The sequence below is a fragment of the Crocuta crocuta genome, unplaced genomic scaffold, assembly GCF_008692635.1.
Source record: "Crocuta crocuta isolate KB4526 unplaced genomic scaffold, BGI_CrCroc_1.0 scaffold133, whole genome shotgun sequence".
Lineage (NCBI taxonomy): Eukaryota > Metazoa > Chordata > Mammalia > Carnivora > Hyaenidae > Crocuta > Crocuta crocuta.
In genome coordinates, this window is record NW_027529438.1 from 5,788,088 (window position 1) to 5,860,176 (window position 72,089).

Sequence of the window (72,089 nt, forward strand, 5' to 3'; positions counted from 1 at the left end):
TCAGCGCAGATTCTGACTCACAGGGCTCGATCCCACAAACCGTGAGATTGTGACCTAGGCCTAGATTGAGAGTCAGATGCTTAACCGACTGAGGCATACAGGCGTCCAGGGGAAAGCATTTTCAGGGGATCTACTCACATTCTCTTTCAAGTCTGGCATCCAGGTCACCACCTCCCATCCCAGGTAAAAGTGTTATTTGTCACAAAATAGTGCCACTATATACCGACTTGCGTCACGTTTTATACCAAGAGCTCACTTTGACGGCACAGCTGCTCTTCCCCAGCACACATTTCAGACTTGCACAGACTCATTATTCTAACTGTATCCTTCAATGCAGATTGATAGCATTTCCACCACTTTACTGTCGACGATGTAGACACTTTTAGGAAGGTTGTAATTTCCCCAATTTCCCCGGTGTCATGTGTGTATGTAAAGGACAGAAGCAGGATTTGCTTTTATGTCTGGCTGACTATATTGCTGTTGGCCTTAGACAGCAGATGGACATGGCCTTGTGGGTTTCAGAAATCCTGGAGGGATGAGACCACAGCTCCCGCCCAGCAGGGGCCACATGGGGAAAACACCTGATGAGCCTCCTTTGTTACCCAAGGTGCATCTCAAACAGGAACCCTTCTGAGGTGTCGCTTCCTGAAGCGGTTGTCATTTTGGGCTCTGCGCCCTTGCTTTTCTATCCTTGCCAGATAATCCTCAGAGGCATGAAAACACCTGCCGTTTCTCCCTGGCTGGGGAAGCAAGCAGACCCACAAAGGAACTCTCAACCCCACATCTCCCTCCTGCTTCCAGCACATTCGCTGGCCCCTTTGCAGCTCCAGCGCTGGATTTGCTTTCTTCGGCCTCATCTCTCCACCTCTTCGTCAGATTTACCCTTGTTGATGGCACCAGTGGGGCCGCACTGCCAGTCTGGTGTTTCTGCAGGTCTCCCCTCACCTGACATATTCAGAAAAGTGTGAGCTGCTTGATCCCTTTATCTCCTCAAGAACTATCTCCTCTCAAAACCTCGGTCATGGTTTTCAAACCCTCCCGGAGGGAGTGGCCCCAGTTTGGCTCCGACTCCTGTACAGGTAGGCTCATGACTCCCAAACTGGTCTCTCCAGACTCTCATTCTCCTGGGACTCTACCTGCATCTCTGAAATAGGCTCTTGAAGCTCTAATGGATGTCTCAAAGTTCACATTTCAAAACCCAAATTCCTGAACCCCCAACGCTTTCCACATGAGATCATGAGGCTGCCAGAGAGACCTGAACGCGTTTTCTTTGGGTCCGAATTTTACCGTATGGCAAATATTAAAAAAAACAACTTTTCAGTCTTCTGGCGTACAGTGCAATTTTTTTACTTACAAGATAAAACCAAAACTTTAGAGAAATGGCTGAGTGTTTATTTTCTCATACAGTACATAAAATGTATCAAAATGTGATCATCATTATGTAAGAGGCTTCTATGAAGATGAAATTCTTATGAAGTGGGAAACACACAAAATGTAATGAGTTGGCTGTTTACATATTGTGAGCTCCCCTTTCTCCCTCATCTTCATGACTAGGGTGCTTGGGTGGCTTTATCGCTCCAAGTATTTCAAATGGATTTGTTAATTTGAAAGTAGTTCTGATAATACATGTTCGAGTTTTCACTTATGAATTGTACGTGTGGAAGGAGTTTTTGCAGTCGTTAGCAGCCTGTAGGGAAAACACCAAAACACCACAAGGCCATGGTGACAGTGATCGTTTGAAGCCTGAGTGTCCACTGATGGGGGCACTCAGGCTCCCTCAAGGCTCCATCAGTCCTTGTCGATTCACGACCATCCTTTTCTGTTCCTTGGTTCATGTCTTCTGCCCCATATGGTGTTGTTCTGGAAGTCACTAATTACTGGTGATGCAAAGCATCTTTTTAAAAAAATATTTATCAGACATTTGTATAAATTGCTTATTCATGCCTTTTGCCCACTTTTCAGATGGACTGTCTTTTTCCTTATTGACAGGTGGTTCTCCATACATTCTACATTCAAAACATCTACTAGAGTATTTTTACTCTATTTAGTGTGTGTGTGTGTGTGTGTGTTTCTGTTTCCTCTCTCCAAGATTTCCATCTTGCATGGAGTGAAATTTTACTAAGTGTTTCTCTCTGCTTCTTTTTTTGTACCTTGCTTAAGAGTCCTCCCCAACCTCAGGGTATGAGGGACTGTCCTGTGAATGCTTCAGCTGGGTTGTTCTTATTTAGGGATTTGATCTACCTGGACATATTCATGTTTGTACGATGCCACTCATCCCAACACTTCTCATAGTTTCCCATACTTCCCTTGTGATTTGTAATGTCACTTAGTTATATACCATTTTCAGGCACATGTGATTCTGTTCCCACATTCTGTATTTATTAGTTGATTTTTCTCTGTGCCACTATCCTATTGCTTTAATGGTCATGTATTCATAGGAAGGGTTGATACCCAGTAGGGACAGTACTTCCTAATAAATATCTTAAATTTCTTTTGGGGAATTTTGTCCTTACTCTTTTATGCAGGTCTTGGACTCATGCTGATAAGTGCTAGGGAAAGCCCTTGGAAATTCTCTATGGAGTTTATGGTTAATTTGACAAGTTGCCATTTTCATGTTATTTAATCTTTATTGATTAAAAAATCATACACAACCTTATTTACTTAGATCTTCTTAGAAATCTTTCAATAAAGTTTTAAAATTTTCTCTTTAAAGGCCTTACAGATTTTTTGTTAGGTGTTCTTAAGTATGTCATAGTTTAGTTGTTACTGGAGATTGTACTTTTTTATTCCAGATTTTTTCTTTTCTTATTTTTAAAGTTTATTTATTTTGAGAGATAGAAAGAGAGAGAGAGAACAAGTCGGGGATGGGCAGAGAGAGAGAGGGAGAGAAAGGATTCCAAGCAGGCTTCCTGCTATCAGTGTGGAGCCTGACGTGAAGTGGGGTTCGAAGCCACAAACTGTGAGCTCATGACTTGAGCCAAAATCAAGAGTCAGACACCTAACTGACTGAGCCACCCAGATGCCCCTCCAGACATTTTTTTTCTATTGGAGTCTTCCTGAAATAAAAAAGTGCAGTTTTTGTATGTTAATGTTAACATCTAAAAACATGGCTGAGTTGTTATTTTTAATGTTTTGGGTATTACTTTGGATATTACACACAGTAAAGTTATTGTAAAGTGGTATTGGCACCTGGACACGAAAATCAATGGCACAACATAAGGAATCCAGAAGTAGACCCACTTATATATGGACAACTGATTTTCAGTTGAATGGAATCTGTAAAATACCTATAGACGCTGTGCTGTTGTCTACGAACTCCAGCGCCTTGAAAAACCTCAGGGGATTCCCATGTATGGCGGTCCTGACCTTCTTTCTTAGGAAGTTCTTGCTTATATTTCAACAGAATCTCTTTTGCTGTACCATAAACATTCTGCTTATCTTCCCCTTAAAAAGATACTGACCGGCAGAGAAAGACAGATACCATATGTTTTCACTCATATGTGGAACAGGAGAAACTTAACAGAGGCCCATGGGGGAGGGGAAGGGAAAAAATAGTTAAGGAAAGGGAAGGAGGCAAACCATAAAAGACTGAGAACAAGCTGAGGGTTGATGGGGTGGGGGGAAGAGGGGAAGGGGGGTGATGGGCATGGAGGAGGGCACTTGTTGGGATGAGTCCTGGGTGTTGTATGGAAACCAACTTGGCAATACACTATATATAAAAAACAAAAGAACTGTGCAAGATTGCTAAGGAAAAAAAAAGATACTGACAACGTACCGTACCTCATTTGGAAAGGGGAATTCTCCTGGGTGCTGTTATGCTCCGTGTGGGTCCCGAGTGGGGACATGGAGAAGCAGTGAGGAAATCTGGTACTTCCTGGCCCAAGGAGCCTCTCTCCTTGGGAAGCCAGGCAGGTATGGGTGCCTTCTTCCCCATGGGGTGAAGATCTCTTGTTCCCTGAGAGCAATGGCTACATCTGGATTTATATCCAAAAGACGACAGAGCCAGCCAAGGAGCATCTCAGCCAAGGATCCTTCTGAAGGAGGGTCTCCAAATGCACCACTTCTAGGATTCTACATACGACTTTGATAGCAAAAGTTGCAACACCTTATATTTAATCTTTGTGTGCGTACAAGGTGAACAGCACGGCTTCTCACACGCTATTCTATGAGGGTGAGTGGTAAGTCATGGTGCAAGCGCACAGGGCCACACAGTCTGACGCTGCAGAACCAGAGACACTTCATCTAAGGCGCTGCGTCCTGGAGTTGTTTCCTCTGAAGTTAGAAGGTGTAGCTCCTAGAGTTGGCCACGAGGGGCCAGTAACGACACGTAAGAACTGACCCCACTGGCTTTTCTGATTCTGAGCCAGGAATCTAGAAGTTTGGGCGGACACAGGATGACCACATTTAGGAACGTCTTTCGGTTTTTCTCTTCAGTCAAGAATTCATCTTCTTTGCCTGCGGTGACACCCAATTTCCCCTGTTGCAGCCTTTCTCCATTTTGCTGTGGTAACAATCATCCTAGGATTTTATTATCCCAACTCGGTAAAAGTGACCCACACTGGGACTGAGTAGGAGACAGGGATGACTGGGTAGCTCTGTAGCCAGGTGCGAAGTCTGCGAAGTTCCTGTTTTTATAATTCTAAGTGACAGGTCATTAGAGTGACTTCCCAGGTCATTCCTAGGCCTGCTTTGGATGCTAACACTTATCTGTGCTCCCTGCTGCCCTGAACTATTTGGGTAGAAAAACAGTATCTGTTCTGTTTCCTGTAGGTCTCACCTTTCAACCTTTGTGGAATGTTCTCTCTGCATAGCCACTGCCCGTCACACTGCTGAGTGCTGTCCTACTCATGAACTCATCTCATGGAAGGTAGAGACCTGAACAAATCTGGAATGGAGACAGAGTCAATAATCTATTGACTTTATTCTTAAACAGCTCTAATAATTGAATCACTCTTCTTTCTAGTAAATTCAAAGTTTAAATATATTTTTTAATTTGATTTGAGAGAGAGACAATGAGTGGAGGAGAGGGGTGGAGAGAGAGAATCTTGGGCAGGCTCCACATTCAATGCAAAGCCCGACATTGGGTTTGATCCCATGACTCTGGGATCATGACCTGATCCAAAATCAAGAGTCTGGCACTTGGCCAACTGAGCTATCCGGGTGCCCCATAAATTCAAAGTTTAAGTCCAAAGGTTGCCTTATTATTTTTATTCCAGAACTACTCATTTCTATCAGAAACAACATCCAGTAACCTTTCACCCCTCTGCCTGGGAGTATCCCAAATAATTGAACAGGGCCATATTGATGCATGGTTTAAAAAATCATGACTGGAATTTGGCTTTTCATGATGAAATATAAGTTGGCTATCGACCTGGGGCACCCAAGGTGCCTATTATGGTGGCCACGGTGGGTAGCAGCATGTCACCCACCCATCCATCCACATACCCTTTCAGTAAATATCCATTGAACTGCCAAATAGCTAATGGGAGCTCTTTTGGGTTCTGGTGATAAAATAGGAGCTTGCAAACAAATCCAAGTTTTGGAAAACTTACACTCTAATGAGGGAGGTAAATCTTTTTTTAATTAATGAAAATTAATGCGTTAATAATCTGAGATAAGAGCTCTCAATGGAGGAGATGGTCATTGGGGAGCATGTGTCAAGGGGACGTAACAAAAGCCAGATGGAGGCTTGGGGGAGCTAAGCTGAGGGGAGGTGTAGGCTGAGGGGAGGTGTAGGCTGAGGGGGAGGGTGTTGGGTGAGGAGAAGGTGTCAGATGAGATGGTGGTGTCAGTGAATCTTCTCATGAAAAGTGACCCTTGAACTCAACTCTGAGAAATAAATAGGAGTGGACAATGTCTCCAGTCAGAGGGAACGCTGCGTGACAAAGCCTTGTGGCAGAAGTCATAGGCTTACTTAAGGACTTGAGAGAAAACGTATGTGGTTGGAGTACAGAGAATCACTAGAGTGTGGCTGAGATACCCTCTGAGAGATAGACAAGGTAAGACCGTGTGGTGCATGATTGGAATTCCCATTGTTTTAAGAGAAATCAGAAGTGATCAAAAGGGGAATGACACCACATTTGTACGTTGAAGAGATTCCTCTGGATATTGTTGGGGGAAAATGTGATGGGCCAGTCTGATTTTGGGAAGAACAAGTGTAAGTCACGAAGAGCTAACAGGAGTTTTGATTAGGTTATAAAATGGAAATGGAGGGAAATACCCCGAACTGAAAGAGATTTGGGAAGAGGAATTAGGATTCAGGGACAGATTGGAAATGAAAGGTTAAGGAATGGGTACTGTCAGGGAGGGTGCTTTGGTTTCATTCAAATAATTAAGTTTTCCAGGGTGAAAAATACACATGCTACAGTGGCTTTGGGCAGTCCATTCTTTCCTGTAAAAGTTTACATAAAGAGATAAACAATAAATTCACTCCAAAAATATTTATAATATCAAAATGTTATTGGCATAGTGGTTTCCTGGAAGTGAGTGGTGCCTTGCTTGTGTTTGATGCAGGCCAGTGTCCCAAAGCACAGTATCAGAAAAGAAGATGAAACCCTAAAAATCAATGAGCTTCAAGCTTAGCCCCTTGGAATGATTGTAAATGCACTGTTTGCAGTCCCGAGGGCATATGCTTATATATAATTTTATATTGCTTACTAAGACTAGCTTATTCTCCACCGGAGCTTGGAAAATACTTATAAATTATTCATTTCAAAGTTTCTTTATATAGAATAAACCAGCAACAATAACAACAACAAACTCCCCCCAAAAACCAAAGAGCTGCATCATAAATGCGCTAAGACCAAAATACATTAAAGTGTTTTTATTCTCAAAAAGTTATCACGATCCCTTTTCAGTTCTCTTCCATCCTTGCAGCTTCTGAAAGAGGGATTACTTCAGACACAAATCATGTCTGCCCTCTGGGTTATTTTGACAGTTTATACAAAGGATCTTTATTTTAGGAGACTATTTTTGGAAATACACACAATCAGAGTAGTTGAGTTATAAGCCAGATTAATTGACCTGGAAGACCAATTGTGGAGCAACCTAAAGAGCTGTGAGGAAAAGAAGAAGAAGGGTTATCTGGGTGGCTCAATTGCTTAAGCATCTGACTTCGACTCAGGTTATGATCTCATGGTTCATGACTTTGAGCCCTGCATCAGGCTCTCTGCTGTCAGTGTAGAACCAACTTCAGATCCTCTGTCTCCCTCTCTCTGCCCCTCTTCCATGTGTTTTCTCCCTCTCTTTCTCTCTCTCTTTCAAAACCAATGAACTTGAAGAAGGAGGAAGAGGAGGAAAAGGAGGAGAAAGTAGAGGAAGAGGAGGAGGGGAGAGTCTGTGAAAAGAGGTACTAGACGGATGACGTGTTTGTCTCTGAGCCTCAGAGGGACTGGCTGTGTCTGCTTCCCTGGTTAGGGGTTGGACCTGAAAGACCACAGGGAAGGATCCCACTCACCCTGCCTCCAGGAGCCTTAGATGAGCCCTGCTGTCTTGGGGTTAGTTGCAGAGGAACCGATAGGACAAATCTGTCTTTCTGGAAAATTCAGGCCAAAAATGACCTTGGATAAGAAGGCCATTGTCTCCATCCCAGTTTTGAGCCTTTGATCTGGCCCACCACCCACAAACATGTATTCATGTAGTCCATTAAATTAAACCTAAAGTACTATCAATCTTTTATGCCACCGATCAACACCCTGCTCCCTTTTGACCTGCACTTGATTGTGATTATTTCTTGTCTGTGGTTCCTAGAGGAGTGACAGACTTTCTCCTTCTTCACCTCTGGGCTCTTGGGCTGAATCAATAATTACATTGGCATAAGAGATGAATTGGAGACAAACTTAATTCTGTATGTACTGGGGCCCCATAAAAATATGAAGCTCTGAGATAGTCAGGCGGTTGAGGCTTATAATGCCGTCTTGAGCTAAGAAGAAGGGGGAAGGGATCTGGGCTTCAGAGGGGAGGAAGGCAATTCATGGGAAGATGAGAAGATTCAGTGTTCGGTTCACACATGTTTGCTCTGCCATTCTGCGAAGTCTGTCTTTTTTATAAATCTTTATTTTTGAGAGAGATAGAGACAGAGTGTGAGCAGGGGAGGGGCAGAGAGTGAGACACGGAATCCAAAGCAGGCTCCAGGCTCCGAGGTGTCGGCACAGAGCCTGACTTGGGGCTCAAACTCACGAACCATGAGATCACGACCTAAGCCGAAGTCAGACACTTAACCAACTGAGCCACCAAGGCGCCCCAAAGTCTGTCTTATATAAAAACTTGTTTTGGATAATAGCTCTTTTCTTGGCATAGGCTCCCATGGACATTTTTCTTTGATAGTTAAAGGAGAGGCAAAAATCTTTGTCTGAGTCTTGTGGGTCTTAATTGCCTTCAGTGCAACACAATCTATGTGCCAAAGTGACACATTTTGGGGTGGTGTCTTCTGCTCTCTTCATTCTTCACTCTTAGACTTGTTACTAGATTTTGCACCATTTGCTCATGTGTCTCCTGGATTGGTAGTTTCAGGTGACTCCCCCCCAACTCTGGGATCTTCTTTCTGCTGCCTGCTCTGGCTACTGGCCCTGGAGAAACCCCATCTTCTCCATCTTCCAGTTATTGGCTCACAGGCCCTCCTGGCCTCCCAAAGGAGGGGAGCCGATGGACACAGGAGGCAATCATTCTAAGTGGGCCAGTTTTGTCTACTTGAATTTGCTAACACCTATTACATATACACCTGCCACTTTCAAAGCTGGATTTTTTCTTTATACAGACCTATGATGGTTCGACTTATAAATTTTAGACTTTATAGTGGTGCAGGAGCAATACATATTTAGTAGAAACTGTTCTTTGAGTTTTTAACTTGGACCTTTTATCAGGCTAGTGATGTGCAGATGATGCTCTCTCATGATGCTGGGCAGTGGCCATGGGCTCCCAGGAAGCCACGGGGTCACCAGGGTCAGCGATCTGACAACCGTTCTGCCCCATAAAACCTTTCCATTTTTCACTTTCGGTATGAGATTCGATAAATTATATGAGATACTCAACACTTTACAATCAAATAAGCTTTATGTTGGGTGATTTTACTCAACTTCTAGGCTCATATTTCAGTGTTTGGAACACGATTAAGGTAAGTGAGGCTGAGCTGTGATGTATTAAGTGAATTTTTAACTTCTGATGGGTTCATTGAGATGTAACTCTGTCATAAGCCAAGAGAGATCTGTATTTCCTTTTGGAGGCCATTGCCAGCACTTCTAGTATCTGACTGATGTGGCATTTTTTAATCAGATGAAGAAAGGTTGGGTGTTGATTTATGTTTGCAGAACACAGAACAGAAGAATCATATATTATTTGACCTAAATGATGAAACAGGGAGCATGAAGACATTGGTGCTTGGAAAACAGAACAAAGTCAAACGTGAGGAAGGGGATGTATTTTGACCTACGTTCTTTGAGCTGTCATAAACTGGAGTAAAAGTACAGCTAAAATCTGGAGTTCACAGTTTAATTAAGGTGGGAGTTGCATGGAGGAAAGCCACCCCTCCAAGGGGATGGTATTTTGTATTTACTTTCAGAAAGCTGTACAGGTCCTCTTGAACAGGACACGGTGTGGAAGTCCATGATATTTAGGACACCTCCATCTCACGGGACTTAGGAATCTCTCTTCTCCAAAATGCACACCCTACAAACACAGTCAGGAGGACATGGCTTTTACAAGGCAGAAACGCACATGAAGGTTCCCATACAGTCCCACAGAGTTCATTGGAGACACTGCACGGCTAATGCAGTTTGCCCAAAGTTGGATAGATTATTCTGACAGATACATACAAAAGTAGGCACAGACCAAGACATCTTGAGGACACATTTCTCAGAGTCAATCCAGCCATCCCTACATCTACCATAGTCCAGGGAAATTGAGTCAGAATAAGTCCCCTTCCTCTTCTTGTCCTCTGTCTGTCCTTTGCCACCAGTTGGCCTTCTTACCCATGATGTAGGATTGTTTGCACTGGCTCCTGTCTCCTTTGGAAGAGTGAGAGTGCACACAGGAGGCAGTGCCATGTGCCCTTGTTAAGCAGGAGTGTATATCTCAGGCCAGACACAAAAAGAGAGACCAAGAGTGAAAAATATATTAGAAGGAAGGGAAGAAATAATTTTATGAGAAGAAAAGAGAGGTGCATTTTTGAGGACAGAGTCACTGTAAGCAGAGTAGGGGTAACTTATCAGCTGTATCATAGGCTAGATATTTTTTTCATGCAGGTTATTAAGGGAAAATTATGGAAGTGAAAAGGATCAACTGCTCTAAACAGCATTTAATTGAAGAATATCTACAGTCTCTTCAACCAGACTGTGAGCTGCTTGAGAATAGCAGGGTGCAGGCTCCCTACCCCCTTCCAGATTATCCAGGAAGGGGTCACTGCCGGATAAACAACCCCAACACCACAACGTAGTATCACCACAAAAGTTTATTTCTCATTCATTTCATCCCCATGTCAGTTTTACTTTGGGGTAAGGATAGGACTCTGCACTCTGTGTGGACATTCAGGAAGATTGTTGCTGTCCAATAAATGCCTTTGAATGAATAAAACAGTTAATGAAAAATATTTACTGTATATGGTTATACAAGTCAGATAACCCAAGGTTAAAATTAACCAAATTCCCAGAACAAATATGAATGACTTGTAGCATGAAAACATTATCAACCTCACCAATAATCTGCGACACAATTAAATAATGAATAAGAAGACTGCTCCCACTTAGAATGTAGAAAAGTTAGAGTCTTGCTCCCACCCTCACAACAATAAAATTAAGCCATATCCTCTACAAAATCACAACTTTTTCTAAATCCATTAGAGAGCTAAGGCTGCAGGGCAAGCATCTGATGAAAAATCAAAGGAAAGAGAGGAGACACTTCCAAGGAGAGAAAAGGTACAAGCACTTGCTTATGTGGGAGCAAATGATCGAAACCAAGTTCCCCACATGAAAGAAGAATTCAGCTAAAAGTTTTAATGGATTTTTCAAGGCTGACCTTGGTCTAACATAAAAGTGTAGAACCACTGGGAGTCTCAACCACAGCGAGACTTTGTATGTACTTGCAGGTACTTCTCTATGGGTCTCATTGGATGATTATGAGAAAGATTGGGGGTGGGGAGATGAACCATCATGGGGAAGACACGAAACTCTGTCTGGATTCTTCCTTCCAGAACAAAAAATCCTCTAGTGGAAGAGACGCAAATTCTGCTATCATTAGGACACAGATGAAGACCTATTAAAACAGAGGGAAGAAAAAGTTGTTCTACTCTCGGAGAAAGGGTAGAGATAGGTCCTGGAAGCAGAATGTAAAGGGTTCTTCTACATGTGAGGGAAGGACAGGATCAGGGGTGAAAATCTCCCCTGTAAGACTTAAGACAAAATGTCTACCAAAGACTGAACGATGTTGAGCCAGGACAGTAGGAACCCCCTCATCACTCCTCCTACAACCTGCTGCTGACTGCCCAAATAAACAAGTACCAAACAACAAGTCACAGAACTTTATTGATAGGAGGTGGTCAAGAGTATGTAAAAAACATCTTCTTAGGTTCAGGTATGAAGGGAAGACCTTAAGCTAATGCTATAGATAAGACTGGAGGAATTTTAAAGCATGTGGTGCCCTGAGAATAAATAGCACCAATAAATCTCAAACCCATCTCTACTTCTGACCAGATCAATTCAACAAGCATGGTAAGATAATCTATACTAATTTCTAGGTATAAAGACCCTCTACCTCAGGCTCCACCATCACGGATGGCTTTCAATAAAATTTGTGAGGCATGCAATGAAGTGAAGAAAAAAATCTGTCAAGAGACTAATCAATCAAAAGAAATAAAATGTTGAAACTGTCAGGTAGTATATTTAAAATAGATGGAAAACATGAATCATTAGATGAGTGATTTCAGTAGAAAAATGGAAACTAAGAGAAAGAATGAATTGGAAATACTAAGAATAAAAAATACAGTTATAGGGATGAGGGAAATCTACAATAGAATCATCAGTAGACTTGACACCACACAGGAGGAGTCAATAAACTAGAGACAGATTTAAAAAAAAATGGAAACACAAAATAGAAAACACTGAAAAGATAAGAGTATCTAGGAGACATGGGACAATATTAAGCAGTTTAAAATGCCTATCATTGGAATCCCAGAAAGAGAAGAGTGAAATTGAGGCATGAGGAATACTTGAAAAGAGATGATGGCAAAGAAATTTTCAAAACTAATTATAGACATATAACCACAGATCCAAGAATCTCAGAGAACAGGAGGCAGAGTAATAGACTTTTGGCAAAAGTATAAAATAAATAAGTCATGGGGATGAAAAGTACAGCATAGGGAATATAAGTCGATAATATTGTAATCATGAGGTATGGTGACGGATAGTGTGACCTCACTCATGGTGAACATCTAGTAATGTATAGAATTGCTGAATCGATATGTTGTACACCTAAAACTAATGTAACATTATATGCCAATTATACTTTAACAATAAATTTAACTTTTTTAAAAAAGAGAAACGATATCAGTGGTGGTTAGGAGCTTGGAATTGGGTGAGGAGTTGACAATACGTTCTACATATTGATTCGGTAGTGATGAAACAACTGCATGCAGTTGTAAAAACTCAAGGAACGTGGCACTAATAACTGAACTTTACTGTGTGAACATTATACCTTAATTCAAAAAATGGAAAATAGGTACCACAGAGGAAGATAAAATTGTGGATGTTTTTAATACTCTTTTGATTGTGTTTTTTGATTTCTCTGGAATAAGCACCAATTTCTTTTATAAAAAATAAGATGAAAATTTTAAAAAATGTTTATCTTAGAGAGAGAGAGAGAAAGCATGAGTAGGGGAGAAGCAGAGAGAGGGGGAGACACAGTTGTCAGAACAGAGACTGACATGGAGCTCGAACTCATGAACTGCAAGATCATGACCTGAACCAAAGTCAGATGCTTAACTGACGGAGCCACTCAGGCCGAAACATTTTTTAAAAAAGATTCACAAAAATTGGATCAATTATTTTATTATATTATTGTTGTTGTTACTTTTAATAATCTCTATGCCCAACATAGGGCTCGAACTGATGACCCCGAGATCAAAAAGTCACCTGCTCTACCAACTGAGCCAGTCAGGTGCCCCGGGTCAAGGAGTTTAAAATGGTGAGTATTTCTTACCCATTAGGTTAATAATATGCACTGTTTATAAATGTGATAATGATATGATTATTAAGAACAGTGTTCTCAGAAGTATTAATTGGGATATTAATTTGGTAATATTATGTTCATATTCTTTGATCCAGAAATTCCACTTATGGATATTTAACCTAAAAATATGTTGGCTTACAGGCACTACATGAACATTGCTTCAAATTAAGAGTAATTCAAACTAATTGAAGTGACCAACAATAAAATAAGAATTAAATAAGTCATGATAAATTTGCTTTTGAATACGACTGCACTTTATGACCATGTTCTGACACATAAAGATTTATAACACATGCTGTTAAAGAAGAAATGCAAGTTACAAACAGAAGTTCAGTAGCTTTCATTGCTAATCATTACAGATGAACTGATTACTAAGTGCTTCATATAGATGCCTTGTTTAATGGCCACCACGGATATAACTATTTTCACAAATGGAGAAAACGGGGCATTCAGTTTGGATGAGTGTTTTATAATCAGACCCACAATGCGCTACTTTCAAGATCTGTAGAGATATTTCTTTGCCTCTTGGATACCTTAAAACCACTTGGTACAAACTACAGCAATACAGTGTCTGTGATGGCAGATATGTATCTCTGAGTTGTGAGCTTCTCTTGGGTCCCGCACTTCAAATCCAGGGGAAGTTCCAGCTTCTCACCTACTTTAGGCTGGGGTTGAGGAGGGGCTTCAAAGGGTGGCAAAATACAAAAATGGAAGATACAGAAGGTCCGTGGCATTAGAGGACGAAGTTATTTAGGTGAAAACAAAATCCTCAGTTTGTTCTCAGCATTCAAGAGTCTCTCACGGTTTGCCTCTCTTCCCTTCCCCCACGATTTCCCCCCTTCTGAGAACAAACTGAGGACTGATGGGTGTGGGGGGGAGGGGGGAGATGGGCATAGAGGAGGGCACTTATGGGGATGAGCACTGGGTGTTATATGGAAACCAACTTGACAATAAACTATTTGTAAAAAGAATAATAAATGCTTAAATACAGAAGTTTAAGCATAAGAAAAAAAGAAAACAAAATCAAAGACCCAAATCCTTTAGGGTGGAGGGTCACTTCTTGTTTCTCTCCTTTAGAAACACAATGTGTTTAGAAGTAACAAGTTAAGAGGGAATCACCATGACTATACAGAAGCCATGGCACTGATTGGGCAGGTCACTGGAAGACCTCATTCTCTAACTCTTTATCACCATTATCTACAGATAGTCACTTGCAGGAAGTTTGTATAAAGTAATAAGAATATAAAATAATAAGAGTAAGAACGTGTAGATGATGAGTATGTAATTCAGAATACAACCTTCATTTCTGTGTGGAGCCATCCTCATCCTCAGAGTCCACAGATCAGGTCTGATGTGGAGGAGGTTTCTGCAGGTGGAGACATCTTCTCAGCATGAAATCTGTTGCCTAACTAGTTGAGGGACGTTATGATCTTGACGACTTCCCTCAATGTCTCTAAACTTCATATTTTTCATTGCAGATGAAGAAACCAGATTCAGCACTTCCTTGTTAAAACTTTTTTTCACATTTGTTTATTTTTGAGAGACAGAGAAAGACAGAGCACAAGTGGGGGAGGGGCAGAGAGAGAATGAGACACAGAATCCGAAACAGGCTCCAGGCTCTGAGCTGTCAGCACAGAGCCCGACACGGGGCTCAGACTCACAAACTGTGAGATCATGACCTGAGCCAAAGTCAGATGCTCAACCGACTGAGCCACCCAGGTGCCCCAGATTCAGTACTTCTAAGTTCCCTCACTGTCTGGTTTCCCAAAAGTGACCCAAATTATCTTGAATGTATATCTATACTATAAATACTATGTATATACTGTATTTCATATATATTGTATATCTATTCTATAATATGTTATTAACATTATTAACTAATATTTTAATGTATATTATTATTAATATATGTTATTAGAATGATATTGGGCAAGGAGATAAATATAAGTCTATATTTTACTCTTGCCATCTAAGCCTACCAGAATAAAAGACACACATTCATAAAGGAAGCAGTACAGGGGAGGACAACTTATTTTTCCATAGACCTGGGCCCCAAACCATAAAGGCAGATCTGTAATGCCTCTTTTCCTAGATCAGTTGCACATAAACATCCTTGGACCTTCACAGAGGGAGACACCTCATTCCATTCTTCTCAACTTCTGCCTCATCCTCACTTCTCTCCCTCTAACACCTCCCCCAACAAGAACCACGGCGTGATTCTCAATCAAGGACAATGACTGACCATCTGAGTATCATTAGGGAAGTGATTTCACTTTTCCGTTCCTTCTTTTTCTCACATTAGGAGAGTAAAAAGGAGAAAACTATCAACCATCTAGAGCTAGGCTGAAGATCAAGCGACACAAAATGCTTGTAAAACACCAGGTAGTAAATATGTGACCAAGAAATCTATTGTAAATGTCAGGTTTGGGATATCTCCTTTCTGCCGTAGAATTTTATAATACATGAATTATTCTTCGGTGCTTGCCCGATGCAGGTCTTTTGCCTGAGGCAACTTCCTGATGGAATCCACATAGGATGAGATCCAGCATGAGATCCAGGAGACATGGCCGGAGAGCTATGAGCTCTTGGTGCTCGAGTAAGGGAATGGAGCCAGTCATTCCACATCAAACGGGGCTAGAATCACGTGCAACACATAAGAGTCTTCATGTAAATTGCCCGAAGGTGACTTATTTGGCAGAATAATTAGCATTATGCCTCTTCAGGGGAACCAATTCTGAATAGATTCCCACTTTTCTGAGCTAAAGCAATCCTTTCCTAGGAAACAGGGCTTAGCAACTGCAGCACAGAGAATTTCTGTGCTGACATGTGCACTCAGCAGGGTTTCTCTGAGCATGGCAGAGCCTGTTAAACATGTCTGTTCTTGATCCCAGCCTTCCCTTGTCAAGGTCGCACCCAAGGCATAAATGCAAATATTGCTTTGGGCCTGTGTGCTCCAACCTGATCTACAAGTCACAAATGATTTACTTTTTTTTTATATTCTTTTCTTTTACTATTTACTTTTTAAATTTAAATCCAAATTAGTTAATATCTAGTGTTGTAAAGGTTTCAGGAGTAGAATTTAGTGATTCATAACTTACATATAACACCCAGTGCTCATCCCAACAAGTGCCTTCCTAAATGTCCACCACCCATCCCATCACCCAACTCCCCTCCAGCAACCCTCAGGGTTTTTTTTGTATTTAAGTCTCTTACAGTTTGCCTCCCTCTCTGTAAATGATTCACTTTTAAGCAATGTGCTTATGAATTAGACTCCTGTTATAGCAGAGTTTTAGAAAAAGTTTATTATTTTTTAAAAATTATAAAAATTATATATGCAAAATATGGCATTAGGGTGGCACAGAAAGGTATAAAAAAGAAAATGAAAAGTATCCATTAACACTCTATTTCCTAGAATTAATAGCTGGTATATCTATCACTGAATTTCTATCACATACATATATAGCTTTTCTGTATTTGGATTTTATTTCCATATACATCGTTAATGGCATCCAGGTCTTTAGAAGGACATTATGCTAAGTTTTGCATATACAAATAGGGATTGAGTTGTTCTTTCTTGTTTTTCCTGGGCTTGATGACCTTGAAGAAGAAAGAGATGAAGTTAGAGCAGTTGAGAGGTAGCTAATTCTACCTTTCTCCCTGCACTAACGCTGTCTTCTGACCACCAGTTTCATCCCCTTTTCCCTTTTTTTTCTGTAAGGTTCTTCTCACTCTTCCTTCAATGAATGAGTCATCTCCCACCTTGGTTGAGACCCTAAAATGAGGTAGTCACTCACACACAAAGCATACGTGCATGTGGAAGGGCAGGAGAGAGGAAGGAGCAGGTCTACTCAATGCCAAGGTTGAGGGGGAAGGTTTTCACTGGGAAGACAGGTAGGAGGGGGGTTAAGGCTGGAATGGAAAGGCTGGAAGGTTTGAAAGTCTCAGAACTGGAGATATCTAAGAGTGTGGACATTGGTTTGGGTCTGGATGTGTCAACCTTTGATCTATTTTATTCTGGTACTAGTCTTTGAGGGTCTTCCCACAATCTCATGTGGACAAACAGCATGGACTTAGTCCTGTAGAACCAACCCCCTCTGTCTGTGTATCTCACTAAAGGCAGGTCACTTTGTGTTTTGAGGTACTCAGGGGCACTCTTGATCATTTAGGTCCGGTGTGAGCCCTGTTTGCCTTCCTCTGGGATAGATGGCATTTCCCCCATGTTAGAGATGGTGAACCGAGGTTTCTGGTGCTTGCCTTCACTATCCAGTTAGAAAATCATAGAGCTGGGTTTTGAAAGAAATAAGCCTTAATGAAACCCAAATTTACTACATAATCTCACTGCTTTGATGGATTGAACCAACTTTGTAGTAGTAAGCTAGGTATTATATCTTTTGAAGGCCTCTCTGGGGCTTCTCTCTCCAACACAATTCAAAACCTCCTTCTTAAAGAAAGAAAGAATGATAGAAAGGACAGTTGACCTAGTTTTCTTTAAGTCTTCCACATTGGAATAATGCTGTTCCCCAGAAGTTCCCACCTTGATGAAACTGTGAGTTACAGATCTCAGCTGTCTCAGAGTCCCACTTAGTTCAAAGCAGATGAGGGAGAGTTTGTCGCCTTCTTCACAGTTGACTTTGGTCAGTCGTCCATACACCATGACACCCATCTTCCCTGTATTATCTTGTATTTCATAGAAAATGATGCTTTGATTCAACACCTTTTTCTGCAAAAGAAAATCATCACCCTCCTCCTCAGAACTGGATCAGCTTTCCATATCTAGAGAAACACAGGGTGTGGGTGGAAAATTTTGTCTCCAACAGGTTAATATGTACTGGAGGTCCAGAATGAGGGGTAAAAAATAGCTTAAGATGCTTTGTTTAGAGAATTCTCCTTATGAGTCTGAGGAGGATTGCCATTAATCCTCATTAAATAGATTATGTCATTTCAGTCTGTACTTCTTTCCTGTACATTCACTATTCACTCTTCCCAATCTGCCCAAATCCTGAATCTCGATCTTCTAGTTACATTGTTCTAGGTTCCTTCTCCCTCAGTGTACTGCACATACACCTGTGTGCACAGCCACTTACATGGGGCACAGGAGACAACACAGGTAGAAGGAAAAAGCTGCATTTCAGGGCAGAGTTATCTGTTGACTTCCTACTCGGATGGTCACAACTAGCATTCAAGTTTGGGAGGACAATTCTTTACTCACAATCAAGTTAAGCTGTCACTGAAATGGATGAGACAGAACTCAAACAAAATCATAAGGATATGTGTACTGATAGAAAATTTGCACTGTACTGGGCCAGGGTGCCTGTGAATGGATCATCGTATCTGATAAATGTTAAGGATTTGGGGAAATATTTTTCTGTAGAATTTTATGGCACTGCCTTTGGAAGAGGAAAATGAAGAATTTTTTCTATCTCACATCCTGAAGTGGGAAAATTCTACCCAACTACCCTGGTCATTGGAGCCATGAGTTCTTTTGTTTCAGAAGTTAACCAGACCCCTCTGTGCTGACTGCTGGCTCAGAGCCTGGATCCTGTTTCAGTCTGTGACTCCCTCTCTCTCTGACCCTCCCCTGCTCACGCTGTCTCTCTCTCTCTCTCTCTCCTAGAAATAAATAAAACATTAAGAAGAAGAAAAAAGAAGTTAACCAGACCCCACTTGGCAAGTTCAGACCTTCAAATTCTGGGGGTACAGAAAAAATAGTACAAAACAATGGTGTGGGCTTACCTTATGCACCTGATACACCCCGCTCACAAATGTTCCTGTCTCTTCCAAGAGAAGATCCTTGATTTTTCGAGTTGCGTTTGCATTTTGGATCAGTCTGCCTGAGACCTCCATCTTTCGGTCAGGATTAACATCAGACACAGAAGAGAGATTGTACACCTCCAGGAATCCGTTGCGGCCAATATAATCTGATATGGTGATCACTCTCTTTGGGATGAACTTCTCCTTCAAGCTGACATGAAAAACCTTCACTTGGAAGAATTGGCTCTCGGTAACCACAGTGGCATGAAACATCTGTCTCTCTTCTCCCATGACGTCGTATGCAAATGGCTCTGTTGCTTTCAGCACCATCACTTCCTTGGGGCCTGTCTGTAAACCCTCTTCTCTGGAAGCTTTTGTAGGTACAGCCTTCAATCTTGGTTTCTACTTGGAAGTACACATCAAAAAGTGGCACAGTTAAGAATGGGAATACACAGTCTCTTTCTAGTGAGTGTCACCTTAGGCTTAATGTTGAGCCTCTAGAAACACTCAGCTTGGATGGATTTGGGGAAAAAAATGATCTAGACAGAGATGGCTGACCAGTCATAAGGTAGCCTGTGGAAGACATGGAGAAGAGTTACATGTCATTGTACTTATTTTATCCATTGTTTTATAAATTTGGGAGGAATATTATTTTTTCTGTTAAAGGGATTAACCCAAGATAAAAAAATTTTTTTTTGAGGAGAGCTCTGGCAAGCATAGAAGAAGAGGGAGATAGCTATGCCTTTGTGATGGGATTCCCATTAGACATGAGGGTAAATATATTATCTTAATTTACCAATCAGCATTTTAGTGAGCAAAGTAAGACATACAAAGGAAAGAAAATAAATCACTCTAACAGCACTGACAGTGGGACCGGCTTTAGTCAGAAACCACAGATTTTATCTGGAACCGATCCCAGGAGATGTCACAATTGAAAGAAGGAAGCCATGAGCCCTTTTTTAAGAAGTGCTGTGCTAGAAAGAGATTAGTTAAGCAATCACTGGAGAAGCTCATAAACTTTCGTAATTTAATAATGTCCTGGCTCCAAGCTTTTGAACAGCAGAAGGATGAGCTTTCTGAAAACATGCTTCCTTGGCATTGAATTATTTTGACCTCATGATTCTAAAAAACAGAAGACATAGAAAAAGCTCTACAAAGAGAAAAGAAATCCCCCTAAATGTTAAAGCATTAGATCGCAAAGCCTGTTTTTGAATCCAGCACCAAGTAAATGCCTAGTGCACAGAAATACATCATCATTGTTTTTCCGTGTTTTTTTTTTTTAATCCTGTAGTCTGCCCCGATAAACAGATATTTCATGCTTTGTGTTGACCCTGTTGGTGGAATCTTTGTTACAGGGATATCCTTATAAAAGAAGTTTCTTCGTTTGGATCAGCCACATATACTCAGTAATCTTATTGACAAGATCATCTAGAGCTATTGCCTTTTAAATATCAGTCATCATAAACTGGCATGACAGGAATAGGGCTTGGAGGCTGAGAAAATAACATTGGTTTGGATAATATTTTGAAGGCATAAGCAGGTCATTTTCTCTCAGAGTATATTCTCCACTTCCCACCTTATTCATGAATCATGCTGTTCTGTGCTATTTCCTTCAAGGACATATAATAACAGAAATCAAAGGTGATAGTGATCTGTTTCTGGCTTTGAATTAAAAAAGCAAACAGAACCCACACTCTAGAGAAAATTGTTGGGAGTCCCCATGTGAATAAGATCAAAGCTTTCATGCTCCCCTAATTAAGTACAGACTGAAAGGTCAGGTATCTTTTTGAAGGTCTCCTGTGCAAGTGGCCAGATCTCAGAGAAGCAATGACTACGTAGTGTGTTTATGTGTAAGAGCTTGAGGGTGCAGATGAACCTCCTGAGGTCCCTCCCATGGGGGATTCACTGCAGCAGAAGGATTCTGACAGGAGAAAAGATGACAATGCCCCAAGATGGCAGATGGGGACATAGCAAGTCACTTCCAAGTCAATACTGTACCCCCAAGTGTAGGCAACCACCATGGTCATGTCATGGTGGGACAGAGGTGAGCTAGGATGGATGGAGTGGATGCAGGCCTGGGCACTCACCTCTCCATCCTAGTCTAGTCTTTCCCTATAATTTGAAGTTATTTTCACATAAAAGGAGAAGGTACATTCGTTATAGTGGTGATAAAAGCTGGAAAAGAAAAATAAAGGGACCTGTGAAATCGAGCAGAGGAAAAATATGATATATTGTGGAGACACATCAGTGAGGTGTTGCTGGGGGAAAGGGAGGTGTCTGAAGATGGGTGTATCCGGGTCAGTGAAAAGACAGGAGTAATGAATTCCCAGCCACAGAAATGGCTTGTCTACACATCTGAGGTGGGAAGAAGCCCCGAATGTGGGAAATGAATCCAGAAGTATGGTCAGTAAGCCAAGGGGAAAGGGGAAAAAGAGACAGGAATCTAAGGGCTAAATATCTCCCCATGTTCATATTTAATGGTCTGGCCACCCCCTACCCCTACTCCTCAAGTCGGTAACCCTCTTGAGATCAGGAATTACTTCAAAATGCATACTTTCAAATAGCAAAGGACTTGTACTACACTGAAATCTCACTATCTGCATTTAATAAACTAATGAGTGACTTTTGTTATGTAAGGAAATTATACATAGTAGGGAAATGCTGAGGAGCTCCTTACAGGTCATGATGATTCCTGTACTATGTTGTAGAGAGAGGTACAAGTATGGAGGAGAGCAAGATGGTACCTTGGTCGCAGAACTGGAGCCTGGGGTTGGTGGAAGCATCTGAAGAGGGTGAGGGAAGCTCCCAGGTGACTGTGCACCTGTTACTGCAGGTTGTCCAAGCTGACCCCATCCCTGCATTGGCTGCATCATCTCAGGTTTTTCAGTTTTTATGGTTTGTGTTTTCTTGATCTGAAAGTAGTTTTCTTCCCCCTGGATAATAGTTTTCAGTATCAGATGAACCACAATCTCTCTCTTCCTTTAACTCTCTCTCTCTCACTTACCAACTCTTATGCACACTCTCTTTCTCTCCCTCATCTCTCTCTGTCTCTTTCTCTCTCTCTCTCTCTTTTTCTCTCTGTGTCTGTAACACATACATGTGTGAATGGGCACACGTACGTGCGTGGGCGCGCACACACACACACACACACACCAGGATCTTCACTCGGAAATACTAGCACATATTAGGATACCTCCATCCACTCCCCAGCTTGGACCCCAGCCAGGATTACAAACACCCTTCTGCAAATTTTAACAACACAGATGACTGATATTTCATTGTAATGTTATGCAATTCTAGTTCTGCCTTTGCTTCAAAGGACCCTATGTCAAGTTCCTCAAGACAACATGTGGATTGTGGACTGGGAGAAAACCCTACCCAGCTCCATTGGAAGCTGGTCTCACAATGACTTTGCCTGCACTTAGGGATATTTCATTAACCAAGATTTTTTACAGCCTTGTACTTTGGCAGATAAGCCAATTCATTTCTATCACCTGTCTTTCAGGTGTAGAAAACCTGTGAATGCTTTGTTTATCAACCAGAGAGATTCCTCCAGTTCATAATTCCAGAGGCAGGATTCTGCACCCGGCAGCCAAATCCTTCAGGGATCTCAAGGATAGCAAACCCAATAAAGATTTCACCCAGGCTTTCCCAGTCTCTGGAATTTTGTGATCATTTCGGGAATGCAGAGAAGAGTCTGTAACATCATTTGTCTTGGCTACTTTTACTATTACTAACCAAAGCCCATGGGTACCATTCTGCATGTACAAGAGGCTGAGGGAGAAGATGAGCCTCTATTCGGGTCCCTGTGCACCAAGAAGGATTCAGGAAGGCAGAACTATTCTCATGAGAGTAGAAATTCTCATGGGAGTCATTTGTTTAAGGAGTCACCTGTTTAGGTAGAAAGGGACTTAGAACGTGTCACTTTGAAGCCAGTATACATGGCAAAAGTAGAGTTATCTTGAGATGTGCCCATATGTAATTGTCACTGAAGACAGTCAGAAGCTGCTATTGTTATTGTTATGTTAGGAAATTATACATAGTAGGGGATTACTGAGAAGCTCTTTACAGGTCATGATGATTCCTGTACTATGTTGTAGAGAGAGGTACAAGTATGGGGAAGAGCGAGATGGTACCTTGGTCGCAGAGCTGCAGCCTGGGGTTGGTGGAGGCATCTGAGGAGGCTGAGGGCAGCTCCCAGGTGACCATGCACCTGTTACTGAAGGTTGTCCAAGCTGACCCCTTCCTTGCGTTGGCTGCATCATCTCAGGTTTTTCAGTTTTTATGGTTTGTGTTTTCTTGATCTGAAAGTAGTTTTCTTCCCCCTAGTTAATAGTTTTCAGTATCAGATGAACCACAATCTCTCTCTCTCTCCTATTTCTGTCTCTCACTTTGCAACTCCTCTGCTCCCTCTCCTCTTTCCCTCACTCTGTCTCTCTGTTTCTCTCAGTCTCTCTGTCATTCTATCTGTCTGTCTCTGTCAAACACACGTGCGTGTGAGCCCTCAGACACACACACACACACACACCCCCCAGGATCTTCACCCAGGAATACTAGCACTTACAGGATACCTCCATCCACTCCCCAGCTAGGATCCCAACCAGGATCACAAACATCCCTCTGCAAATTTTAACAACACAGATTATTGAACTTTCATTGGAATGTTATGCAATTCTAGTTCTGTCTCTGCTTCAAAGGACCCTATGTCAAGTTCCTCAAGACAACACGTGGATTGTGGACTGGGAGAAAACCCTACCTGGCTCCAATGGAAGCTGGTCTCTGAACAACTTTGACTGCACTTTGGGATATTTTACTAATAAAGTTTTTTACAGCCTTCTGCAGTCACAAATAAGCCAATTCATTCCTATCACCTGTCTTTCAGGTGTAGAAAACCTGTGAATGCTTTATATATCAACCAGACAGATCCCCCAGGTTCATAACTCAAGAGGCAGGATTCTGCACCCGGCAGCCAAATCCTTCAGGGATCTCAAGGNACACCAGGATCTTCACTATGAAAACTCCAACATATATGATACCTCCATCCACTCCCCAGCTTGGATCCCAACCAGGATCACAAACATCCCTCTGCAAATTTTAACAACACAGATTATTGAACTTTCATTGGAATGTTATGCAATTCTANTCTGGAATATTAGCACATATTAGAATATCTCCATCCACTCCCCAGCTTGGATCCCAACCAGAATCACAAACATCCCTCTGCAAATTTTAACAACACAGATGACTGAACTTTCATTAGAATGTTATGTAATTCTTGTTCTGCCTGTGTTTCAGAGGGCCATATGTCAAGTTCCTCAAGACAACACATGAACTGTGGACTGGGAGAAAACTCTACCTGTCTCCAAAGGAAGCAGGTCTCAGAACAACCTTGCCTGCACTTAGGGATATTTCATTAACCAAGTTTTTTTTTTGTCTGTGCTTTGGCAAAAAGCAAATTATTTCCTATCACCTGTCTTTTAAGTGTAGAAAACCTGTGAATGCTTTATATATCAACCAGACAGATCCCCCAGGTTCATAACTCAAGAGGCAGGATTCTACACCCGGCAGCCAAATCCTTCAGGGATCTCAAGGACAGAAAAACCCAAGAAAGATTTCACCCAGGCTTTCCCAGTGCCTATATTTCTGTGATTCTTTCAGGAAGTGCAGGAAGAGTCTGTAACATCACTTGTCTTGACTACCATTACCCTTACTAACCAAAGCCCATGGGTACCATTCTGCATCCCATACGCATTTGCCACAACTCTTACCACGTTTAACATCCTTTTGACTAGTTCATCAGATGTGACTTGTATATAAAGTTGAAGTGGAAGCTTCTGAACATTTCTGTCTTTGTCAGGAAGCTTCCTGATTGGAAAACCCTGGGACTACCCTCAACATTATTCCTCTTTTAAAGAGCTACAAAGCCTGAGCTTTGGAAGTAAGCCCACCCATGACACTGTCTATTCATATATTTTAAAACCCTGGGTGATAAATAATAAATGCTGTTATAAAGATGAAATGCGATCATGGATATAGCCCACACAGGTTTCAGAGTCCGCACACACTGCATGGTCAATACACAGAGATGTCAATATTGTCATTGCTGTGTCATGAACTACCCAGGGAATTTTCCTTAGTGCTCTGATCTGCATAAGCTTCATGTCATATGGGAGTCCCTCCTAAGGACACGGGAAATACTTTAATAAAAAAGCTTCTCTCTTCACTCTGCCACAGGTAGCAATTTATCTCATTGACAAGAGCATCTTGATATTCTCTCAAAATCAGGGAAAGTTAAAGTTTTGTTCATAGCAGTCGCATTTAGATCGTGTAAACACTCTTTTGACTGGATAATATTCAACATAATAATTGATTTCCTCCCCTCACAGATTATTTCCTTCATCACGCTGCCCTGTTCTAGAAACATGATGATCAGAGTTGTTTGCTTTAGCAGAGACGTAGCTCTAGGAATCAAGAGTGAAGCTGGTCTACACCTGGTTTTGAGGAAAAAGTGAACAGCTCCCATACTGTAAAGAAAACCATTGGGAGACCCCATGATGAATTAGAGCAGGATTTGGTGCTCATCTAATGAAGAAAAGACTGAACAATAAGACACCAAGTTTGCTCCTGTACAGGTGGCTGGACCGCAGAGAAGAAGTCACTCCATGGTGTGTTTATATACAAGAGGCTTGGGAGCAGATGAGCCTCTGTGGGGTCCCTGTACACTAAGGAGGATTCATGACAGCAGATCTATTCTCATGGGAATAGAAATTCTCAAGGGAGTCATTTGTTTAAGGAGTCACCTGTTTAGGCACAAAGGAACTTGGAATGTGTGACTTCCACCCAAATCTACATGGCAAAAATAAAGTTATCTTGAGAAGTGCCTATATTTGGGGCACCTGGGTGGCTCAGTCGGTTAAGTGTCCAACTTTGGCTCAGGTCATGATCTCACAGTTCGTGGGTTCGACCCCCGTGTTGGGCTCTGTGCTGACAGCTAGCTCAGAGCCTGCATCCTGTTTCAGATTCTGTATCTCCCTGTCTCTTGACCCTCCCCTGCTCGTGCTGTCTGTCTCTCTCTCTCTCTCTCTCTGAGAAATAAATAAAACAGTAAAAAATTAAAAAAAGAGAAGTGCCCATATGTCATTGTCATAGTACAGAGATAGCAGCTGTTACTATTGTTATTGTTATGTAAAAACTTATACTATACATAGTAGAAGTTCTTTACAGGTCATGATGATTCCTGTACTATGTTGCAGAGAGAGGTACAAATATGGAAAAGAGCAAGATCGTACCTTGGTTGAGGAACTGCTTCCTGGCTTTGATGGAGGCATCTGAGGAGGCTGAGGTGACCGTGCACCTGTTACTGAAGGTTGTCCAAGCTGACCCCATCCTTGTATTGGCTGCATCATCTCAGGTTGTGCAGTTTTTATGGCTAGTGCTTTCCTTTTCTAAAAGTAATGTGTTTTTTTTTTTTTGCCTGGTTAATACTTTTCAATATCCAATGAGCCACAGTCTCTCTGTCTCTCTCTCTATCTCACTTCGTCTCTCTCTCTCTTTCTCTCTCATTCTCACTTTCAACTCTCCTACTCACTCTCCTCTCTCTGTATCTCTGTCTGTCTCTCCATCTCTGTCTGTCTGTCTGTGTCTCTCTCTCTCTTTCTCTCACAGACACACACACACGCACAGACACACACACACACACACACACACTCACACCTGGGTCTTCACTCTGGAATACTAGCACATATTTGGATACCTCCATACACTCCCCTGCTTGGACCCCAACCAGGGTTACAAATATCTCTCCGCAAATTTCATTGGAATGTTATGCAATTCTAGTTCTGCCTTTACTTCAAAGGGCTCTGTATCAAGTTCCTTAAGACAACACGTGGTTTTGGGGACTGGTAGAAAACCCTACTGGGCTCCAATGGAAGCAGGTCTCAGAAGGACTTTGGCTGCATTTTGGGATGTTTTATTAATAAAGCTTTTTTACAGTCTTCTGCTATGGCAAATAAGCAAATTAGTTCCTATCACCTATCTTTCAGGTGTAGGAAACCTGTGAATGTTTTGTTTACCAACCAGAGAGATTACCCTGGTTTATATTTCAGATGGAGGAGTCTGCACCAGACAGCCAAATCCTTCGGGGATCTCAAGGAGAAACAAACCAAGAAAGATTTCACCCAGGCTTTCCCAGTACCTGGATTTTTGTGATTGTTTCAAAGGTACAGGAAGCGTCTGTAACATCATTTGTCTTGACTACCGTTACTGTTACTAACAAAAACCCTTTGTTACCATTCTGCATCCAATATGCATTTGCCACCACTCTTACCACTTTTAGCATCTATATGAGTAGTTCATCATCATATCAACAAGTGTGGCTTGTTGATAAAGTTGTAGAAGTGGGAGCTTCTGGAAATACCTGCCTCTGACAGCCAGCTTCCTGAATGGAACACCCTCAGGCCACCCTCCACCTCTCATTCCTCTTTTGAAGAGTTCCAGAGCCTTGGCTGTGGAAAAAAGTCCACCCTTGACACTGTCTATTCATATATTTAAAAACCCTTAGTGATAAATAACAAATGCTTCTACAAAGACAAAATGCAATCATGGACACAGATCATATAGGTTTTACAGTCAACACTCTATGGGGTCAATACACAGAGATATTAATATTTTCATTGCTGTTTCATGAACTTCCCAGGGAGTTTCCATTACTGCTCTGATCTGCAGAAGCTTCATGTGTGTCCCTCCTGATGATATGGGAACTACTTTAATAAAGAAGCTTCTCTCTTCACTTTTGCTACAGGTAGCAATATTTCTCATTGACAAGAGCATTTTGATATTCTCTCAAAATCAGGGAAGGTGAAAGCTTCTATATTAACAGTAGCATTTAGATGCTGTAAATATTCTTTTTGACTGAATAACATTAAAGATAATAATTGATTTCCTCCCCATACAGATTATTTTCTTCATCACTCTGCTCTCTTGTAGAAACATGATGATCTGAGCTGTTTGCTTTAGAAGAGACGTGGCTCTAGGAATCTAGAGTAATACCAGTCTTCACCTGGTTTGGGGGGGAAAATGAACAGCTCCCACACCATACAGAATATCATTGGGAGACCCCATGATGAATCGGAGCAAGATTTTTGTGCTTATCTAATGAAGAAAAGTCTGTACAATCAGAAACTCATATTGCTCCTGTATAGGTGTCTGGACCACAGAGGAGAATTCACTACATGGTGGTGTGTTTATGTACAAGAGGCTTGGGAGCAGATGAGCCTCTGGGGGGTCCCTGTGCACCAAGGAGGATTCAGGACAGCAGAACTGTTCTCATGGGAGTCGATATTCTCATGGGAGTCATTTGTCTAGGGAATCACTTGGTTAAGCAGACGGGGTCTTAGAACGTGTCATTTCCAAGCCAGTATGCATGGTAAAATTAGAGTTACCTTGAGATGTGCCCATATGTCACTGTCGTAGCAGAAAGACAGTGGCTGTTGTTATGGTTATTGTTATGTTAGGAAATTATACATAGTAGGGAATTACTGAGAAGCCCTTTACAAGTCATGATGATTCCTGTACTATGTTGTAGAGAGAGATACAAGTATGGGGGAGAGCAAGATGGTACCTTGGTTGAGGAACTGCAGCCTGGAGTTGGTGGAGGCATCTGAGGAGGCTGAGGGCAGCTCCCAGGTGACCATGCACCTGTTACCGAAGGTTGTCCAAGCTGACCCCTTCCTTGCTTTGGCTGCATCATTTGAGGTTGTGCAGTGTTTATGGTTAGTGTTTTCTTTTTCTGAAAGTAGTTTTTCACCCGCTTGTTAATAGTTTTCAATATCTGATGAGCCACAGTATTTCTCTCTCTCTCTTTTTCTCTCACTTTCAACTCTCCTGCTCACTCTTCTCTCCCTTCCTTCTTCTCTCAGTCTCTGTCTCTCTGTCTCTGTCTGTCTCTGTCTTTCTGTTTCTGTCTCTCTGTCTCTCTCTCTCTCACACACACACACAAACACCAGGATCTTCACTCTGAAATACTAGCACATATTAGAATATCTCCATCCACTCCCCAGCTTGGATCCCAACCAGGATTACAAACATCCCTCTGCAAATTTTAACAACACAGATGATTGAAATTTCATTGGAATGTTATGCAATTCTAGTTCTGTCTCTGCTTCAAAGGACCCTATGTCAAGTTCTTCAAGACAACACGTCGATTGTGGACTGGAAGAAAACGCTACCGGGTCGAATGGAAGCAGGTCTCAGAACGACTTTGCCTGCATTTTGGGATGTTTTATTAATCAAGTTTTTTATAGCCTTGTGCTTTGTCAAAGAAGCAAATTAGTTCCTATCACCTGTCTTTCAGGCTTAGAAAACCTGTAAATGCTTTGTTTATCAACCAGACAGATACCCCCAGTTCATAACTCCAGAGGCAGGATTCTGCACTGGCAGCCAAATCCTTCTGGGATCTCAAGAACAGACAAACCCAATAAAGATTTCACACAGGCTTTCCCAGTACCTGGATTTTTATGATTGTTTCAGGAAGTGCAGGAAGAGGCTGTAACATCATTTGTCTTGACTACCATTACCATTACTAACCAAAGCCCATAGGTACCATTCTGCATCCAATACACATTTACCACCACTCTTACCACTTTTAGCATCTATATGAGTAGTTCATCAGGTGTGGCTTGTTGATAAAGTTGTATATGTGGGAGCTTCTGGAAATACCTGCCTCTGGCAGCCAGCTTCCTTATTAAAACACCCTCAGACCACCCTCCACCTCTCATTCCTCTTTCGAAGAGTTACAGAGTCTTAGCTGTGGAAACAAGCCCACCCATGACACTGTCTATTCCTACGTTTTCAAAATATTTAAGAAATATTGTAACATCCACACAGGTACATGGATTCTGTTTGTGCCCTCGAAGTTCTCAAGTGTTAGTGCCCTGTGTGACCTTTGCAGAACATGTTTAACCTCTATGAATGTCAGTTTTCTCATAATGTGACAAATAATAACACCCTGAGTGATAAACAATGAATGTTGTTATAAAGACAAAATGAGATCATGGACACAGAGCATCCAGGTTTTAGAGTTCAGTACTACTACATGGTCAATACACAGCGATGTCAGCAATATCATTGCTATTTCATGATCTACATAGGGAGTTGCATTTCTGCTCTGATCTGTAGAAGCTTCATGTTGTGTGTGTGTTCCTCCTGATGGTATGGAAATACTTTACTAAAGAAGTTTCTCTTCACTTCTGCCACAGATAGCAATTAATGACAATAGCATCTTGATATTCTTCAAAATCAGTTAAAGTGAAAGCTTCTGTCATAGCAGTGGCATTTAGGTGTTGTAAATATTTTTTTCAAGTTTATTCATTTTGGGTGTGAGAGAGCAAGAAAGTAAATGAGACAGAGAGAGAGAAAGAGAGAGAGAGAAAGGGAGAGGGAGAGTGAAAGAGCTAGTGGGTTGGGGCAGAGAGATAGGGAGAGAATGAATCCCAAGTCTACTCTTCACTCTCAGCCCAGAGCCCAATGCAGGGCTTGATCTCTGGAACTGTGAGATCATGACCTGAGCAGAGATCAAGAGTTGGATGCTCCACTGATTGAACCATCTAAGTGCACCTGGTGCCTAAAATATTCTATTTGATTGGATAATATTTAAAAATAATAATTACTTATTTTCCTTTCCAGGGTATTTCCTTTTTCACCCTCTCTAGTTCCTTAAACATGATGTGTTGAGCTGTTTGCTTCTGGAGACATGTAGCAATAGGAATCAAAGGTAATATTCGTCTGCATTTGGTTTTGAGAAAGAAAATGACCAGAACCTGTACTTGAAGAGAATCAGTGGGAGATCCAGTGATGAATCATAGCAAGGCCTTCCTGCTCACCCAATGAAGCACAGACTGAATGGTGAACATGTTTTGCAGGCTCCCTGTGCAGGCAACTGGACCCCAGAGAAGAACTGATTACATGTGTGTTTAGGTGAAAGAGGCCAAGGGGGCAGATGAGCCTTCCTGGAGTCCCTGTTCTCCAGAAGTTTTCAGGACAGCGTAGGAATTCTCTCAGAATAGAAATGACTGTGTCCGTATATAAACAGCTGGGGACTTCAAAAGTGTCACTTCCAAGCCAGTATGCATGGTCAAAGTAGAGTTATATTGAGATGTGCATATATGTCATTGTCATAGCAGAGAGACAGCAGCTGAGGTTTCAGTGACTTGATAAGGACACATCCGTGGCCATCTGGGCCTAGAGTCTAACAGGCACAGGTTGCTAGCTCCATCCCATGGGTAAGTACTGGAGAGATTGTGTAGGGATTATGAGTTAGGGGTGCTAACAATAGCAAGATCCACAAGACACAACTTGAGAAACATGTCTTTAGGGAGTTTGTTCTCAAGTGCTACATGTGTTTTGGGGCTGGGGTACAGCCTGGGTCAGATGGCAGCTTGGAGCTTGGGTGACAACCTACATTAGAGAATAGTGATTCAAATGCTGCCTTGCCCATTCCTCAGGCTGCCTGTGTATTTGCCACAGAATGGAGATTATACTCCTGAGTGTAGGCAACCACCGTGGTCATGTCAGGGTGTGACAGAGGCCACCTAGGAGGGAGCGGATGCACGCATGTGCACTCACCTCTCCACCTCGTCTGGTCTTTTCCTGTAATTTGAGGTTATTGTCCCATAAAAGAGGAACTTACACTCATTATAGTGGTGAAAAATGCTGGGGGAAAAAAGCCAAAGGACCTGTGACAGCCAGCAGTGGGAAGTTGTGATGTATTGTTGGGGGCATGTCAGTGAGGACTTGCTGGGGGGAAGGGAGTTGGGCTGGTGTCTGAAGGTGGGTGTATCCGGGTCAGTGAATACAGTGAAAAGATAAGAGTAATGAACAGAAATAGCTTATGTCTACACATCTGAGGTGGGAAGAAGCCCCGAATATGGGAAATGAATCCAGAAGTATGGTCAGTAAGCCAAGGGGAAAGGGGAAAAGGAGACAGGAATCTAAAGGATAAATATCTTCCCATGTTCATCTTTAATGGTCTGGCCACCCCTTACCCCTACTCCTGCACCAAGTCAGTAACCCTCTTGAGATCAGGAATTACTTCAAAATGCATACTTTCAAATAGCAAAGGACTTGTACTACACTGAAATCTCACTATCTGCATTTAATAAACTAATGAGTGACTTTTGTTATGTAAGGAAATTATACATAGTAGGGAATACTGAGAAGCTCTTTACAGGTCATGATGATTCCTGTACTATGTTGTAGAGAGAGGTACAAGTATGGGGGAGAGCAAGATGGTACCTTGGTCGAGGAACTGCTGCCTGAGGTTGATGGAGACATCCGAGGAGGCTGAGAGAAGGTCCCAGGTGACCATGCACCTGTTACTGAAGTTTCAGGAATCTGGTTCCATTCTTGTGTTGGCTGTGTCTTCTTTGATTTATCATTGTTTGTGGCTTTAGCTTTCTTTTTCTGAAAGTAGATCCCAACCCTCTGGATAATGTTTTTGTCTATTAGATAAAACATCATTACTACTAAGCCAATCAATTTTTTATTACTAGATTCCAAGTATACTAGAGGTTCTGTTTCAGGACTCGAGGGCACTCCATGGTGCCCACCCTCTGAGAGATGACAGGGAGGCATGCAGCCCACACTGACGGGTGTTTGACATAACAGCTGGGAATCTCCCCTCCTCCCTGTGGCCCGAAGGATGCTGCACCAGGATTTGGAAAATCTAGAATTGAATTTGTCTCTTTGGTGAGATACTTTCCTAGTGAGTCTTCCCCTTATCCCACATGTAAAGAGGAGTAATGGCTCCATATCTCCTTCCCAGGGAGTTATACACACAGGTTATAGCGAACAGAGTTCTGAAACATAATGGGTGATTGCCAGCTACAGGTAGATGATTGCTAACTACGGGTTTGTTGACTCCAAACCTCATTTTCATTTTGCCCCTGGAATCCCTTTTTTCTCAATTCTTCTATTTGCAGGTCGAGAAATGAAAAAGAACTAAGTGTTCCGAGGAAGGTAATTAGTGGGAAAGCCATAGTGGAAGCTTCTTCAGTAGCATCTTGAGCATCCTACCTTCGTCGCAAGTGTACCATCCACTGCTTCTGAAGCTTGGTTCGTGGTGGATGGTGATTCATCAGTACTGGATGCTTCCTGCTTTCTTTTTCTCTTGGGAGCTGGTCTCTGTACTTTGTATTTCTTCATAACTGAGGCAGTAAAGAGAACAAGATAAATCCAAAGGAGCTGGTCTAGGGAAACTGCATCACTTTCTATGCTATTTCCTCTAAACTCCTGCTTGTGGGTCTGAGGTAGCGTGCTTCTGCCCCTCCTGTGTCCATCAGCCAGCCAGCCGGGCTACAGCCTCAGGCTGCAGCCCACAAACCCACAAGCCCACCCCTCCATCACCCAGACTCCCAGGTACCTCAGTCCAGCCCTTTTCCAACCCTTTTATCCTATATCTTCCTATTAAGAGTCTTAAGTTTTCATAATGCCAACGGTGGGTTATCTCCTATAGAAGATCTATTTGAATTACAGCAACCAGGGAAAGGAAACCTGGTCTAATTAATGATGTGACAAACTGGTGATACTCGACTTTTTAAAGTATGCTTTTATGATCCAGTGATTTTATACGAGGCAATATTTTTTACATCTGCGAGAGATAAGTTTTTCTCTAAGCAATGCCTCCCATTTGCTGTTAGGGAATACAGTAATGATGGAATAAATACTATAAGAGAGCACTATATAAACTGATTTCGTTATTTTTAAAAAGCATGATTTTTCCTAATTTTGTTCTGTCACCCTGTAACCTTTCTAAAGTGGGGAAGCCTCAGCCTTTCTCGTCAACTCCTTCTGCTTTTTTTCTTTACTCACATCGCCAAAACACACCCTCTAAACTACAGTGGCCCCCTTTGTAGGAAAGGAATTGTCTAACTTGTCAACCTGTTGAAACTTGAAGGGCCACCTCATCTGAGTCATAGATTGGGGAAGGGATCTCCCAGCTGTGCCAGCACCAAGGCTCTGCTGAGCACAGACGACGTGCACATGACAGTGAGAACTCCTCTCCGTTACCTTTTCTCCTTTCATTTTTAATAGTTTTAACAATGTCTCCAAGTCCTTCTATGTCTTTGAGCAGCTCCAGGAGTTTGTTCACACAGGTAATCCCCCCGAATTTCTTTTGCATCAGGTCAGCGATCTTGACCTTGGTATACTCTTCTTTCATTTTTGGAGTCAGTTCCAAATCAGAATCCATCAGGGACTTAACCATGCTAAACTGATCGTCATTGAGGGGCTGAAGCCCTTTCAGCAGAAGGATTTTCTTGCATTCCTTCTCCATCTCTCAAGGTCTGGCTGAGCCTGCAGGTGAAAAAAAACATAGGGCATTATATCTTCATCTGGACCATTTAAAAAGCCTGGTTGTGTCCATGTGCATGAGTGGCCCCTGTCTAAGTGTTGTCCTTGAGTGTGTGTGACAAAGACCAGGTGTGTCACTGTGCAAACTGGGTTGAGATCTGCTGTGTTAGGAACTTCTCAGAAAATCTTTTCATTTAATACTGACAGTTGTGTTGGGTCAGGAGGTCAGGAAAGAGGTAGTTGTTTCCCTGTGTGGAGTGTGGGCTGTGCGATGTCAGGGCACCCGCTCCCAGTGACCATCCCCTGCTGGGGCTGCGTTATCTCCCTAGATGTCTGCCCGCTGGCTCCTGCCCCTGCTACCCTCTCTGATGGCAGATTGGACAGCAGTCTCTCACCTTCCATGACTGTCCCTATCACCAGGGCACTTGCTTCTATGCCAAGGACTCACCCCTATCCACCCGCCTTCCCTTAGTCAGTCCTTCTAGCATCCTCTCTCCCTGAGGTTTGGGCATGTCCTCTGTGTCCTCTGTGCCCTTGTCCCCTGCTGGACTTCTACCTGCTTCCTCATGCACAATCACAGCATTTCTTTTCTGGGACCATTTAGTAGCCCTTCTGCCGGAGTTCTACACTCTGGCTGGAGCAGGGACACTGCACTTAGTCGGCACAATTATTTAGCAGTTGCTTGATTTTACCCTTCTAGGCTGAATTCCTCTCTTTAAAAAATTTTTTTTTAAAATTTATTTATTTTTGAGAGACAGAGAGAGACAGATCATGAGCAGGGGAGGGGCAGAGAGAGAAGGACACACAGAATCAGAAGCAGCTCCAGGCTCTGAGCTGTCAGCACAGAGCCCGACGCAGGGCTCAAACCCACAGACTGTGAGATCATGATCTGAGCTGAAGTCGGACACTCAACTGACTGAGCCACCCAGGCACCCCTAGGCTGAATTCTTCTTAACAGTTCTTTTGGAGAGCTAGATGTCCCTCTATCCAGTCATGATTCTGTCCCATTTGATGGCTTCCAGGAACTCCCCACTTTCTTTTTGAAAAATTTCTTACTCTTCACCCTGGCTTGGAGAGCCTTGAATAATCTGCATCATTTTTTACATCTATACCTTTTGTAATTCTTATGGCTTATGCTCCAGAAATATACAACACATCTCGCCTTTTCATGAGTCAGGACTTTGTTAATTCCTTCCCCGTTGCCTAGCAAGCTGAACTCACCTTTTTTCCTGTGACTAAGTCCTCAGAGCCTTCAGGACTCTGTTGAGGCTTTGTCTTCAGAAAGCCACCGGAGTCCCTGTATTGGACTGAAGGTCACTCCTCTGGACCTCTTTAGCACCTCCCATACTTCCTTTAGGGCACTCAGTACATGGTATGGATTCCCTTTTTCTGTTTAAATTCATCAATTCATTTAGGGACCATGTGTTTGTGTAGCTTTTGTATAGTTAGCATGCTCAAATTCCCAGGGCTGTGAATTACTCCTTCCTGAGAGAGGGTGAGCATCCTCAGGTTGGTCAGGCCCATAGACTGAAGGATAAATCCATAAGATGTATTATAGTGAAACTGAAGATTATTAATCACAAGGTAAAAACTCTGAAAGTTTCCAGAAATAAAGACAAGATTACCTGTAAAGATTCAAGGAGGAGACTGAATCTGGTGCTCAACAGCAAGGCTGTCCACCGCAGTAAAAGAGGGTAATTTTCAAACAGTACTTGTCCAAATTCCATATCTAGTTCAAAACTGAATATTGTTTAAGATGAAATTTTTGTGTTGTGTGTGCTATGTATGAGTGTGACAACATAATTCATTTGCAAAATAAAATATAATAAGATCCAAGGTGACAGGAGGCTATGTCTAACCTTTATTCATTCCTCTTAAGTATGAACATGCTTGTTTTATTGCCATAATATTGGTGTGCCTGATTTTATTTTATTTTATTTAAAAAAATTTAGATGTTTTATTTATTTCTGAGACAGAGAGACAGCGTGAGTAGGGGAGGGTCAGAGAGAGAGGAAGACACAGAATCTGAAGCAGGCTCCAGGCTCTGAGCTAGCTGTCAGCACAGAGCCCGATGCAGGGCTAGAACCCACGAATCGTGAGATCATGACCTGAGCCAAAGTAGGACGTTTAACCGACTGAGCCACCCAGGCGCACCTGGTGTGTTTGATTTTAGAGTAATCATCCAGATTCCTCTAGGGTTTCTAGTATTACAGTATTTATTTTTGTTTCTTGTTTTTTTTTTTAATGTTTATTTACTTTTGAGAGAGAGAGAGAAAGAGCATGAGCAGGGGAGGAGCACAGAAAAAGGGGGACAGAGTATCTGAAGTAGACTCTGCACTGACAGCAGAGAACCCCATGTGGGGCTTGAACTCACAAACCATGAGATCATGACCTGAGCCAAAGTCAGATGCCCAACTAGCTGAGCCACTTGGGTGCCCTGTAGTATTACAGAAATGCCCCAATTGTAAATTTCAAAACGTATGTGGCCCCAGGGAACTGTCCGCATAGAGGGAGGGCAGAATAATTTTGAGAGTAGAATTCTAAGCTAGCCAAACTGATATTTAAATGTGGGGGCCTCAGAAACTATTCTCTGATATTCAAGGCTTTGTAGTTTGTAAGATGTAGAAAGACTTATAGATAAACATATATTGGAAGTAATATTCAATAATAAAAATAACATGGGGCGCCTGGGTGGCTTAGTCGGTTAAGCGTCCGACTTTCATTTAGGTCATGATCTCACGGTTCGTGGGTTCGAGCCCCGCGTCGGGCTCTGNTAAAAATAACACATAGAGCCCAGAACTACTGCAAGCCAGGCGGAAAGGAAGAGTAAGCAACTACCTTGACGAGGTGTGCCTCTGTCTTATGAGGAAATACAGCTTCAACAGAAGACAAGAGAAACAGGAAGCACATCGACAGGGTGGGGAAAGGAAGTAAAACCAAAGGAGCCTTTCACTAATGTATTTGTCTTAAAGGGTGAGATAAAGGCATAAGTAAAAACAGAAGCTCGAGAAAGGAGAATTCAGAAGTGGCATAAACGGAAGTGAGCATAACAGAAACCAAACTGTACCCCCTAATGATCAGCACACGCAGAAATGGTCCTAATGAGTTAAGTGACAATTTCAGTCAAATTGCATTTATGCCATCTGCCAATATATTGTTAACAAAAGATCACTTAAAGGCAGGGAAATAAGAGAAAAATATTTTATCATGTGGTGAGTAACCAAATGAAAACCAGTTCATCTATATTAGCGTAGTTTTAAATAGATCTGAAGACAAAACTGTCATCAGAGCACAACACAATGACAGAGCTGATGTCCCAGGGAAATAAAACTGTTGTGATTGTGTATTTACCTACTAATAGAAAATACATATTATTTTTGTTCTGTTATATTCCTTTATAATGCTATAAATACTATGTAATTTATTTTATAACATGATGCACATACAATAATCTAAAAAATATGTTTGCGGGCTCCTGGGTGGCTTAGTCGGTTAAGTGTCCGACTTTCGCTTAGGTCATGATCTCGCGGTTCGTGGGTTCGAGCCCCGCGTCGGGCTCTGTGCTGGCTGCCGGTTCAGAGCCTGGACCCTGTTTCAGAGTCTGTGACTCCCTCTCTCTCTGACCCTCCCCTGCTCACGCTGTCTCTCTCTCTCTCTCTCCTAGAAATAAATAAAATATATAAAAAAATATGTTTGTACTATTAGGTCATATGTTTCTCTCCATACAGCCACACACACTTTATATATATATGTTCATATATTCATACGTGCATGTATAATATACATCATATTATTGGATATATAACTCTGAGAGAAGTACAGGACAAAAACCTCACAGTTTCATAGTAGGTGGTTTTAGCTCACCTCACAATTACTAAATAAAATTTTTAAAAGTCAGTAAAAATTTAGAAAATAGGACCAACACAATTAGTAAACATAATTAACTAGGTTTATCTAACATACCCCAAATTCTGAAATCAGCATTAAAAAATCTCACACTCTAATTAAGAGCAAATGAAATATTATTATAACAGGCCATACAGAAAGTTGCTCAACACTTCTGAAAGTGGGCAGGAGAGATCTAATTATGACTGACTCTCTTCCTCTCCCCTGCATCTTGCCCACTAGAAAAGACATCAGTAAATTTGAGGAAGGTAGAAAGTAATACTAACAGGAACTGAAATAATGGCTCTGGAGTATAAGATAAAAATACAACTGACTAAGAGAGGTAAAGAAGCCATATTTGTGCATAACTGTGTCTGTGGAAATGAAATTTTTTCTGCTGTGTGTGTGTGTGTGTGTGTGTGTGTTTTCCCCGGGACCCTGCCACAGCCACCATGTTTCCTGTGTACTTTCTGGGGAAGAAATTAAATACTTTCTCTAAATATAACTCATGGCAATAGTCACCTAGGGAATAAATTTTAATATCTTCTATAGTCAAAATGTATCTCTTTGTTCAGGCCTCAGATGTGGTGAGATAAGAATGTCTGGGGTTTTTTTTTTGTTTTGTTTTGTTTTGTTTTTTTGTCTAAGCTGTAAAGGATTAGACTCAAGCTACTGTTGGGGTCGCCTAGGTGGCTCAGTTGGTAAAGTGCCTGACTCTTGATTTCAGCTCAGGTCCTTATCTCATGGTTCACGAGTTCAAGTCTCACTTTGGGCTCTGAGCTGACAGCACGGAGCCTGCCTGAGATTCTCTCTCTCTCCCTCTCTCTGTGCTCCTCCCCTGTTCTGTCTCTTTTTCTCTCAAAATACATAAATAAACTTAAAAAAATAGAATCAAGCTACTGTTTGTATTTTTCTGACTATAGCTGATACCAGCCCACACCCCACCCTACCCCTAATTCTTTATTATCAAAACCCCCTGGTTGTTTCCTGCTCAGCCAATAGGTGCCCACATCTCCTGACAGAAAGCCCACAGGCCTCACCTTGCTGAATTCCCCACAAGTCCGGATCTTGAGGTCTTCTTCAGAAATGCAGAAATCACTGCTTATTTTGTTTGAGGTAAAAAATAAATCAGCAAAGCCTTTAGAGACTGAATTGCAAGCGATTATAATCTCCCGAAGGGCACAGGAAAAAGAAGTGTTTTGAAAAATAACAAGCAAAAATGGCACCGGGTAGAATCACTTACAACTTCACTAGTTTTGGTTTCCTCGTCCTGTGCTGTCCCCCAGAGAGAGATTATGAAACTGTTCTGAGGCTCCTCCCTCCCTTATTCTTAGCTTTCGATTTCATTAGAGAACATAAAGTTTCCTTCCTGTAAATACTTAGTCAATATGAAAAATTAGAGCAAAAATGTAATTGTTTTTATTACAAATTTCAGTAGATGGAAAGAGTTCTGATATTAGAAATTTGTTATCTAACAGACTTGCATGCAGGTCATTAGAAATTATATTCCCTCCAATGATGTTCAAGCATAAGAGGAGTAAGATGAGTCCCTGGGCCACTTATCCCTTATTTCCTGTTTTCAGAGTCCTAGGAGGAGATGTTGAAAGAGGCATGTATCCCTACCTCCTGGTTATATGTCCAGACAAGTCTGCCATGAAATCAGTCATGGTTTAAATAGTGCCTGAAGCATTCACCCAGTTAGTAACCAAAGCACCTGGGGCTCCGCAGAGGTAGAAGGTGGTTAATATGTGAATCCTTCCTTAGATATATAGCAAGGAAGTTGCTTTCTTAACTATGACTAGGCTACTTTGCCTCGCTGATTAAATTAATGGTTACTCATACTTTCTGCATTATTCATGCATAAACACAGGCGGGTAGCAAGCTCATATCACGACAGTGTTGAAGCCTTTACAAATTCTACATGAACACTGAACTCTGGACTGAGATGGGCTTGATTAACCTTTCATTCCACGATGTTTTTTTCCATGAAGGACAGTGGGTGCATTCCAGAGTACCGGAAACCCTGAGATAGCCAATAAATAGCACCAATCAGCTGACATTATGGCTGTAACCCACCGGGTGATTTGCAGGGAAAATGAAGTCATGACTGGGGTCCCAAAGGGCAGCTGGTGTTGGTAGATGAGCTGAGGTCATATAAAGAGAAGAAAGCTGATTATTTTAATCCAATCTGTAGTCGTAGAGTGGCTAGTTGAAGTCTAGATTAGAGACCGTCTGAAAACTTCACCAAGGCATGAGTGAGTCATGGGAAAGCGAGGAGATCTCCATGGAGGGATGTCCATAAACACCCGTGGGTGTTTGTTGCTTCTTTTCAAGGCTTTAGGTTGCTGTTTTTATGCAACATCGAGCTGGTCTTAAGGTAAGAGGTGGAGAGGAAACTTAGGGAGGTTGGAGAGGGCCCCATCCTATAGATCAGAGGGTAGAGAGCATATGGGAAGAATGACTGCATCAGGACATTTTCCTGCTCCTTTTCTTTGTAATCAGGTGATGTGGAGTAATACTCTCTGTTGGGACTCCAGCATATGACACACAGATTACTGTCCTCAGCAAAGACACATCAGAGCAATGTTCCATAATTCATGCAGTAAAGTTGGAATTTGAATGGATGAAACAAAGAAATGCTAAGCGTGTATTTTTCCTGACTTATAGGCAGTAGCGAAACAGTGGGTGACTTTTTCTGTGATGCCGAAAGCTCACTAGCAGAACATACAACAAACCTTGATACAGAGGAAAATGGATAAATTTACGTGACTTTGTATTATCTGAAGTATTGATTCACATGGTCAAAATCCCCAGGAAAAGTCCCCATTGGACTGATGTTCCATGGGCCAAAGCTAACACACTAACTGTTCTTGTGAATACAGGCTTATTGGAACACAGATATGCTCATTTGTTTATGCATTGTCTATGTCTGCCTTTGTAGTGAAACTGAGGGGCTGACTAGCCATGCAAAGTTTTCACTCTACGGCTCTTTATTTATTTAAGAAAATGTTTTGTCTTTATTTTATTTTGAGAGACAGAGAGTGAGCGGGGGAGGAGCAGAGAAAGGGGGAGACACAGGATTTGAAGCAGGCTCCAGGCTCTGAGCTGTCAGCACAGAGCCCGATGTGGGGCTTGAACCCATGGACTGCAAGATCATGACCTGAGCTCAAGTCCACCTAACTGACTGAGCCACCCAGGTGCCCCTATGTCTTTTTAAACAAAAAGCTTGTCAACCTGTACCCTAAGTCATCAATCTAAGAGATAGCAGAGAGAATCTACAGGGGAAAGCAGACAAGTAAGAAAACAATCACGTCAAGAAACTACAGTCAGACCTTTTTGAATCCACACTAGGCCTGTGGAGAAAGGCTTGGTGATAAAGTTTGTGTCTCAGAGGAAGAAATAGAAAGGGAGAGTTGGGGACTGAACTGTGTTCTCCCAAATTCGTATGCTGAAGCCTTCCACACCGCTGAGACTGTATTTGGATGGAGATGGGACCTCTAAGGAGGGAAATAAGTTAAAATGAAGTCACAAGGGAGGGGTATTAATCCAATGTGACTGGTACTTTTCTAAAAAGTGGTGGTTTTAACACACACAGAGGCTAGGGACGCGTCCACACAGATGAAGAGCACGTGAGGACACAGAGAGGAGGTGGCCATCTGCAAACTGGGGCAGAGGCCTCAGGTGAAAGCAAGCAAACCTTTTGATGCTTTGATCTGGGACTTCCAGCCTCCAGAATTGTGAGAAAATAGACTTATACTGTGTCAGCCTNCTGTGGTATTTTGTTATGGGAACTCTAGCAAAGGAATACAGGGAAGAGTGGTGGCAAAATTCTTCTCCAACAGCTCATACTGGGGCTCCGGCAGTGAGTTTGCTGATGTGGGAGCCCCAGCTGTCCCCATTGGTGAATTCACAGAACCACCATCTCCCGAATGGCACGCTTTCTCGGGGAAGTCGATTTCTCTTTCAATGGAAATGGAAAGTGTGATTGAGGTTTATATGCTGAATCAGTCTTGTATCCCTGAGATAGAGCAACAGTTCCAAGATCCATGATCACTTATCACATATTGAGAGATCAATTTTTAGGTATGTAAAAAAGTACTTTTGCATTTACTTTCATGAGAGAGGTTGACCTTTATTTCTCTTTTTGCTTGATCTTTATCTGTTGACAGTAGTGTTGACATCCCTAAAAGATGCATTTGAGATCATTAATACTCCCTCCTTAGATGTCTGAATTCATCAACTGTGTATTTCCAGAGGTTTTATTATGGAAAGGTTTTTGTTACAACTGGATTTCCTTGCAGAGATATAGTGACATTCAGATGTTCCTTTTCTTTGTGAGAGGTTCGGTATGTTGTGTTTTACAGGAATTTTGTCCATTGGATCTAAGTAACCAAACTTACTGTCCTAAAGTGGTTCATAATGTGTTTTTTGTTCTCTTTCAAATTTCTGTAGGCTCTGCAGTGTCACCTTACATTCCAGAAGGTGGGCATTTCCACTGTCTCTTTATTGTCCTTAAATAGTTAAACAAATCTGTCCAAATCCGCTAGACAGATTTGTCTCTGAGGACAGGTATACAGGGAAGCCTGAGGTCTGGGGAAATGGAAGGAGACCAGAGGGCTTGAAGCCCCTGGCACATGCAGCCAGAATGAATCCACACTAAAGGTGTGTTTCCTTCATTCCTATTACTTGACAAAACATGTCCTGCTTTCAAAAAGACATTACAGGGCATGTCAAAAGACAAGGAAAAACAGTCTGAAAAGACAAAACTGGCATCAGAGCCAGACTCAGATATGACATAGATGTTGAAATTAGCACACAGGAAGTCTACAATAACTATGATTAATATGGCAAGGGCTTGTGCTAGTTTCTAGAGATGCCATGAAAAAAAGTCCCACACATTGGTGGCTTAAGTAACAGAACTTTATTTTCTCTGAGTTCTGATGGCTGGAGTCCAGGATCAAGGACGCAACAGGGCTGGTTTTCCCAGAGGACCCTCTCTTTGATGTGCAGATGGCCACCTTCTTCACACAGTTGTCTCTCTGTCCTCCTCCTCCTGATGTCTCGGTGTGTCCATGTTTCCTCTTCGCATAAGAACATCCATCAGACTGGACCAGGGACCACTCTGTGATCTCATTTGGCCTGAATCACCTCTTTAAAGGCTCTATCTACAAATATAGTCCCATTCTGATGTACTGTCGGTTAGGGCTCCAATGTACGAATTTGGTGCGGGGGATGCAAGTGAGCCCATAGTGGGGCTCTGACAGGAAAAGTAAAAAGCCTGCACAGGATGGCACTATAAGCAGAAAGATGGAAACTCTAAGAAAGAATAAAAAAGAATTTTAAGAAATAAAATTGTTGAGGAGTGTTGGGTGCCTTTGTGGGTTAAGCATCTGACTTTGGCACGAGTCATGATCTTGGCACAGTTTGGTAGTTTGAGCTCCATGGTGTGTTCTGTGCTGACAGCTCAGAGCCTGGAGCTTGCTTCATGTTCTGTCTGTTGGTCTGTCTCTTTCTCTCTGCCCTTCCCCTGCTCTCTCTCTCTCTGTTTCTCAAAAAAACACATTAAACAAAATTTAAAAAATTTTTTAAAAAATGTTGTGACACAAATGATAAGTATTCAGTAAGCAGACACAACCAAAGAAAGGATCGGTGAGGATAGGTCAATAGAAACTTCTTACACGGAAATACAGAGAGAAAAAGAAAGAAAGGAAAACCAGAATAGCCACCATATTTGGCATAATAAGATAAGATGTAGCCTATGCATAATTAGAAATCTGGAAGGTGAATAAAAAGGCACTGGAACAGAAAAAGTATTGGAAGGAATAATGGCAAAGAAATCGCTAAGATTAATGCCAGACACAGAACCACAGATACTAGAAGTTCAGACAATGTCAAATATGATACCTACCAAAAATTTACCTCAAGTCATATCATTTTCTTTTTTTTAAATAATTTTTTTAATGTTTTATTTACTTCTAGGAGAGAGAGAGAGAGAGACAGCGTGAGCAGGGGAGGGTCAGAGAGAGAGGGAGTCACAGACTGAAACAGGCTCCAGGCTCTGAGCTGGCAGTCAGCACAGAGCCCGACGCGGGGCTCGAACCCACGAACCGCGAGATCATGACCTAAGCGAAAGTCGGACGCCTAACCGACTAAGCCACCCAGGCTCCCCAACTCATATCATTTTCAAATTGTAGAAATCAAAAGACAAAGAGAAAATCTTGAAAGAAGTCAAAGGAAAATACAACACACTGTCTACAGAGGAGCAAAGATAGGAGTGCTGTGGCCTTCTTGTCAGAAATGGTACAAGAAGAAGGTGAAGTGAAATATTTAAAATGTTGAAGAAAAAGCCTATCCATCTATATCCATTCTATATCCACGAATGCTATCCATCAAAAGTGAATGAGAAATAAAGACTGTCTTAACCAAACAAAAACTGAGGGAATTTGTTGTCAGCAGACCTGCCTGCCCTACAGAAAACATGGAAAGTTCTTCAGGGAGGAGAAAAATGATACGGGTCAGAAATTCAGATCTACATGAAGAAAGGAAGAGCACAAGAGAGGAATAAATGATGATAACATATTTTGCTTTTCTGCTTCTTTTTTTTTCAGTTTATTTTTATTTATTTTAAGAAAGATACAGAGAGCAAGCAGGGGAGGGTCTGAGAGAGGAGAGAGAATCTGAAGGCAGATTTAGATTGTTTAAAAACCATCCTATAAACTCTCAACTACTGAAAAATTTATAAGTATAGTTGAGAGCTAAGAAAGGAAGGAAAATAAAGTCATACAAAATGCTTAGTTAAAACCAGGTGAGGCAATGGGGTGCCTGGGTGGCTCAGTCTGTTGAGCGTCTAGCTCTTGATTTGGGCTCAGTTCTTGATCTCATGGTTCATAAGATCCAGCCCTGCATTGGGCTCTGTACTGACAGTGTGGAGCCTGCTTGGGATTCTCCCTCCTCTCTCTTTGCCCTTCTCATGCTCTCACACTCTCTCTTTCTCAATATAAATAAATAATAATAATAAAAAAAAAAAAACGGAGGGGAGGAAGACAAAAAATCACGGGAAAAGAAACAAAGAACAAATACAGAGAATAGAAAACAATTACAAATATGGTAGTTATCAATCTAACCTTGTCAGTAATCACTTTAAGTGTCCGGTGGTCTAAATACATGAAATAAATGAGATGGATTAAAGCAAAATAACCCAATTCTACATTTTCTGCAAGAAATTCACTTTATTTTTTTATGTTTTATTTATTTATTTTGAGAGAGAGAGGGAGAGACAGAATCCCAAGCAGGCTCCATACGATCAGCACAGACCCCGATGTGGAGCTCAAACTCACGAACCATGATATCACCACCTGAGCTGAAATCAAGAGTCAAACGCTTAACTGACTGAGCCCCCCCAGGTGCTCGAAGAAATCCACTTTAAAGGTAAAGACAAAGGTTGAAAGGTTAAAAGCAAAGGAATAGAGATAGATACACCCGTCTCATACTAGTAACACCGAAAAGGAGTAGTTGTATTAAATTCTGAGGAAGCGGATTTCAGAACAATGAAAATCTTCAAGGTTACAGAGGGTCATTACATAATGATAAAGAGGTAAATCCATCATGAAGACAAAAGAATTCTAACTGTGCATGCATCTAACAGAACATCAAAATACATGAAGCAAAACCTAACATATCTGTACATGTATATACGTCTCTCTGTATAGACATGTATCCACCATTACAGTATACATAGAACATTTTTGTTGCCCTGAAACTCTCCAGTACTCCATCTGTTCAGTCCACCCTCCCTCGTCACTTCCCCCTTGCAAAGTGTCTCCACTTTCTACTGTCTCCAGTACTTTTGTTCTCCCAGAATGTCATAGAATTAGAATTACACAGTATGTAGATTTTTTCAGAGTGGCTTTTTTCACTTTGCAATACGTATTTGATTTTTCTTCATGCCTTTTCATGGTTTTATAGCCCATTTCTTTTTTTAAGCTCAATATTTTATTTTATTTTATTTTAATTTTTAAATTTTATTTATTTTTCTTTCATAGTTTATTGTCATGTTGATTTCCATATAACATCCAGTGCTCATCTCCACAAGTGCCCTCCTCCATGCCCATCACCTCCCTTCCCCTCTCCTCCACCCCCATCAGCCCTCAGTTTGTTCTCAGTATTCAAGATTCTCTCTTCCTTTGCCTCCCTCCCTCTCCCCAACTACCTTTTCCCTTTCTCCTCCCCCATGGTCCTCTGTTAAGTTTCTCCTGTTCCACTTATAGGTGAAAACATATTAGCCCATTTCTCTTTATCACTGAAAAATATTCCATTGTCTGGAAGCACCAGTTTGTTTATCCATTCCTTTGTTGAAGGACATCTTGGTTGTTTGCAAGTTTTGACAGTTATGAATAAACCCACCATGAACATGTGTGTGCAGGTCTTTGTACGGACATAAGTTTCCAACTCCTCTTGGTAACTACCCAGGATCGTGATTGGTGGGCTGCATGGCAGGAGTGCCTTGAGTTTCACGAGAAACTGCCAAACTACGCTGTTTTGCCTTCCCGCAGCCACAGATGAGAGCCTTTGTTGCTGCGCATCCTTGCCAGGGCGACGAGAGTGGTAAAAGGGGGCTTGTCGCTGATCTCAGCAGACAAGCATCGAGTTTCTCCCCATTAATCACGATTTTAATTCTAACTTGTTTGTAGATGTTTGTCAAGTGGAGGAAGATACCCTCTAATCCTAGCTTGCTGACGGCTTTGTTTTTTTCTTTTCCAGTTTTTATTTAAATTCTAGTGAACATGCAATGCAAGGTTGGTTTCAGGAGTAAAGTTCAGAGATTCATCGTTTACATACAACACCCAGTGCTCATCCCAAGTGCCCTCCTTTGTACCCCTCCCCCATCTAGCCCATCCCCCATCCAGTTCCCTCCATCAACTCTTAGTTTGTTCTCTATCATATAGTCTTCTAAAAAAAAAATAGTCTTCTCGTGGTTTGTTTCCATCTCTCTTTTGCTTGCTAAGAGTTTTTTAAAATCATAAATGGATGTTGTACGTTTCCAAATGTTTTTTGTGTCTGTTGATATGATTATATTTTTTTTTCCCCTCTCTATCTTGTTGATTTGCTGGGTTAAATTAATTGATTTTTTGAATGTTGAACCAACTTGGCATATCTGGAATAAATTGCACTTGATCATATAATTATTTTTATACACAGGTGCATTGATATGCTAAATTTTGTTGAGCAATTTTGCATCTATGTTTGTGAGCGGTATTGGTCTGTAGGTTTCCTTTCTTGTAGTCTGTCTGTTTTTGATGTTAGGGTAAGGCTGACCACATCAACTGAGTTAGAAAGTATTTTTTCTGCTTCAGTTTTACTGAAGAGATTGTAGGAAATTGGTAAAACTTCTTTTTTAGGAAAGGAGAATTCACCATTGAAACCATTTGGACTTGGCACTTTCTGTTTTGAGAGGTTATTATTAAGCCAGTTTAAGTAATACAAGCCTATTCAGATTACCTACTCCTTCTTATGTGAGTTTCGATAGGTTGTGTCCTTGAAAATATTGTTCCATTTCATCTGGGTTATCAAATTTGTGGGACCCAGAGTGGTTCCCATAACATTCTTTCATTATTATTTTAGTTTCAGTGGGATTAATGGTTTGGCCCCTCGGTCATTTCTGATAGTAATTTGGGTCTTCTCTCTTTTTCTCTTGGCTTACTTGCCTAGGGATTTATCAATTTTATTGATCTTTTCAAAGAACTGTCTTTGGTTCTTTGATTTCCTATTCTTAATTGTATTGATTTCCACTCAAATTTTTATTACTTTTCTTCTGCTTTGTTTGAATTTAATTTGCTTTTCTTTTTCTAGTTTCCTAAGGCAGAAGCTGACATTATTCATTTTAGATCATTTTTCTTTCATAATTCATGGATTCAATGCTACAAATCTCCCTTCTAGCACTATTTTTGTTGTTTTCCACAAAATTTGACATGTCATATTTTCATTTTCACTTAGTTCTAAATATTTTAAAATTTCTCTTGAAGCTTCTTCTTTGACGCAGGTGTTATTTAGAAGTCCGCGATTTACTTCCTATATGTTAGGGTCTTCAAGATATTTTCGGATTATGGATTTCTAGTTTAATTCCACTGTGGTCTCAGAGTAGATATTGAATTACTGCTATTCTTTTAAATTCGTTAAGTGTGTTTTATGGCCCAGGATGAGATCTGTCTTGGTGAATATTCCATGTGAGCTTGAGAGAATGTGTATTCTGCTGTTGCTGAATGAAGTATTTTTAGATGTTTATTAGGACCAGGGGCCAATAGTGCTTTTCAGTTCAACTATGTCCTTACTTATTTTCTGCCTGCTGGATCTGCCAGATGCTGATGGGGGCGGGGAGGGCACTGAAGTCTCCAAGTGTAAGAGTGAGTCATGATCATTGCACGTATTATCTTTCTGAGTATTGTCATTTAACTAGCCACAGACACTCGAGGATTACCTTTAAAAAATACATCATTCCAGGCCAGTTCCAATGTGTAGCAACATGGATGGACCTTGAGGGTGTTATGCTGAGCGAAATAAGTCAGGCAGAGAAGGACAAATATCATATGTTTGCACGTATAGGAGGATTGGGAGGAACTTGACGGAGGAACAAGGGGGAGAAGAAGGGCGGAAATGGTGGGGGAAAGGGAGAGAGGCAAACCATGAGAGACTTTTGAATGCTGACAAAAACTGAGGACTGATGGATGTGGGGATGAGCACTGAGTGTTATGTGGAAACTAATTTGACAATAAACTATTAAAAAAAAAAATACATCATTCCAAGTCTTCTGTTTTTCTTATCTAGATTTCTGAAACTGCCTACTGAGCTGTGCTGGTAGACATACCAGCTGCTTAATTTTAATAGCATTTGCCAATTTCCATCGTGTAAATACTACTACCCGGGTTGATTTCATGGTGCCCAATGTTTACCCACCAGCGTGCAAAATCCCTAAATATTTAAGTTCATTCTTTACCCTGTGGAATGAGTAGAGTCCACCACACTGCCACTGACAATTTATGTCCCTGCCCTCCAACATGCCTTCCCCTTGCCACAATACTTTTTTAAAATGTTAAAATAATTTCTTTTACACAAAACCTCTCAAATATTTACCCACTTTTTACAATGAAGACTCAAATTTCTTTCTTTCTGACATAAAGTAGGTTACTTTCAAACACCTTTTTTTTTTAACCTCTCTAGTCTAATTTGCCTGTGCGCTCTCATATACATCATACTTCTGTTGTACAGAACCATTCACACTAGCTTGTGCTTTGAGCATTTGCAGGTGACATTTCCTCTGCCCATCAATAGCTGATTTCTTCATCTTGCAAAACACAATACTACTGTGCTTTGATCTCTCATGACCCACCAGGACTGTGATAAGTAATGTGTATAATGATCTCACTTCACTCACCTTGGAGGGAGAGACTTGCTCTATGTTAGAGAAGTCTGCTTAAGCTCCTTTCCCAACACTACACAACTAGTGACAAAAGGAGCCAGGTTCAAGGCAGGTCTACCTCATTCCAAAGTGTCTTGCTCTTAACCAGCAAGCAAAGTACTTTCTTACCCTGCTCATGTCTACAAATCTTCTATCGCTTGGCACAAGTCTCATAAGCTTTCAAAGCTTATATGAAGGTACGCCTATGTTTTCTTAATATCTCCTAACAAAATTCTTCATCTAAAATATTAGCACATTGTTGGGATCCTCATACTTCCTGTGTCCGTTGAACTTTGTGTGTAAAACCACAGGAATATCATTGTCCCAAAGCCTATACCAAATGTTTTGCCTCTTGGGAAAACTAATGTTTGTCTATCCAACTTCTACCTGTTTGAAACTATGGATTTCAGATATAAGCTTTGACCTCCAGCTTGTTATTCTCAGTTAAATGCAGAAGTGGCAACAATTATCTACTTCTTAACACTTGATACTGTGGCACTTTCCTTCCCCCTCTCTATCTTTCTGTATTCTTCTCTGTCACATATGGTGTTCTTATTCATCTATGAAATGAGACTATATTGCTATATAACACTGCTACAGGAAGGTTAAATTCTGTAGACTCATTAGGATGAGGGAAATTTGGGGCATGAGCACCAAGTAAGAGTTGATGTAGATTATAAGGCGGTATTCTTTCCTCTCCAATGTACATGCTTCTCCCATTTAGCATTTCTTCCCTGGCATTTACAATCTGTGTTCTCTGTTCTAACTGATCCTATTCTTTCTTTTGCCCCCCAAACAATACCATACAATCCAAACAATTCTGGTGGCAGAAAGGGGATCTGTAGCCCTATGGATGATCTCTCTACTTTGAGGGGAATAAAAATGAGATGTGGTGTTGGGTCAGGAGAAGAGAGTCATCAATTCTGTCCCATATCTGTCTGAAACTGGCACCTTGCCTCTCATCTTCATAGCACAGTGCAGGAAAAGTAGTGAATGCAGGCAGCTTTCAGTTCACCCAAGCTCATGTTCTCTGACCCTCTCTGTAATGCACAAGGCACCCTTTCCCACCTCTCTACTGTTACCTCCGTTATTCCCATTGTTTGTTTGATCATTTCATCTAAGATAGACCATCCTTTGCAAAGCCTTCTCTGATGCTGCTTGCTAGAACGAGAATTCCTTTACTCTGCTTTATTTTGGGACTTGTCCTCAAGACATTTCCTGATATTATTTTATTCTAAAATTGGAGATGAGATTCTTTACTGTTGCTAATGCTGACATTTCATTCCACCATTAATATCAAATTGAGGGGGATTCTTATCACAAATCGCTAAAAGTATAATTTACTCACATTACCTCAGCAATAAGGATGAAATGAATTGGGAGTTTGAGAAGAGGAAAATAATTTATAAGTGATAGAGAGGTTTGGCTTCAGAATTTTGCTTTCTTTTAGCTTCAGGTTAGGGCTTAAGAAACTTTTGCCTAAAAGAAGCTCTTATGCATCCAAGTGTGTGTTTCTGTATTATTAAAATTTTTATGATATCACCTCATGAGTGCCAGAAGGAAAAGAAACAAAAAAAAAATTATTGACATTCAAGATGGTAGAAAGTTTGTGGAAGAAATACTTCCTACCATGGTCTCTTTCTTTCCCCAGACAATGACAAGTGTAAACAGATTTAAGATGCGGAGTTCAACTCTAAATTATAGCAAAAACTGTGACTACTTTTATATCATATTGTGTGTGTGTGTGCGTGCATGCATGTGTGTGTGTGTGTGTGTGTGTGTGTGTGTGTGGCATGAATAACATGGCTTCTCTCTGATGATTTTTGTGAAGGCTAAATAAGACCATACAAGTGCAAGGCACATAGGCAGCTGTGTAGAGCACTTTAGAGAAGGCACTGGCTGTGTCTTGCATTGTATTTTCTATCTGAAGTTAGAAGTTGTATCTCTTAGAGATGGTCTCAGGGTGGCAGTAATTACACAAAAGTTCATAAAGTTACCAACAGCCATATGCAGGAAATCAATTAAGTTTTTTCGTGGCTCTAAAATTCCTTCCTAGGTCATTCCTAGGCCTACTTTGGATGCGAACACTTATCTGTGTTCCCTGCTGCCCTGAACTATTCGGGTAGAAAACCAGTCTCTGTTCTGTTTCCTGTGGGTCTCACCTTTCAACCTTTGTGGAATGTTCTCTCTGTGTAGTCACTGCCCGTCATACTGCTGAGTGCTGTCCTACTCACGACCTCATCTCATGTAAGGTAGAGGAAGCCTGGACAAATCTGGAATGGAGACAGAGTCAGTAATCAATAGACGGGACAGACTTGTACGGAAAGAGACATGAAGAACAGGAGGTCACTGAAGCCTCAAACAGGAAGCTCAGAGAAGATATAATCTGTGTCTGTGAAAGCTGTGTAAGATCAAAGGAGAAGGTTGAAAATGATAAATGAAATAATGAATAAAAACGTGCACCTGAATGTTAAGGAAAATGAGAGCTGTATGGTGGACGGATATGCCTTCCACAATGCTTCCTTGGACTACGATGGGTGAGATGAAAAGGGCTGCTGTGCTGTGGGAGACCAGTGTGAGGATTCCCTTGGTCTCTCTTGAGTCTGCTGTCTCTCCCATGCTATCAACATGGAAGGGAGACTTGATCTGCACACCTCTCTGAGACACCTGTTTCATGGAACTAACTTACCTTTGGAGGGTTAGTTTCCCTTCTTCCTAGGGCAGAGATCTCCCTGTATGACCTCTGACAGAGACCCAGTCGGTTTGTACTCTTTGAAAGGTAGTGACAGAGAATCCACTACCTCATAAAAAAGTTCATTCTACTCTTAAACCGCTCTGATAATTGAATCATTCTTCTCTCTAGTAAATTCAAAGTTTAAATTCAAAGATTGCCTTGTTATTTTTAGCCCAGAACTACTCATTTCTATCAGAAAGAACACCTAATAACCTTTCATCCCTTCTGCCTGAGAATATCTCAAATAATTGAATAGGACCATACTGGTACATGGTATTAAAAAATTATGACAGGAATTTGGCTTTTCATGATGAAATATAAGTTGGCCATTGACCTGGGCCACCCAAGGTGCCTATTATGGTGGCTGTGGTGAGCAGCCAGCATGTCATCCGCTCATCGGTCCACATATCCTTTCAGTAAATACCCACTGAGCTGCTACTATGTAACAAGAACTCTTTACAGTTCTGCTTGTAAAACAGGGAGTTGAAGTCAAATCCAATTTTTGGAGAACTTACACTCTAATGAGGCACGTAGATATTTTTCTTGACAGCAAATTTATGAATTTATAAGTTGAGGCATGTTCTCTGATGGAAATAAAGAGGATTCTTCAAATCTAGGGGAAGCTCCAGCTTCTCCCCTACTTTACGTTAGTCCCAGGGATGAGTTACAATATGTGGCAAAGAGCAAAAATATAAGATAAAATGGGGCCACAGCATTAGAGAATGAAGTTAAGTGAAAAGAGAAGCAAGGAGGCAAATTCTTTGGGGTGAAAGAAATGAAAAAAATAAAGGGTCAGTTTTACTTCTCTCATTTAGAGGCATGATGTGCTTAGAAGTTGCAAGTTCAAAGCAGAATCCACAAGGCAGTGAGAAAAGCAAAGACATTGCTTGGGCGGGTCATTGGAAAGACTTATTCTCTCGCTCTTAGCACAATTATATACATACTCCAGAATAGTCAATGAAAGGAAGTTTATATGAAGGAATAAACTTGGAGGAAGTTTCAGCAGTTGGTGACATCTTCTCAGCATGAAATTCATTCCCTAACTAGCTGAGGGACGTTATGATCTTGATAACTTTGCTCAATCTCTGTAAACTTCAGTTTTCACATCATAGATGGAAAAATTGGATTCTGTAACTTCTAACTTCCTTCAAATTCTGATTTCCCCTCAAATGACCAAAATAATTTGAATGCTATTAGATTGGCATTGCGCAGGATTTTTTTTTAAGTATACATATTACTCTTGGCATCTAAGCCTCACCAGAATAAAAGACACGCATTCAGAAAGGAAGCAGTACAAGTCGGAACAACTCATTATTTTAAATATATATACTTTTTTTGTACTTAGAGATTTTATCACCATAGACATCATTGTTAATGGCATTCAGGTTTTTAAAAGGACACCATAGTGTGGTTTCCACATACAAATAAGGATTGAGTAGTTGTTTCTTGGTTTCCCTGGGCTTGATGACCTTGAAGAAGAAAGAGGTGAAGATAGGACAGTTGAGATGCAGCTGATTCTACTTTTCTCCTTGCGCTGCCACTGCCTCCGGGCCACCAACCACATCCCCATGAACACTCTATTGTTAACACCATTTCACATATGAGAATACTGAGGCTCATGGAGTTTAAGTCTTCCTTAAGCCCACAACTTAGTGAGAAAGCCATTAAACCCCAGCCTCGATGAATTCTAAAACATGAGCATTTGGTGGGCATATAATGCTTCCAGCAACCAGAGTTGCCATTGTTACAATGGCTGCAATTTATTCTGAAAAAACTCGCCCTACGATGATCTGGTGGTTTCCCAGTTTTTATTTTCACTAGCTCAGTTTCTGCTAAAGAGGAAGAGGCGGTTGGTGTGGTTAACAGACATTTTAATCATTCCACCCACCAGGGCTTCCAGCAGCCATCTCCTACCTCTCTATCAACAGGTGGCATTATATGAATTAGATTACTGGATGCCAGATGGTAACTCAGTGGCAAATTAACATCAAAATATGAATGTTAGAAAAGGCTTTCATTAGTGATAGTAAAGGTAACTGATGCATATGAGACTGCTTATACATGATATAAAAGTCAATGTAATGGCAATGCCTAGGTGGCATCTGGAATTGTGTTGAATACAGGTGACACAACTAAAGGATTTGTCTGTTGGATGCAGACTACAAGGACTCCAGAATCTGTTCTCTGAAATTTTGGCTTCTAGAGAATTCCTCCAACAAGGTGATGATAAGAGCACACCAAAGCTATTATTTCCTGAAGCCTGAAGTTCAGAGGACAGAGCTAATTTGAGCATTTGGTTAATGTGAAAGATATAGTTAATAAATGCCCATAAGTGTGGAAGATTCTGTTCTGAGACTTTCCCCTCATAACCTGGGGACATTGTCAACTAAACAGTACCCTTGAGAATTCTGTTTGACCCAATAGCTCAGGCCACTTTTAAACTCAGGTAGAGCAGGAGCCATCTCAGAACAGTGAAATTTCAATCATGTGGTCCTTTAACATCTTAGAGTGAAGTATCCAATAATGGCTGGGGTGAGAGCAGAGGAGATGGTGAGTGTATCTGAAAATGTGCTATTATTGCTGAGAAAACAGCAGAGTTGAGATTTTGGTTTTAAAAGCAAGAATGAAATGAGAATATACTTTATTTCACCTAATTTTGAAAACAATTAGCCAGAAAAAAATAAAAAAGCGTTTTTTTCTCCAGATGTTCTCTTGGGTTAATAATTTTTAAAAGAAAAAATATTAAACTCTCAAAGTCAAAAGCAACAAAAAAAATGAATAGAATTATGTTTAACTTTTTGCCATGTCTTCGCCACGGGCTACCTTATACTAGGTCAGCCATCTCTGTCTAGTTCCTTTTTCTCCAAATCCATTTAATCAAGGTGCTTCTGGGGGCTCATCATTAAGCCTAAGGTGGCACTCACTAGAAAGAGATTGTGTATTCCCTTTCTTAACTGTGCCACTTTTTGATGTGTACTTCCAAGTAGAAACCAAGATTGAAGGCTGTACCTACAAAAGTTTCCAGAGAAGAGGGTTTACAGACAGGCCCCAAGGAAGTAATGGTGCTGAAAGCAACAGAGCCATTTGCATATGACATCACAGGAGGGGAGAGAATGTTTCATGCCACTGTGGTTACTGAGAGTCAATTCTCCCAAGTGAAGGTTTTTCATGTCAGCTTGGAGGAGAAGTTCATCCCAAAGAGAGTCATCACCATATCAGATTATATTGGCCGCAATGGGTTCCTGGAGGCGTACAAGGTCTCTTCTGTGTCTGATGTTAATATTGACTGAGGATGGAGGTCTCTCTCAAGTAGACTGATCCAAAATGCAAATGGAACTCCTAAAATCAAGGATCTTCATTTGGAAGAGCTAGGAACATTTGTGAGTGGAATATGTCAGGTGAATAATGTAAGCCTACAGCATTGTTTAGAGTTGGGAGCCATTCTGAGCCCACTAGTCGAGAAAACTCCCGGTGAGGTTAAAGCAAGTTTGCACGGTCTCTTGCCAATCAGATGATGACCTATATCCACCCCCACTCAATTATTTCTGCTTGAGCACTGACCCCTAAGGCACCATGTTGATCAACATCGGGAGTGACTTGTCCCCTTATTCCGGCCCTGGTATGATGATTGCACCTTGTGAAGGAACTTATTGTGGGAACTTCTTGTTTCGATTATGGGAACAGACATCGTGTCTCCAGCAGGTCCTGTTTCCCTCCATACTTTCCCTTGAGCTATGAACAGGCTAATGACCCTTACTCATAAAAGATTGACCTTTACATGTACAATTCTGTTTCTACCGTTGTGTTAGTCCAAGATGTTCACACAGCTCAACATGTAAATCAACTAACCAAAAATGTCTTTCTTGCCTTAGCTATTCAAGAAATCATAAAAGTAGACACAAAGGTAAATGCACTCGAAGAGGCTATTCTATGTATTGGAAATAAGCTAAACTCTTTAAAGGTGTGGTTGGCTCTATGGTGCAATAAAACATATAACTGGAAAATCAAGTCTTGCCTAGAGACAAAGACCCTAACTTAGAGAGAAGGAACAGATAAGGGCAGAAGATAAGTTAGTACATACACCTTTGCTAACTGATGGTGTATAGCAGCCTCTTCCTTAAGGCCTACATTGCACAAACACCTTCCCTTACCCTGGCAGCTGTGATGAGGATGGATAAGAGTATCTACAAACCTACGACTTAATCTTAGTGTTATTAAAATGTGAACACCATGTTATTTTCTTAGTTACTCAACCTCACTATAATTGGGGCAGTTCTGCAAGAAGACTTCTGTAAAACCCGTTTCTGTACATTTTCCAAAAACATCTTATCACAAAGAGCTATCCATTGTAAACATTCCATTTCCTGATGCCATGTTAACATTTGACCTATAAATAAAGACACCAAAACCGACAGGACGGAGATGCCTGCCTGGTGATCAGAAAGGATCTCGGGGCTCTCTCACTCTCTCCCTCGCCAACACCGTCCATCCTTCAGGGATCCGTGGACCTGCCGGAGCCGGCCTCCGACAGTTTAGTACTATCTTTTTCTGTAACCCCAGAATTTGAACTTCTGAACTTGCCAAATGGAGTCTGGTTAATTTCTGAAACAAAGGAACTCAAGGCTCCAATGACCAGGGTACTTGGGTAGAATCTTCCCACTTCCGGATACGGGCTAGAAAAAAGTCTTCCTATTGCTCTTTATAAGGCAGTGTCATGAAAGTCATATAGAAAGAGATTTCCCCAAATCCTTGGCATTTATCAGATGTGATGACCCATTCACAGGCACCCTGGCCCAGTACCAAGCAGACTTTCTATCTACACACATATCCTTATGATTTTGTTTGAGTTCTGTCTCATCCATTTCAGTGACAGCCTAACTTGATTGTGAATAAAGAATTACCCTCCCAAACTTGGATGCTGGTTGTGACAACCAGATTAGGAAATCAGTAGACCACTCTGCCCTGAGATGCAGCTGTTCCCAACAGTTAGCTAAGACTCTGATGATCTGAATTCTAAAATGCTGGTCTCTTCACATTCACTCATGAAAATATTGTTGGGCAACTGACTTTGGCATTAATTAATAGAAATATGGATGTTTAAAAGACTAGAAAAATCAAGTAGTTTAATCTTCAATTTATTAATGTGGTCAATAAAATGCAGAGTTTTTGTGAATTCTTAGAATTAGTGAAAGTATTTCTATCCCAGCACATCACAGAAATACTGAGCTGACTTTATTTTCTTTTTTTAAACTTTGTTTATTTAAATTCACGTTAGTTAGCATACAGTATAGAATTGGTTTCAGGAGCACAACCCTGGTTTTCATCACTTACATGTAAGTGCTCATTCCAACAAGTGCCGTCCTTAATGCACATCACCCACTTACCACATTCCCCCACCCTCTGCCCCTCCAGGAACCCTCAGTTTGTTCTCTGTATTCAAGAGTCTCTTATGTTTTGCTTCCCTCTCTGTTTTTATCTTGTTTTTCTTTCCTTTTCCCAATGTTCTTCTGTTGTGCTTCACAAGTTCCACATATGAGTGAAATCATATGATATTTGTCTTTCTCTGACTGACTTATTTCACTTAGCATAATACATTCTAGTTGCAGCCATATTGTCACAAATAGTAAGATTTCATTCTTTTTGATTGCTGAGGAGTATTCCACTGTACATATATACCACATCTTTATCCATTCATCAGTTGATGGACATTTGGCTCTTCCCATAACTTGGCTATTGTTGATAGTGCAAACATAGGGCTGCAGTGCCCTTTCAAATCAGGATATTTGTAGCCTGTGGATAAATTTCTAGTAGTGCAATTGCTGGGTCCTAGGGTAGCTCTATTTTTAATTCTTGAGGAACCTCCATACTGTTTTCCCGAGTGGCTGCACTAGTTTGCATTCTCACCAACAGTGCAAAAGGGTTTCCCTTTCTCTGCATATGTGAATTCAGCAAATTCACAGGATATAAAATCAATGTACAGAAATCGATTGCATTTCTATACACAAGTAATGAAGCAGCAGAAGCAAAACTTAAGGAATCAATCCCATTTACAATTGCACCCAAACCCATAAGATACCTGGGAATAAGTCTGGCCAAAGAGGTAAAAGATCTATATACTGAAAACTATAGAGATCTGATTAAAAATTTGAAGAAGACACAGAAAATTGAAAAACATTTCATGCTCATAGATTGGAAGAACAAATATTGTTAAAATGCCTATACTAAGCAAAGCAATGTACACATTCAATGCAATTCCTATAAAAACAACATGAACATTTTTCACAGAGCCATAATAAACAACCCTAAAATTTGTATGGAACCAAAAAAGACTCCAAATAGCCAAAGAAATGTTGAAAATGAAAACCAAAGCTAGGAACCTCACAATTCCAAGCTTTAAGCTGCATTACAAAGCTGTGATCATCAAGACAGTATGGTACTGGCCCAAAAACAGACACATAGATTAGTAGAACAGAAGAGAAAACTCAGAAGTAGATGCACAAATGTATGGTCAACTATCTTTAACAAAGCAGGAGAGAATACCCAGTGGAAAAAAAAGACAGTCTCTTCAACAAAATGGTGCTGGGAAAACTGGGCAGTGACATGCAGAAAAATGAAACTGGACCACTTTCTAATACCATCCACAAAAATAAATTCAAAATGGATAATGACCTAAATGTGAGAAGGGAAAGCAAGAAAATCCTATAGGAGAAAATAGGCAGCAGCATGTTTGACCTTGGCTGCAGCAACTGCTTACTAGACATGTCTCTGTTGGCAAGTGTAATAAAAGCAAAAATGAAGTATAGGGACCTTGTCAAGTTAAAAAGCTTCTACACAGTGAAGGAAATAGTGAACAAAACTAAAAAGCAACTGAAGAAATGGGAGAAGATACTTGCAGACGACATATTGGATAAAGGGTTAGTATACAAAATCTATAAAGACCTTATCAAATTGAACATGCAAAAAACAAATAATCAAGTGAAGATATGGGCAGAAGCCACGAATAGACACTTTTCAAAAAAAAACATGCAGATGGCCAACAGACACATGAAAAGATGGTCAACATCACTCATCATCAGTGAAATAGAAATCAAAACCACAGTGAGATACCATCTCACACCTGCAAGAATGGCCAAAATTGACAACACAGGAGACAACAGATGTTAGAGAGGATGCAGACCTTACTTTCTCTGTGAAATTTTGAAAGACTCAGGATTTGGGCAGATTGGGAAGAGTGAATAGAGAATGGACAGGAAAGAAGTATAGCCTGAAATGACATAATCTACTTAATGAGGATTAGTGGCAATCCTCCTCAGACTCATAAGAAGAATTCTCTGAACAAAACGTCTTAGCTATTTGCTACCCCCATTCTGGACCTCCAGTACATATTAACCTGTCAGAGATAAAGGTTTCTCCCCACATCCTGTACTTCTCGTAGATGAGGAAACCTGATCCAGTTCTGAGGAGGAGAGTGTTGATTTTCTTTTGCAGAAAAGGGTGTTGAATCAATCCATCATTTTGTATGAAATATAAGATAAAACAGGGATGATAGAGGTCTTGGTGTATGGATGACCTACCAATGTCAACTGTGGGGAAGGTGATACATTCACCCTCATCTGCTTTGAACTGCAGATGGGAGACAGCTGAGATCTGTAATTCACAGTTTCATCAAGGTGGGAACTTCTGGAGAACAGCCTTCTTCCAAAGTGGAAGATGTTAAGAAAACCAGACTGCTACTATTTCTCCTAGTCCAACAGGTGGAAAATGAAGTATCCTTCCCTCTAGTGGGTGCCAACTGTCCTTTGCCTCATTCTTCCTCTATCAGCCTCAGTGTAATTAGCCTCATATGTGAAATGAGTAACAATAGAGTGCTTATGGGGGTATGTAATAAAGAAAAAAATGAGATGTGTAAAGAAAGAACACAGGTTTTAGAGTTTTCCTCTCCCCCTGTTAAATGCTCGAGAAATGCAAATATCATTATTGTCATGTTACAGTCTGTTAGGAGTTTGTGTGTCTTCTCTGATGTACAGTTGTGTTATGGCTTATGATGACCTTGTTGACAGAAATCTCAGATTAAGGAGTTACAGGAAGCACTATATAAAAGAAGCTTCTCTCTTCACATCTGCCATTTGTAGGAAAACAATCCCATTGACAAGAGTGGCTTCACTATTACTTTTTTAAAAATCAGTTAAGTAAAATATTTCCATAATAACAATAGAATTCAGATATCTTGATGATAAAGTTTGGATGTGTAATATTTTAAAATGGCAACTGGTTATTGTTTCCTTTAGTGTAATTCCTTGGATACTACCATCCCTCATTCTATGTTCACTCATGTCCTTCTGTGCTCTTTATTTGAAGGGAGACGTGGCAGAAGAAATAAAAGCATAAAGGTCTGCATCCAGTTGTGAATCCAAGAGCATTAAGAACCTGTATCATATGAGCACTGGGTGTTATATGGAAACTAACTTGACAATAAACTATTTTTAAAAAATAAAATAAAAAAGTTATTAAAAACAAAACAAAACAAAAAGAGCCTGTATCAGAGACGAAATCTTTGGCAGAGCCCATGAAGAATAATGGCAAGGATTTCCTGTTCACCTAGTGTATTTTACAGAGAGTGCTTTGGAATTATTGAGTGTTCAGGAATTGTTTCACAAGCCTCCTTTGGAAGTAGCTGGACAGTAAAGAAGATGGTGTGTTGAGGTGTATGTATCATGGAGTCACATCATCACTCTCTCTGGTATTTCTGTGCTCAAGCCATTCAAGGAAAGCAGATATGTTCCTGTGGATGAGGAATGGCTATGTAGCCCATTTAGGATTTAGGCAGGTGGGATCTTAGCAAGGAGACATAGACGCTTGGAAGCCAGTATGCATGACCAAAAGTTGGGTTGTCCTAAGGTACTCGCAAAAGCCATTAAAGTGGCATGTAAACCTGTAATGACTTCACATGGGCTCTGTCCATGACTATCTGTGCCAAGGTATCAAAAAGACACAGGATGCCTGCTCTCTGATACTAATAAAACCTTTAAAACCACTAACAGAAATATGGATTCTTGGAACAGACAAAAAAAAAACAATAAAAAATTTTTAATTGAGAAAGCCCGTATATAAGAATGCTGTCCTCTTTTTTTAAGGTTTATTTATTATGAAAGAGTTAGAAAGGAAAAACATGAGCTGGGGAGATGCAGAGAGAGAGGGAGAGAGAATCCCAAGCAGGCTCTGTGTTATTAGCACAAGCGTGATGTGGGATTGAACTCAAGTACCATGAGATCATGACCTGAGCCGAAATCAAGAGTCGGATGCTTGTCCGATTGAGTCATCCAGGTGCCCCGAGAATCCTGTCTTCAACTGTATGTATGGGGGGTTGGTAGAAGCTGCAGCCTGGATCAGATTGTAACTTAGGCCCAGGTTAGAAACTAGATAGTAGAACAGCGACTTAGCACCCCTCCTGCTTTTCTCTCAGGTCACCTGCCCATTCACTACAGATAAGCTTTCTGTGCCCTGCATGGAGGTAACTGCAAAGCCCATAGGCAAATCAAACAAAATGTGAGCTGGGACAAGATTTAATGCACACGAGCATGAACTCACTATCCCAACATGTCTTCTGTTTCCCTCGAACAGGGAACCAACCTATCATCTGAGTTTATTTCCAGCAGGAAAGAAAACCATAGATTTATTACAGTTGTGATAACTTTCCTAACAGAAAATAAAGAGGCCTATGAAAGGAAATAATAGGAGGATCTGAGATATTCTGGGTGGAGCATAGGGAAGGACTTACCCAAAGAAGAAATTGGGTCAGCATTGGAAAAGACAGGGACAAAAAAGAAACAGGAGAAGGGGATTCCAAGTGAAAGAAAAGTAGCACATATCAAAACCCATGGTGTGGGAAAGAGCATGAAGGGTGGAGCATAAATGGGAAGAGTGTCAGTGGGCAGCAGTAAGATGTGTGCATGGGAACCAGAGCACAGAGAATGAACTAACGTCTGTAGCCATCTCTGCATGTATGACTGTCTCCATAGGCTATCACACTGAACTTGGAACAACAAAAGACAAGAGTCCTCCTGAGGTCAGGAATGATTTAATCGACATATACTTAAAAATTTTTTTAATGTTTATTTATTTTCGAGAGAGACAGACAGAACGCGAGTCGGGGAGGGCGGAGAGAGATGGAGACACAGAATCCAAAGCAGGCTCCAGGCTCCGAGCTGTCAGCATAGAGCCCGATGCGGGGCTTGAACGCACCAACTGTGAGATCATGACCTGAGCCAAAGTCTGGTGCCCAACCGACTGAGTCACCCAGGCACCCTAATCAACATATACTTTGTAAATAGCAAAAGACATAGAATTTTGTGGTGTGTCCAATTATGTGTTTGATAAATGAATGAGACATTGGCAAAGGAGTTGTATTTAGTCCGAGAGGAGATGAGAAGCTCTTTCAGGATTTCATCACACATGTAATCAGATTTCAGGGAGGCATAAGGAACAGGGAGAGAAAGATGGCATTTTGTTTAAGCTACTGATGTGTGGGATTTGTGTAACTATCTGAAAGTACTGGGGATGGCCTCGCTGCAAATGCATTGGTTGCCACCATTTCCAGAGGCCGGCTCTGCTCCTAGGATGGACTCCATCTTTCTGATGTCATGTTTGTAAGATTGTGTCTTCCATTGTTTGAAGGAAAGTAGATTTTTTTTCCCTGCTTACTGGTTTTCAATATGAACGGATTTGTCCTTCATTAGCTGTGTTGATTCATCTCTTAGTACTTAATTTTATGTCTTTATTGAGTAAATGTATTTATTGAGAGCCCTTAGGAGGCATACACTGAGCTAGGCTCTAGGCTTCTTTGCTCTGGAAGCCCTACCAAGCTAATGAACTTGGTGTTGGACACATTCTCTGTGTCCATGTGCCCATAACACTGCTCTCTTGCTAGGCTTCCCTCTTGCAAGATCACAACATTTATGGAATGGGATCACTTTAATAGTTGCTTGATATGTTTTGGCACAGAAGTATTCGCACATTTGATTTGTGAGCCATGACCTAGACCCTACTGGGCCAATGTATGTAATACACTATGTATAGAGTATGAATTAAACAGCCTTTCTGAAGTCACTCAAAATATGAATTCCAAACCCTATGTAATGCTAGTGGTTTCGGGGAGTTGTCACCAACCTATATATCAAAGGCAAGGTCATTTTGAAACCAGAGTTTTATATCTAGCCAAAATTAAATTTAATATAAGGACCTAAACAGTGATTCTCTGGTATTAATTAGCACAATTAATAACCAGGATATCTGCAAAACAAACTCACCAAAACACTATTATGAAAATAGTATTTAGGGGTGCCTGAGTGGCTCGGTCAGTTAAGCGTCCGACTTTGGCTCAGGTCATGATCTCGCGGTTGTGGGTTCGAGCCCCGCGTCGGACTCTGTGCTGACAGCTAGCTCAGAGCCTGGTGCCTGTTTCAGATTCTGTGTCTCCCTCTCTCTCTGACCCTCCCCTGCTCACCGTCTCTCTCTCTCTCTCTCAGAAATAAATAAAACATTTAAAAAATTATATAAAAAAGAAAACAGTATTTAATAAGAAAACAAGTAAATAAAGCCAAGAAATGATTCAGGATAAAAGGCAAGTAAGAGTGAACAACTACCTTAATTAGGTCTGTCAATGTCTCAACAATAAACCAAGCTCTTGACTAAAGAGAAACAAAACAGGAAGTAGATTAACTTTGCGGGCTAAGGAGTAGAGAGAAGAATGCAGATGGGTTCACTAAGTTACTTGTCCTTAAGGGGAGGACAGGAATATACATTTTAAAATATTGACAGAGAAGGAGAAGAAGGAAGCAGAGAGCAAGTGTTACACATTGAAACAAAGAACTCCACAGTGGCTGCACCATTAACTAACTGGAGGTAAAGTTCAAACTTAATAAAAAAAAAAAAAAAAAAAAACTTGAACTAAAGATGGCAGAAACTCGCCAGGATAAAGCATTTAAAGAACACACATAAAGGGCAAAACCTAAAGGGATGAAGTGTTTTCTTTTAATCTGCCTATATGTTATTGACAAAAGGTCATTTAAATGCTGGAAAAAAGTTGGGAAAAGTTTATCATGCAAACCATAATTTGATGAGACAATTTTATCTCAGCCAGTTAGTTGTAACTAGACTGTAAGACCTAGTTTATCAGCAGAGCTGGGATTTTGTTACTGAAGGGCAACAGGACGTGCGACCCAAGTGTGCCACTTTGGAATGTGGAGCTGAAGGCAGGCAAGACCCGGCTGACTCAGAAAGAGCTTTTTATGTCCCTTCTGTCTGCTTCAAAGAGTTTAGGAAGGGGGCCTGTCCCAGGAAGAGAGAGATTACCAGAGATAATGGAGAGACACATCCGCCAGGCACAGCAAACATTGTGGACCAAACCTTATGGTGCCTAGTGTTCAATGCCTGAACTGCCATGTCATGACTGAGTCATAGCATGGCCTACGGGGGGGTTAGGGAGAAGGCTACTCTGCCATCATCAGAAACAGAGTCACCAGATGCTCTTCAAATATTGATTCTAGATATTTCGTCTCGTCAAGTGTTATTTCCTGTCATTGAGGGTAGATTTCACTTTGTACTTATAATTTCATCTTTTAAACCTTATTTATTTATTTTACGAGAGAGAGCTTGAATGGGGAAGGAGCAGACAGAGAGAAGAGAGAATCCCAAGCAAGCTCCACGCTGTCGGCACAGAGCCCAACTCGGGGCTCTATCCCATGAAGTCTGAGATCATCGCCTGAGCCAACATCCAGAGTTGGACGATTCACCGACAGAGCCTCTCAGCCTTTCCTCATAACGTTTTGCTTTGGGCTTGTCCCTCAGTGAGTCACATGAGTCTGGAATCCACACATTTGAACTACGTGAATAGGAATATATAGTTGAAGAAAAAAATGATAAAATGTACCATTTTGTGGACCAAATAAGCCTTTACCCAAGGCACAGGATTCACTGATTTCCATATCTGCTGTGGGACCAGTGAGGGCCTTGTCCTCTGTCCCTTGCAGACCCCAGCAGCCCCACCCTGTGCGGCTCACTCCTGGATGAAAGAGATCACATCTGGCACTTTGGCAAAGGCTGCCTTTTGAAAAAGGAAATTTTAATATTATTTTTGGCCTTACAAATGTGTTAGAAGCAAAATGTAATATTTTCAGTAAATGCATTAAAGCATATTAATCAAATTTTATTTTATTTTATTTTAATTTATCTTAATTTAATTTAATTTTGTAATAGTTTATTGTCAAGTTGGTTTCCATATAACACCCAGTGCTCATCCCCACAAGCAATTTTATTTTAAAAGAAGCGATGACATCTATAATGCAGAGAGCAGAAGCTCTCCATGTGCTGGACGACTTCTACGAAACTATTCTTCAGCGGTATTCTCCATTTTAATAGTACAGTTAATGCCTCTTGGATTCAGAGGGGAATTCATTTCAAATTGCAGCTTTATGGTAAGACTGCTTGGTTGTTCTTGGTTGTTCGTATTGAAGACCTGCAAGGAAAGATAAGAAAGACACAATGAGACCCTAAGGGCTTACAAGATGATCTCCTGTGTGGTCTANGGAGGAGGAACCAGGAAAGAAATGGTAGAGCTGGTGCACCCAGTGCTGAGTGTTGAGGGGAGCCCTCACTGAGCACAAAAGTGACAGGAGGCTGCCTCGGGTAAGTATTTTTCTCTGGGCTTTTGCTCTACAGGAGAGGTAGACGCCAGGGATTCCTGCGTTAGGGGATCTGAGATGTGGCTCTGGTGTGCTAGCTCATGTCTGTATGCACGAATAGGTCGCTATCTGTGCATTAAATATTTGCACGCAGTTTAACGTGGATGAGTGCCTCCCGGATTCCTAGGTGGAGCCTGTGAGTATGTATGTATGTTCCTCTGTGCGTGAGAGTGTGGTGTCACGTGGGCCAGGCTGTGCACTGAACTGCAGTGTGATGCCTTTGTCTCTAAGATACAGTTAGTGATTCAGGATCGTAGGACCCCTTTGGTCATTTGTGTCTGGGATGAGTTCTGTTGACCCTCTTTCTCCTTACACTTCTTTGTGATGCTTATTGGATGCATGTTCCATTTTCCCTTTGACCCCTGTGCTCACTTGTTTTCCTTCTTGGGTGTGAAGTATTTCTCAAGAATCAGTCCTTCTCAAAGCTTCACCCTTATGTGTCTGGGCTACTCACTGATCATACCTATGAATCTGACTCTGGAACTCAAGCACCTGGGCCAGTGTAGGAATTGCGGACCCACCATGGACAGGCAGTGTCAGGGCAAGGGCCTACCTTTCTCTGATGATGATAATCACTATGACTATCAATGAAATGGGAATAATGACCATGTCTGCATCCCTGTTTCAGTTCTCAGGACACAAGAAATGCTCAGTTAAGAGCTTTCTTATTAGTATTAATATACATGTTTTCACCTTAAGATTTCTCTCGGGCAGCATGATGTTAAGTAGGACCTCTAACTGCCGAATGCTGCTGCTTCTGCTCTGATATCCTTGTCTGTGAACCTCGCCTCTCTCCCTAGTGAATCTCTCCAGATAGTTACAATACGTTTTGCTGAAATCTCAGAGATCAAGCATTCTTCTGCTCCATCAGCAATGTTTCAAGTTGCTACTTATTTTCACAGGGATTTTTCCATTTATTTCTGAAACAAGGCTATGCTACCTGCCTGGCTGACTCCTGTGTGTAACTCTCTGGCCTCATCTTCCCACTGTGTCAACACCTATCTCATTTTGGTTGTACAGAAGTCGTGTTGTCTCTTACACTTTTGAGGAAATGCGTAATCTTTTCCTCTGCCTAGAACTCTTCCCTATGTCCTCTTTGCTAAGAAAAGTAGTACCTATGGCAGATTGGTTTCCTTTTTCTGCTGGGCATTTAGAAAACGTATATGCACGTTCTCACTTAGCCAGGCACAGTCTTCCATCCGCCCTATGAGGTAGAGACTTTGACCATTTCAGAGGTCCAGTCAAGACAGATCCCCGACATCAGGCAAGCAGTGAGAGCTGAAGCCAGGATTCAAATCACAGCTGTCCTACTCAGAGCCTTGCTCTCAACCATTATGAGAAATTACTTTCTTTCCTGCTTTCCTAATTTCTTCAAATATTTTCTTGTTTCACATAAATATTATATCCTTTTGAAATCTATGTGAATGTCATTTCTTCACAGCCTTTTAAGACTCCTTCACTTAAAAGCGAATGCAAGGCATGATTCTGTTCTCCTCCCACCTGCTGTGCTCCATGTGTAAGAAAACAGGAATTTGGTGCTCTCAAACCCTAGACAAAATGATTTGCCTTTTTGGCAAACTAATGCTCTTCTACCAAGGTCTCACCTCAAGGACGCTGTACTTTCCACTTATCAGTTTCAGGTCTTCCTTGATTTTTTTCAGATAAAAGCAGAAGAGTCGAAGTATGTCTCCTTCCTCACACCTGATGCCGTAGCATATTTCACTCCCCACGACCTCCATCGTTCCTGTATCATCTTCTATTACATAGGCTGTCGTCTTCTTTCTATCTTTTTTCTGTAACAGAAATTGAACATCCTGTTTCTGAAAACATCATAATGTTCATATTTGGAGGAAGAGCCTGGTGACACAGTACATACAAGACATAAGAAAGCAATTAGAGGAACAGATACACGTACAGCTTTGGCAATGTCTTCTCCGAGAACTTTCTGTTTATGATCCTGATTTTATAGTTTCCCCCGTTCTCATTCTAGATATTTTCTATCTGGCAATTCTAGAACAATGAGTTTTCTTCCTACTTCCTACTGCTTCACCACAAGGGAAGTGTTGATTCCTTCAAACACTGGAGTCAGAGGAATCCAAGGGCTTTGATGAACTCCTTTACCTCCTGTCCTTTTGCAGAAAAGAATGGACATGACTACAACTCTTTATTCAGTAGATTATAAAGAATCAACAAAACAAGTAAGGTTCCAGTAACTCACTACTTCTTTTTGCAACCTTCTCCATTTATTCACTCTTCTCCAAGTCTTATCTCCATTGACCTGGATCTTGCACTTCACACACTACAGAGTCCCACTTTCTTAGGTTGTAATTCATCCATTCTATAAATGCATTTCCCTTAAAGACAGAGTAGGAAAGTAATGTAGGTAACGTAAGGGACTCTCCCAGAAGACAGATGTATACAATTAGGAAGCAGTCAATCCTACAAGATACCGGATAAGTTCATGAAAGTTTGTGAATTCTGGGAAGAACTGAATGCATCAGACTAACTAATAACCTGAATTTGGACATGACATATCAGTAAAATTCTCTAATGCACCCATCCCCTTTTGGGGGGATACAATGGGATTGGATTGCCATGTCTGTACAATGAAATACTACATGGCAACGAGAAAGAATGAAATCTGACCATTTGTAGCAACATGGATGGAACTTGAGGGTGTTATGCTGAGAGAGAGAAGTCAGGCAGAGAAGGACAGATACCATATGTTTGCACATGTAGGTGGATTAGGAGGAACTTAAAGGAGGACCATGGAGGAGGAGAAGGGGAATAATAGTTGGGAAGAGGGAGGGAGGCAAACCATGAGAGACTCTTGAATGCTGAGAACAAACTGAGGGCTGATGGGGGGAGGGGAAGGGGGTGATGGGCATGGAGGAGGGCACTTATTGGGATGAGCATTAGGTGTTGTATGGAAATCAACTTGACAATAAACTATTTAAGAAAAAAAAGAAAAAGAAAAGATTGCCGTGTCTTCCACATATCATGCAAGGTGAAACGTTAGTCTTCAACAAACAATTTAAATGACGTTTTAAATAAATAGGCTAGAGAAGACAGCCTTGCATGTGTCTATCATTTGCCTACGTGTTAAAGGTATTCATATTCAGGAGGACATAAGCCTATATATTTATTACTCTGAACATATGTCCCAACCAGAATGAATCTTTGTGAGGGCAACACATTATTCAAAGATTTAAAATAAAAAGATTTATACAGTCTTAGAGGAGCTCAGATATAAGCATGTGCTTATTGATTCATATCCTGCTCATGGAGGCTGAAAATAATCATTACTGGTGACATGACAAGATTTCTAGTGACCCTTTTTCAAAGAACTTGCATGAAGTTATCTTGAGTACAAGACTAATGGGTCACTGGTCCCATTTCCTGTTGTGTGGCACTCTTGACCACCTACCTGTGGTCAAGAGACAGGCCTGGGAACTGGGATCACCCCTCAGTCAGTACACACAGGGGCATACACTTGTCCCTGGCTAGTGAAAACAGTTTATTTCAGGTGTAGGTACAGAAAATGAAAACTAATGTTAAGGGACTACCTTTTTTAAGCGAAACAATCCAGACACGATTGTTGGAAGATTATCTGAATTTTCCTGGCGAAGATCTATAATCTTGGGAGGGTTTTGTACTCTTATCCAGATCCTTTCTGGGACCTCAATCGTCTGGTTTTCAGGAGCTTTTAGCACACTTGACCTTTGATTTATCTCCAGGACATTTTTGTATCGAATGTATTGTGACAGAATAATGACATTCTTTTCTTTGAATGCCTTTTTCAGCTTGAAGTTTAAAACCTTCACTTGGAACACTTGATTGGAAGTAGCCACTGTAGCAAGAAACACTTTTGTTTTTCTCTGTCCTGGGGATCCATATTCAATTGGGTCTGTTGCCTTCAGTACCATCACCGTCATGGGGTCCTTTTGAAGGGCGGGTCTTCTAGGAGCCACTTGACGTTGGGCTTGCATAGTCGGGTTCTGTATTGGACAGAAATAGGAGAACAAACATAGAAGTTTGAGCAGGAAATACAAGGTCATTGACCCATTAGTGACACCTCAGTTATAACATTGGCGCCACAACAGCCCTCAGAGATATTTGCAGCTGGGGTCAGTCTGGAAAGGAGTTGCCTAACAGAAAGGAAAGGCTAATGAACTGAGAGCTTAGGTAGTAAAAGTATAAGGTAGCAGACAGTGGGATGAGAGTCCAAACATCCTCAGTTCAACAGAAGAGCCTTTCTCAATTTAAGCACGATCCTGAGCCAGAGACATGCCCAGAATTGTGGATGACAAGAGCATTGCCTTGAACTAATAAGGGATAGATTCAAATATTTCTTTGACAGCACAGATTTAGAAATAGCAAATGGATAATGAAAGTCAGACATGTCTGGGCGTAGTTCAGACTGCCAATGTTCACATGCTGTCAGTGGTATAAAAAAAATTGAAATGTAAAATGAAAAAGAGAAAATATTTGAAGAAATAATGTGATAAACTTCTTGGAATTAAAATAATATGAACATCTTCAAAGGGATTGGCCAACAGAGTGCCAAAAAAGAGTCAAGGAAAAACACATGTCAGGCAGGACATAATGATGAGACATCCAAAAATATCTAAAACAGTCAGGAAAGTTTGATTTTTCAGGGAAAAAGTACAGATCACTTACAAAGCTTCAGAATCATATTTTCAAGAGCAAAACTGCACTGCAGTACCTTTGTATGGCATTCCACCCAAATCCTGTATCTGTGGTTTTGAAATCTCCCAAAAAAGTGAATCCAAAAGGTGTGTGTGTGTGTGTGTGTGTGTGTGTGTGTGTGTGTACACGTGTGCATGCGCATGTGTGTTAGTTAGGTGACAAAACTTATTAGGAAAATATCTGATGTGAAGTCTCAGGAGCCTGTGTACACATTTTTAGAAACCCACATTAGTGCCAGTGCTCATATGTCTTGGTACACAAATATGACTGCGTGTGAGCTGAGAGACAGAACTCAGATCTTATGAGACCATCAACATAGTACATGATAGATAGTGTGTGCATTCGCTAGCCTTTCCTAGGTCACTCAAATTCTGGATTCCAAAACATATGTGAGCCCAAAGGTCTGAGAGGGAGGCTGTCAACAGATATTGAAGAAAAGATGGTTTTGAAACAAGAATTTTGTAGCAAACTGAAAATGCCATTTAAATGTGATGGCCTATAGATGAATCTCTGACATTGACCAACATGATGCACAATGAGATTTGCAACACTAAGACATCTAACAAGCACTCATTTGGAAATAATATTCCCCAAGAAATTAAAGGAAGTTAACATAAAAACATGCTGCAGACTAAAAAGGAAGAGAGAACAAAATCCTGGTTGAGTCTTTTAAAGTTGTAAAAATCAGTAAAGCCCCGACTGAAGAGAAAAAACAGGAAGTAGATCAACACAGTGGGGTGAATAGAGGAAAGAGAGATGGTGTCTGTTCAGTGAGCTGCTTGCCCTTAAAGAGGAGTCAGAGACATTGATTTAAAACTATTGTTGAGGGGCGCCTGGGGGGCTCAGTCAATTGAGCATCCGACTTCGGCTCAGGTCATCATCTCGCGGTCTGTGAGTTCCAGCCCCACGTCAGGCTCTGTGCTAACAGCTCGGAGCCTGGAGCCTGCTTTGGATTCTGTGTCTCCCTCTCTCTCTGCCCCTTCCCTGTTCACATTCTCTCTGTCTCTCAAAAATAAATAAACATTAAAAAAACAACAACAAAACTATTGATGAAGAAGAAGACAGCATAGTACAAGCACTACAGAGAAGTGTTATGAATTAGTAAAAATGGAATATTTCACCTAACGTACATAAAGTGACAAACCCATTAAAAGACAAAATTTCAAGAGTGGATTAAAAATATCTATCTCTGTTGTTGACAAAAGGTAACTAAAAGTTTTAACAAATTGTTGTACATGCAAACATAAATCTAAGAATC

At 41.1% G+C, this 72,089-nt stretch overlaps 2 protein-coding genes across 2 annotated transcripts in view; both read right to left on the reverse strand.

The window, feature by feature from the left end:
- Window positions 1–16,525: 16,525 nt before the first annotated feature.
- On the reverse strand, window positions 16,526–39,472 carry IFI16 (interferon gamma inducible protein 16). Its single transcript, XM_077760027.1, has 11 exons — window positions 39,237–39,472; window positions 34,030–34,314; window positions 33,037–33,167; window positions 32,257–32,424; window positions 28,586–28,753; window positions 26,166–26,411; window positions 23,103–23,291; window positions 21,711–21,899; window positions 18,949–19,368; window positions 17,750–17,935; window positions 16,526–16,812 (listed from the first exon to the last, which is right to left on the reverse strand). The coding sequence occupies exons 2-11, from the start codon at window positions 34,292–34,294 to the stop codon at window positions 16,744–16,746; spliced, it is 2,031 nt and encodes a 676-aa protein (XP_077616153.1). The 5' UTR covers window positions 34,295–34,314; window positions 39,237–39,472; the 3' UTR covers window positions 16,526–16,743.
- A 26,009-nt stretch (window positions 39,473–65,481) lies between these two features.
- MNDA (myeloid cell nuclear differentiation antigen) overlaps window positions 65,482–72,089 on the reverse strand; it is an 8,392-nt gene continuing 1,784 nt past the window's right edge. Inside the window, exons 2-4 of the mRNA XM_077760144.1 lie at window positions 69,688–70,119; window positions 67,726–67,914; window positions 65,482–65,895 (exon numbers count right to left, since the gene is read on the reverse strand). Coding sequence (XP_077616270.1) covers window positions 65,767–65,895; window positions 67,726–67,914; window positions 69,688–70,110 — 741 coding nt within the window. The 5' untranslated portion in view covers window positions 70,111–70,119 and the 3' untranslated portion in view covers window positions 65,482–65,766. The remainder of the gene's footprint in view (window positions 65,896–67,725; window positions 67,915–69,687; window positions 70,120–72,089) is intronic.

Bases quoted from the DNA above. Each gene is read 5' to 3' on its own strand.
- IFI16 (XM_077760027.1), bottom strand. From the start codon at position 34,294: ATGGAGAAGGAATGCAAGAAAATCCTTCTGCTGAAAGGGCTTCAGCCC. The intron at 32,425-33,036 runs GTAGGATGCTCA...ATCTACTTTCAG, and splicing joins ATGGTACACTTGCGACGAAG to AAAAAGAAAGCTAAAGCCAC. The intron at 16,813-17,749 runs GTGGGAACTTCT...TTCTTCTTCAAG, and splicing joins TAACTCACAGTTTCATCAAG to GTCATCAAGCCCAGGAAAAA.